Genomic DNA, 72,089 nt, shown 5'->3' on the forward strand with positions numbered 1-72,089 from the left:
ACATGAAATAATTGAACTTCACACCAATAAACCACAATGTGCAAACTTTTGCCCCGCACAATGCGAACTTTTGCCCCCAGTATGGGGCAAAAGTTCGCATTTTGGTATTTGTTTTAAAATGTGTATTACTAGAATTCAAAAGGAACGTGAAAAAATCTAGTACTAAGTTTCGAATGTAGCATAATAGGGACTCGTTTAACGAGAAATAACGATATTACTTTCTTTTTGTTCAATGGTTATTTGATAATGACTGGGGCAAAAGTTCGAGTGTGGCAAAATTTTCTTCTGAAGTTTTTGAGCCCAAATTAAATTATTTCTTCCGGGTGTCAAGGTTGCTCGAAACCTTTTAGAATAAAACTCTTTCACTCTAAAAAATATAAGAATTGATTGATATTTCAAAAAGTTATTAATAAATTGTTCAAAAAATTGTAATTTGCGATAGTACTTTAAACGCATGGAATGAAATTATTATGAATTCGAAATCGGTCTTTAATTTTGGGGCGTGACTAGGCATATCTTGAAGATGCTTTGGCATGTATAACTTTTTGTAAAAAAAGTTTTGGAAATCATATTTCACACGTAGTGGGGCAAGTTCGAGTCATATGGCAACTTCATATAAAAATCTTAAGTTCTTCTAAATGTACATAATATCTCTGAAAATGAAATAACTAAAGCTTGAGTCATCTAATATTTGGACGCACTGTTCAATTTACTGCAGCGCCCCTGGTGGACGGATCCGGAAAATGTTGACAGCAGTTTGTTTTGGAATGTTGCCTCCTTCAGTGCTGAAAATTTTGTCACGCTTGGTTTCGTTTCTTAAAAGTTATACGTAATGGAAGCCGCGCATCGAAAATTAATTTTGGACACACATTTCGAAAATCCGACGTGGTCAGGTTCAAAAATTGCAAAGTATGTGAAAAAATTTTATATAGCCACAGGTCGGGGTGATGTCCCCAAAAAGTTCAAGTTTGTTTTTTCCAATAAGAAAGTTGATGATCTGGCAAGGTATTTGCAGCTGCGGCCAAAAAACAGAGGTTTTCGTGACAAACAAGTTAATTTAACCCTCAGTTGGCTAAAATCCAGATCGAACTTTAAAGTGTATTCCACATCAAACATCAATCATTAATTGGTTTCAGGTATTTCTATTACTAAAGTTATATATTTTATTACGGTTAGCTTAACTCGACAAACACTAGATTCGAACTTTTACTCCAGCGGTGGGGCAACAGTTTGAATTGGACGCAAATATACAAAACGTCTAGTAACATAAAATTGAAAAGACATTTGGAGTAACTTTGTTCAGCAAAGTTTTAGCTCATAGATGGTAGAATCACCAAACGGTTTCAATTTATTTTCATCTGCCTTGGTTTTTTTTAAAATAATAAATTTTCAACTATAGTCGAACTTTTGCCCCACCTTACTCTACTCTATGCTCTGCTCATGCTCATGCTAAAGCACCTTTTCCCATTCTTTGTAACAAAACAAAAAAACCAAATTGTAGGATCTCACCAAATTTGGTTCAGCTTTTCAGTGGTCTTGATTTATGGCCTCCAGGCACTTAACTCAGTTTCGATGTCCACTTTTCTCTGTTGAACGAACCTTACCACTACTTGTGCAGTTTCGTGATCGAAAGACAACCTGGTATAAAACGCAATGCAGCACTTTTTCCCAAAACATGCTAACAACGACATTTCCTTTACGAAAAGTTCGGGCTCGTTTGGAAGTTGACCATCAATGTTAACTTCCTTTCCCGATTAGCCTAGACAGCTGTGTAGTGTCAGTCGCGGTTGTCTCAATTGGCTAAGAATAACACTACGGATCGGTGTGATGCGGCTATATGCTTACCGTGCCAAGTAATGAATGGTTAGGGGGGTCCTTCAAAAACCTAACCCACGATCGAAGCCTGTGGAGAATTAGGTGTCCTCCACAGTATTACACCCTTACTGCGCTAACCGGAGCAATGGTACAGTGGACCTTGTATTTCTCTGAGATAACCAGTTGCCCTTCTTAAGTCTTAAATTTGAGTATAAATAAGAGCGGAATTACGCAAATGCTGTAAATAAGCTTACATTACTACCTATATGCTTTGGCTTAATGCGTTTTTGCCTTTGGCGTATTTCAATTGACACCGATTTGGTTTGTCGTTGATATTTTTTTGTGCTGTGATTGTGAAGAGTGTAATCCTGTCTAGTTTGGGCAGTGGCTACGGCTAGGAAACCTCAGATCAATTTTCAGCGTAAAAAGCGTGTTTAGCCCAAGTGGCTCTATTTCAAAAAGTTCATTTTCGTAGGGTAACTTCTGTATAGGTTACCTTCCCAAGTAACAAAATTAACTTTATGATGCTTTTGAAGAATACTCAAACACCCGTTCATTAAAACTAGACATGAATCAAATTGCTCTGCATAACAACGCACAGTGGTCCAGATTTGAAAATACCTGGCAAAAATTTCCAAATCATAGTAGTCTGCTAGTTTTAGCCTATATGAATGTATTGGAACATGATTTAGCGCTCAATTCCATTTTAAAGGCATTTTCATTTTTGGTCGATTTCTTCGAGCAAAATCCGAACAAAATGGATGTTTTTCATACAATTTGACTATACACATATCATCATGGCGCTATTGTTTTGGCAGCTCTTGGCAGTTGCATTTTTCTTTAACCGATTCTGCATACATAAACGAGCATTTGAACGGAATCTCCCCGTGGGGAGTAGCGGGGAGCGATTTGTAAGACACTTTGAAGTCGAACTGTAAGAATTTCTCGTATCAATTATATGTAATGCCAATTTTGAAGCCAAAAGGGTTTTTTTTATCTCTTGCTCCATTGCAGATGTCTGATATACACAAGAACTTACAAATAAACTTTTGAAAGCATGTATATTACTTATATCAATAGTCTTTTGTGATGGTTGAACTTGTTTGTGTTCTTTATCAAAAATTCAGCACTTTTTCCATCAGCAGCTATTCAGTGCTGTAACAAGATACAAAATCAATATTTCCAAATTTTTTAAATGTCAGTTAGTGCTCCTGGTGTTATGGATGAATACTCGATATACTGTATCCCATATAAGACATGTTCAAAAATTGAGTTTCTGCCAGCTTTTCTCAAAATTGGACCTCTGTGCAACGTCAAACTAACCATAAACCCGCCATAAGACAAAAGAGGCCCATCCTAAGATGCTCTTGGGGAGTTGTTTTTAAATTCTCTTAATACTTGTTGTACTTCCCAAGTTGTCCTCAAGGCGAATTGCTCTCTCTTTGTAGAATTCTTAAAGTGCACGATAAAACAATAACAAATTTGTCAGTGTTGTTGCTGATGCAGCTTTTATGTCGACAGAAAAGTTTGGTGAATTAAATTGAAAAAAAAAACACAATGAAAATGACACATTATTGTAATCGGGATAAATTTATTACACAAATTGGAAATATTTCCGCGGTGTAACAAGGAAGCCAAATGCCAAGCAAAATTCATCGTATATATAATCTTGTGTTTGGCGGACAGTTCGGGGTTTTAAAAAAGGAGAAGAAGATTTATTCACTTAATTACTTTTAATCATACAGTCTATCAATTGAATATTTGTTTCACAAAACTGGAGTTGTCACTATTACAATCTAACGCGATCCGAATATAATCTGTCAATTAAGTATTTGGTTTAAAAATAGAATTAGCACTGTTACAATCTAACACGGCCCGAACTGACGCGACACTTGATGAAATGATACTGAACACCTGGCGCAGGTCGGCGGTTGGTTTTGTTGGTTTGATTTGCTGACCTCGCATTTCCGGCGGTTGGGTCCCAAAGGTGCTGACGTAGCGTGGCGTGACTTTGGTGGCCCGATCGAATATTGCTGACACCACAGTGGCTTATCCCATGATTCCTCCGGGGGTGAAAAAGTGACGTCCTCGGCACTTGGTTCCTTATCCTTCTGTTGAGGCTTGGCTTTCGGCTTTTTCCGCTTGGTAACCTTCTTCGCAACTCTGTGAATAGATTCCCGTAAATGGAAGACTACGACAGCGAGAAGTATTATTAGAAAAGTTGTTGGTATTGACATCCCTCCTAATAGGCTCCATTTCCAAACTTCTGTAGATCCTTGTTGTAGAAATATTTTTGATAGTTGCTTCCTGTTGTTCAGAGTTCTGTTGTTGATTGTAGCTATGTCGTGATTTTCTGTGGGGAGACTGTTGAATATAATGTTATGCAGAGCTCCTTGGATGGTGTCTAGTTCACTGATCAATTCTGTTGATGTAAAATTTTGTTGCAAAAAGTTTATGGTACAGTTCGAGAAGGAAATAACGAAGTTTCCTGTTAGGTTCCTGTTGTCTGGTCCACAGTCAGAATGTAGTTCGCTATTGAATGCATTTGTTATTAACAACTTATTATTGGCGATCAGTTGTGCTGATGTTTCGTTATCGACCTTGGTAGTGCAGTGGGTCGTTGGACCCATGATGAGCGGAAGGATACATGAATCTTCATATCTTCTGATGTAGGCGCTTAATTGAACGTAGTTTTCTGGCTTGGAAGTAGTCCAAAGTTGTTTTCCATGTTTGATAATGAAAGTAGGGTATTCCTTGATGATTAAATTATTACTGGGGAGTGGGTAAATCCGTATAATTGCGGATTCTTCGACTTCTAACTGTGGAACGTGTAAAATGTATAACAGGGTATCTCTACTGATGACTACTTTTGGCGTGACGAAATTCAATGCTTCATCTGGTAATTCCACTTGAACTCCCTGATTGTTCAGCATGTTTTTAATGAAGTTGATTTCCTTGATGGACAAAATTCTGCTATTTGTTATGTGTACCTTCGAGAAAAGTATTGCTTCTTGGATGCCTATGAGGATTCTGTTGATTATATCGATATTGAGTATTGTCGTTATCATATCGATTTCGTTGAGCAGCACCTGGTTTGTGTGTGTCCTTTCAATAATTTGGTTTATGGTGCTTGTCAGCTCTTCGATTCGTTGACCTACTTGCTCGTTGATTTTGTACTGCATGTTATTTTGTTCGATCAAATCATTAAGTGTGCTGTTGATAATCATTAAGTCTTGGGCGTCTGGATTCCCAGCAATCCATTTCCATACTGTTCCGATGGTGTCCCATCTTCTTTTTCTATGTTGAACCTGTGGTTTAATTTGCACTAGGTTAGTGTACAACTCCCGAACCTTGTGCTTGCTGATTTCTGTTGGTATTCTGTTGTTAGCATTTTTGTTATAAACTAGGTTTGTTAGTTGATTAATGGTTGATTCGATATCCGTGAGGTTTATTGGGTGTACAACTCGTATGTTTCCGGTCTGAATTTTACAAGTGTTTATTCGTTGCATCAGGATAACGTCATGATGGAGGTTTTTTATCATTAACTCTTGGCATAAGATTTTGGACAGTATAAAGATGATGATTGTATAGTAAAGCATCTGCAATTAAGATACAAATTTGATGATTATTACAATTTTTTCAGCCTTTTTATTTTATTCTTATGGCGTTTAATGTTGCGATTATTCATGAATGTTTTATCTGTTACATTGTTGGCATTAGTTTTCGTTGCTCTTGGTTCGTTTTGTGCGGATGTTTGGAATTACAAAGACTTCTTTTCTATCTTCCAAAACCGGGGGATCTTCTTTCTTTGAATTTTGATTAAGGATCTGTTTTTGAGCTCTTTCCATGTTGAGTCTTGCTTTAAGAAACATCGCTTGAGCTTCTCCTATGATTTCTTCTGGATTTATAATATTATTTTGGTTAAACAAGATTTCGTTTGGTGTAAACTGTGTTGAAGAATGTACAGAGTTGTTATATAGAGCCACGGCAAGTTTTACAATTGATTTTGTTCCCATTCCTTCAAATTTGTGCTTATTTGTATTATATATTTCTATGATAGTAGAGTGTGTACGCTCTATTTGTTCGTTAGATTCTGATGAACTTGCATATCTTATGTGAGCCCCTAGTTGGTTTAGGAAGTTTCTAAACTGAATAGATTGGAATGTTGTTTCATGGTCCGTGATTATTTCTCGGGGTACTCCAAATGCACTAAAGTATTTCCCCAATGCTTTTTGCACGTGTACAAGATTTTTAGATTTTAGGTATACCATCTGTAAATGTTTTGAGAATGCGTCTATAATGGATAGGAAACTGTTTTTGTTAATAATGAATATGTCAATATGGACTCTTTCCAAAGGTTTTTCGGTCAACGGCCTTGGTGAAATTTTAATGTTAAATGGTTTCCTTTCGTATTTGTGAGTATTGCAGATAACACATGAGTTTGTGAATTGTTTAACTTTTGAATTAATGTTAAGAAAAAAATATGCTCTTTTTATTTTTGCTTCTACTTCCGTAATACCGCGGTGTGCTCTATTGTGTTCGGTCATTATGATTAGGTTTTGCCTTTCTTCAGTTTTAACGTCTTCCACGAAATTTTGTGTAATTACAAAATGACCTTTTTGATTAAAGTGTTCTTTATACGAGTCTTGAAGAAACTGGTATAACGATTCCGGTGCCATTATGGCTGTCTGTTTACCATTGTGGAAACGTTTGAGGAATGTAGTGATAATGTCTATATCAAAGTTTTGTTGGTAAACGGTTGTTCTTTTGAAATTATTAAACGGTTTTTCGGACATGACTGTCGTAAAATGAGTGATTTTAAATATGAGCTGATTTCTGTAGTAGTTAAGAGGGCGCTCTGTAAAATGAATAAAGTAATCAACGGAGTCATCTGCTGAATGCATGGTTTGGGAATCAGAAGAAGGATTTTCAGGGGGATTTTGAGCTTGTGGTTCAGGATTGCCTGAGTCTTCCGGGTTGTTATTGTTTCCTGCAACGAGAAGATTATCGTTATTTTCTATTTCATTTATATTTATATCTATAGGCATTCTGCTGAGGGCATCGGCTACGACGTTCGATTTTCCTTCTTTATATTTGACATCGTAGTCATAGTTCTCCAAATCAAGACGCCATCGTAAAATTTTTTGATTCTTGTCCGATGTTTTGATAAAGGTTAAAGGTTTGTGATCCGTCACTAATGTAAATTTTTGTCCATACAAATATGGTTTGAATTTGTTGACTGCCCAAAGGATAGCTAATGCTTCCTTTTCATTGGTAGCATAGCGTGTTTCTGGTTCTGATAAAGTTCTAGAGGCAAATGCTATGGGTTTTTCAACATTTTCCTGAATTTGCGATAAGACTGCGCCTAAAGCGTAGCCAGAGGCATCTGTGGTTAAGATGAAGGGTAGATCGAATTGTGGGTATGCCAGTATTTGATCTGTGGATAAAATTTGTTTTAGCATGTTAAACGCATTAATGTATGAGGAATCCTTGGTGTCGATTGTTGAGTCTTTCTTTAGAAATGTTGTCATAGGTCGCGAAATTTTTGAAAAATCTTTGATGAATCGCCTATAGTATCCGACTAATCCAAGGAATTGTTTAATCTCCTTCTGATTTTTCGGCATTGGCCATTGAATGATTTTCTCGATTTTGACGGGGTTTGGTTTGACTCCATCGCTAGAGATAATATGACCAAGAAATTCGGTCTCTCTTTTAAGAAATTCACACTTATCAAGCTGAATCTTGAGATTGAAATCTGATAAGCGTTTTAAAACACATTTAAGGTTTTCCAGGTGATTCTCTAAATTATATCCAATAACTATAATATCGTCGAGGTAGACATAACATCTCGTACCGATATATTCTCCAAGTATGTTGTTCATTGCACGTTGGAAGGTCGCTGGAGCGTTTTTGAGTCCAAAGGGCATTCTTGTAAATTCGAAGTGCCCCTTGTCTGTTGAAAAGGCGGTCTTTTCCATATGTGCAGGGTTCATTGGGATTTGATGAAATCCCGATTTCAAATCAATAGTAGAAAAATATGTAGATTTTCCAAGGCTATCCAAAATATCTTCCATTTGTGGCATGGGGTATTTATCATCGATTGTGCTTTCATTCAGCTTTCTATAATCAATGACTACTCTTATTTTTCTTTTTCCAGAGGCATCGTTTTTCATTGGAACTACCCATATTGGAGATGAATATGGGCTCGAAGACGGTCTGATGATACCATTTTTTAGCATGTCTTCAATCTGTTCGTGTACATCTTTGCGAAAATGGTGGGGGTATCTGTAGCTTTTCGTATATATGGGCATTTCATTATTCGTAATGATTTCGTGTTTTGTGACTGATGTGGAAGATAATGTTTCTCCCGTTTTTAATAAAACACTTTGATATTCATAAATGGTTTTGATTAGTTCCTCTTTCTCCAGTGGGGAGAGATGGTTTGTCCTAATGAGTGATTGTATTTCTTCTTTCGTGAGTGCGTTTTGGCTTGCAATAGGTATGGGAGATATCGTTTCAAAATTATTAATGGTTAACGAAAGAGTTGGTAAAGTTTTGAAATCCCTAAGAGAAGTAAGAACTTTAATCGTGCTCTTTTGATTTTCTGCTCTGTATAATCCAGGCTGAATAAAAGAATGCTTTCCAAGCTTTTGAAAAGTGGGGACGAACCAATCTCCATTATTTAAAGTATTAATCGTCGCAAAATGACATTCAAGTTCTTTCGCGGGGTAGAATTTGGAAAATGAATAGTGTTTATTGTTAAGTGAAACAGTTCCATTATCGTAGTCAATTTGTGCTTTTAGTTTCCCTAACGTTTGGGAGCCTAATATGCAATCAAAAAAATCGTGAAACTTTAGCACGTAAAACGTGAGTGGTTTACACAATCCGTTGAAAAAATCCATCTTACCCTTTTCGCCTACATTATGTATGCCAGTTACATTTTTAATAGGTGTGTTTGAAATTGTTGTCGTGTGCTCTAGAATTCCGGGTGAAATAATATTTTTATTTGCTCCTGTATCAATGAGCATTTTTATAGTCCGTTTAGTTGTGGGATGACGGAGTTTAAGATATGGGAGAAAATTTAAGTTGTGGTGCTTGGTGTTGCTGCTTCTAAAAAATTTACATCAATTTCATCTTCTTCCGATTCGCTTGACGTTTCATTTTCGTTGTCCATTTCATGGTTATTAATAGTCTTCCTGTTAATGGTTAAGCGACTTCTGGTTGTATTTGCTTCCATGGGTCCATGTTTTGGTATCTTATTATTTTGATTATATGGCCTATTTGATTGATGGGGCATATCCGTTGTTTTGGTGTTATAGTCTTTTTGGAATCTCTTTTGGTGAGTATTAGAGGCCATGCTTTGGGCCGTTATCTCCTTTGACTTGAACTTACACAAAAATGCATACGCATCTTCAGTGTCCTTTGGTTTTGCTGCCTGAGCATAACCAAAGTATGGTTCTTTGAGTCCTGCTACGAATGCCGCCAGGGCGTCCTCGTCAATGAAATCATTTATGACGTCCCAATTCATCTTATATTTCTGGTTTTGCTTGGCCAATGTTTTGATGTTGTGAACGATTTCTTTCGATCTATGGTAATACTTCGCTATGCTCATTCCGTCGGTCATACGGAATTGCCATAGCTGACACTTGTACGTGGACAGTTCTTGTCTGTCTCCTAGCGAATTCTTTAGAATTTCCTTTATGTCCTCGAAATTGTCCAAATTATTAGCTAGGCAAATTATGTCTTTCGCTTTTCCATGGTTCTTATTAGTAACCGCCGTGATATACATCTTATATTGTGCTGGTGATACATGCGGTGCTAATGCGTTTAATGTCTCTTCAACTGTGGTTAGCCAGTGGTTTAATTGTTTCGGGTTGCCATCAAATGTTGGGATCATTTTAATGGGATCCGGAATTTTGAACAGCTGATCTAAGTTTGCCTGTGGTAGTATTTGCAAGGTAGTTTCTGCTGAGGTTGACGCGGTAGTTCCGTTCAGACGGTTTTCAATTTCTTTAAACATGGTGTCATGTTCGTTTTGCTTTGCTGCAAACGAGTTCATCATTTGCATCATTTTTTCTAAGTGGGAGTTTATTTGCTTCATATTTGTTTCTTCGATATGTTGTTCTTGCGCCACGAGTTGGCGAGTTAAATTATCCGATAAATCGACTATCTCTTCCTTGTCGATCGGAACGTGGGAATATTCCTCAGATTCGTTGGATAACAACGACTCTTCTGAGGAGCTAGCGCGTTTTGTCGCAAAAAAACTGCGTCTAGCCTTTTTCAACGTTTTTGGCATAAAAGCGTTTAAAAAAGTTATATTTTTTTTGAAATTCAGATGACACGTTCTCTTAGAACTCGTGTCGATCTATGAATCGTAGACTCTCTTAGAACTTCTATGATTCTTACGAGGTAAACTTCTCTTAGAACTGTTTCCTCGCAGGGAATGTTTATTTATCACTTTTTCACTCGTGTCTGCCTATTAATCGCAGATTCTCTTAGAACTTCTACGGTTTCGACGAGGCAAACTTCTCTTGGAACTGTTTTCCTCGCGGGGAATGTTTAAGGGTCACCTTTCACTCACTTTAAACACGGTGGGATAAATGAAAAAATAAACACTCACCTTTATTTGCAATCGTGTTGTGCGGGGTTCTCCGGGTGCTTGATTCTTCTAGCGGTGTAGTGTGGAGCGTGCGGCGGAGACTCAACTCTGGGGCTCGGAGGGTGTCACTATTACAATCTAACGCGATCCGAATATAATCTGTCAATTAAGTATTTGGTTTAAAAATAGAATTAGCACTGTTACAATCTAACACGGCCCGAACTGACGCGACACTTGATGAATTGATACTGAACACCTGGCGCAGGTCGGCGGTTGGTTTTGTTGGTTTGATTTGCTGACCTCGCATTTCCGGCGGTTGGGTCCCAAAGGTGCTGACGTAGCGTGGCGTGACTTTGGTGGCCCGATCGAATATTGCTGACACCACAGTGGCTTATCCCATGATTATATGTTGCAAGAAACTTCCAAAAATTGCAACGCGCTTCCATTATAATGCACTAATAAATTATTTAAAAATATTATTCCTGGTCATGAGAACATTGTTCATGAGTTCTCTCAACATGGCTTCCATTGAAATCTAGGCCGGTGGTCCGTCCATTATCGATGGTTTTAATCAACATCACCATAAGATCGTCTTAAATTTCTTTCAACTCATGCCAGAGCTAAGAGCATAACTCGAGAATACTAGGATTTATAACGTTCTCAATGCAGCCTGGTTGGCCTCCATCAAGAACGTCTTAAGTTTATTTCATCTTATGCAAGGGTAAGAAGTATTACTGAAGAGTACTCAGGTTTATAACGTTCTTGATGTAGGTTTATGCAAACTCCGCCGAGAACGTCATAAATCATGTATGCCAAATTGTAAACAAAACAAATTATTGCACCGCGGTGGATTTTCTGAATCTCGTCCGATAAATTTAATCATCAGCCCGGTACCGTTTCCAACCAGGCAGACCTTTTTCGATAACCGGCCTTGATGCGGTGCAGTGCCTCATTCCTCCGGTCAGCATTTCCAACAGGTAAGTAGTTGTTGATTTTGAAGATCGATGATTAGAACCCCGATTGCACGGGAATCGACGTCCTGGATGACCAAACCCACCTCATCTCGGATGATGCAACCGGAGGATTTCGGCACTGCACCACGTCGCGGTTGGGTTTCCGGGTAGGTGTTCTTGATTGGCAGCAATAATGGAACGATAAGAATAAAAATCTGATGCTTGAGTTTTTTCTTGTATTTTTCATGTATCAAACTGTTCTCATGCAAGAACAGTTGCTCTTGATAAAGAACGAATAATTGAAGATAACTACAAGAGCCTTATAAAACTGAAAATAAGTTCAACAGTTCTTGTTATGTTTATGGTTTTATGAACTGAACCTCAAGTTTTCTTGGAAGTGTTTTTAAAACCACATATTGACGAAGAATAGTTGTGCTTAGCTGAAACTCCGATAAGATCAACTAGAATATGCTATGTTCTGATAAAACTATCATAAACACAAATAAAACCAAATAGAATCAAGATTGTTACTTGGGTTGTGAACACAGTTTCGCTTCTTTCATTATAAACTAGCTGTCCCGGCAAACTTTGTCTTGCCAAGCTGTGGTGGTTTGACAACTGTTGAGGTCATCGCAGCAACGCACTCTAGATTGATTTAATTTTGATCACGCTGAATTTGTTCCCGGCTCATAAAAAATCCGTACTTCATCTCTTTTTTTACTTTTCTAGTGGATTTTCGTAACTTTTTGCACATATAAACACAGCCGCCATGAATACGAATCGAACCATGCATGAGTCATGCTGATCGGTCCACCCGTTCTTGAGTTTTGTTGACTTCAAACTCATTTATATATATATAGATGAAGTGTCTTGCCTCGATCATGCTGTACTTTAGAATAACGTTAACAGTATGTTTTAACCTTTTCTTATGAATGCCTTCGGGCAATTCGCTTCCATTGCAACTGCAACAGTTTCATTGTGGTTTTGTTACTACAACGCCCTCCATTGTGTGATACCACAACTATTGCTTTGAAAAAAGCTTGTGCTCTGCGATATGTGCAGACTGCAAGAAGTATTCCTGAATGGAACTCTGATCTATTAAAGTTCAAAGTATCTTCGGATAAACCAGTCTTTTGTATAGCTACGAATTTTTAGCTTTCGCCCCGCAGATTGTAGCTATAGAATCGATTTAGTGGGCACTGAAAAGCTCTGCGTACTTCAAATCTCTAGAAGCGAAAGGGGTTTTTCTCCAGAGGGATTTGAGTATTTCAAACACGTTGTGAACTCTTGTAGTTTTCTATTGGGTATTTTCATGGCGTGAATTACTTCATAGTTTCATCCCGGAAGGATGCGTGCGTTGTATGCAGAAGGAATGAGTTCCAGATTTATCTGGTTACCTCGTTCTTTCTGAAATGCTTGAAACGCATCTGTGATGTTCGTCTGGCTAACATGCCTATTCATGTGAACCCACATGCTTCCCAAATTGGGATGTCCACAGTGACTCTTTTACAGCGGTCGGAATTTTCGCTCATTCTCACGAAAATAGAATTCTCCCTCACGCCAATTTTCAGCAAAAATCTGGCTTGAGAAATCTCCCGCACAAAGAGTAGGGCGAAAACATTTTTTCACTCACTCCCAAAGGTGCGAGAAAATTCGTTTGCCCTTTGTCGGCCGATTATGTTGTCTTTCCTTGACTCATATGACGCCGACGGCGATGATTGGTTTTATGCATTATATTTTCTACACCCTCTGTGTGATTGGCGTGGTGGTGTGGAAAGAGTGCGCGTGTCGCGTATGTTTTTAGTAATGTTCCAGGTTCGAATCCCGTCGCGGGCATAATTTTTGTTATCTGCTTTGAAAAGATTTTCGTGAAAATTGGGTGAGAGAAAATTTAACAGAACGAAAAGAAATTATCTGCAGGTTGAAGCGGTTTTCCGTTATCATGAATCGCTACTCTCGAAAGAAGTGCTGGAGGGGAAAAGTGTTCCTCAAGCAAAATAGCGAAAATAAGCTCTCCCGCCGTCGTGAGAATAGCCATATTTCGTATCGCTGAAACGAAAATTACGAACCCTGCTCTTTTACACAAAGTTGTATACGTTTTCAAGAAAGCACTCGCTCAAAAGTACTTTTCGCTTGGGTGATTTCATGAATATTGTGGATGCTTTCGATAATGTGCCTTTCAATGACATATTGAAAGTCGTATGACGTCAAAAGCTACCTCCAATGAGCAATAGGTTCTCTTTACGGTTATGCGTTTTGCAGTGTCCTTTTCAGGGCCCTGATTAAACCCGTTGTAGTATGGACTATGAGCTCTCGTTGCGCTTATGCGTTCATTCCCTCTTTTAGGGCACTCCTCCCTATTTCATCACCTTTCCCTTTCCTAATTCCGATTCTCCCTCAGGTAAATGATTGAATAGGCTTATATGTATGGTGATGGCACAAATGTCCTAAATGGAGGATAACGCGCCTCTGAGGCCGGCCTTCTGATACCTGACAGGCATTGCAAAAATCCAAAGCGTTGCTAGAATATCTTTTATGACGTTTTTATCAAAAAGAAGAGATAAAATAAATTACTGTGAGTATGTATCGTCCATTCCTCATCAAAATTTCGAACACAAATTCAATTGCCCCTTCATAATAGTACATTGTCCTGTCGCCACGGTGGGAATTCGCCGCTGTTTCACATAATTTGTGAACCAAACCGCGGCACTGCTAAGCAGAAAACTTAGTTATTTTCAACCCTCAACATTAGTCTGTTGTGCATCACGGGCGACGACGGGCTCTATGCTCTCAATGCTGACAACCAACGCACAGTGGGAAAAAATGATGTAAAACGCGAGTAAATTGAATATCTCTGCTCGGAGTGGATGTATTCGAATGAATTTTTGACACAAACTGTGAAAATCTCTACAGTTTCAGATAAGGAGGGCGTCATTCGCCGCACGATGCGGAAATCAGTGTATTTAGCTCGTTTTACCCCACTCTCTCTATCACACACCTTTTTGGGAAAATCCTCATCTATTCCTGATTGGCGCGCAAAACACCATGACTTATTCAACTCGTATTTGTGTAAAAACTTCCTTAGTATCGGGAATTTAACATAGGGTTGGTCCAGCTCTTATCAATTGCGTTCCACTTCGGGCGGAGATATATGTGAAATTTCAAAGAAATAGGGGATATCGGGGTTATTTGAAGATATTTCAATTTTTAAGGCCGTGCGGTGAGCCAAATCAGCTCCATTCGATACTACGGAAGTTTTTACAAAAACACGACTTAAATAAACCATTTATTTTGCACTTCAGGAATTTTCGAAAAAGGTAAAAAAGTGAGAGAGTGGGGCAAAACGAGCTAAAAACATTGACTTGAAGCATCGTGCGGCGAATGACACTCTCCTTATCTACAACTATAGAGAATTTTACAGTTTATGTCAAAAATTTATTCAAATCTATTCACTCCGAGCAGAGATATTGAATTTATTCGCGTTTTATACCTATTTTTTCCCATTGTGCAACGGATGACGACGACGTCGTCGGCCCAAAAATGTTCATAACCATCATTTGCCTGACGTTATTGCTTTTGGCTGTTGGCGGAGTGGTGCATGTCCTTGCCATCAACAACAGGAGCAGCGAAATCGTCGACGTCTGTTCGCTTACATATGCATTACTTAGTCTTGCACGGAGCCAAGGACGAACGACCATCAGGACCATGCCACGGTTTGTGGTTGGTTGCTCGTTCGGTTGGTTCGGCTGGCTGCTATGATCCTGGAGTGCCTTCGTTTGCATAAATATTCGATTTGAGGTGAAATCCCTTGTTATTTGCTTACCGGGAGCGAGCCGTGTGCTTCGTCTTCGACAGGACCTCGTTGCATTCATTGGCTGCTGACATGTGAGACGATCCGAGAGGTAATTGAAGGGATTTTCCCGTGACGAGCACAGGTTAATTGCTTTATTGGATCGTATCGAACGCGCTGGGGTAGATCAAGTTAATGGAATACTGACTAACATGCATGAGAGCCACAAGGCAAAAAGCTTCCCGGAATGATTGATTTGATAGTCAAAACCACCTTCGCACAAATCGCATTTTTTCCATGCGGGAGAAAGTCATTCACAAAGTCAGAATATTAATAACCCATCACCGTTCGAACCCACTTGAAATTCAAATGCTCAAGTCACGAATCTTCGGCGCAGCAGCCCCGTCCCAATTTGATTCCCCTTTGGGGGTCGACCTGACCTTTGCGGCGTTCGATTATGCAACGTTGATTCTGTCGACCAGAAAGCATTAAATTATTCATCAATTTTTCGCAAAACGCTTTGGGACTGGGCGACCCGAATTTCCGCACCAGGGAACAATTTGCAGCGAACACGTTTTCTCCCCCCGATGATGGTGTTTTCTGCCATCGTCATAAACCAGGAAAAAAACCGAACGACGACCCATCGAAAATCGACTCTTGGCGGCCGACCACCCAATGAGGGCGGGTTTTTTTTTTTTGCAGTGCCACCCCATAATTAATAGGAAATTACGCAGACTAATTTGCTTGGCGACCGCTTTTTTCAATATCCTGTGTCTGGGCTAATTATCAATTATTCAATTTTGTGACGAAGGCGCGGAAAAGGGAGCGTCGATTTGGTGGGATAATTGTGTTGTCATGAAAAATATGCATTAAAAATCCTGAACATGTTTGATTTAGTTTGTTTTTCGGAAGTTGAAGATTTATGTGCCATAATCGATTCTTACCGAACTGTTGAACTACCCGATATGTAATGAAGACCTTCATTATTATCCATCACTGTTAGCAATTTCAGCACAAATCACCGCACTCCAGATTAGAACACAGTCTGCTACCCATCCATGCTCTCGACAGCCCCGTCAATTATATTGGCTTAGCTTTTGAACCTAGTAAATTATGAAAAAATGCGTTTTCGCACTTGTTCTCTCTTCATCATCCTCGCGAAATGAGCAACTTCAAAGCGATTGACACTTCCCTTACCCAAGTCTGTCCTGTCCTGACTGATCTTCGTCATCGCGTACACCATGGTGGTAAACTGGTAGGTAAGTGCTTTCGCGCTTCGTCACAACTTAGTGGTGCAACAGTCCGAAAAAAAAACGAGATCTCCAAAGCAAAGCAATGTTTATCCAACCACTTAACAGCTTCCACAAATCTTGTTTGATGTGTCTTGTTTTGCCGCCATTTTCGCACATCTGTACACATTTCCACCGCCATCATCGTCATCATCGTTATAGCCAGCAGCTTCCCGGGGATAAGTGCGCCAAGTCCTACTGGGTAGGTACGTACATACACCTAAAGAGATATATAGGAACCAGTACTTCTTTTCCGTACCTACTCGACGCGGTTGACTTCGTTAAACGGAAGCGCGGCACTCGTTCTCCATCCTGGATGGGCCCGTAGAGGTATAGGATGGAGGGCAGGCCCACTTCGGAGACTCCATGGAGAGGTGATTATGGCATTCATCTCTCATTTCGCACCCACCCGGAGATCGCGCGCGCACTCTAACGGGTATTTGTGAGTATGGTGGGGAATGTGGCAGAGAATGCACCGATAAACTTCATCAAGAATTCATCCGAAAATTCTTTTGAGAATTATTTTAGGTAGATTATCTTCCCATGCCCTTTTAAAGAATTTTCTGTAGGAATGCCTCCAGGAGTTTTTTATTTGAAATCCTTCTAAAAACTTCTCAAGTATGTCAATTTCTTGATTTTGCTTTGGCTGACCAAGCCATGTGGGAAATTACACTGTTGAAAATGCTTTGACATCCATGTGCACAACAGAACATGTGCTCGATGAACAAATTGAGATTTGAAATTATGAACAGAAATCCACGTACTCCGGTGAGACTCGAACTCACGACTCCCAATTTGCTAGACGGGCGCTTCTATTCCTTCAAGCTACGGAGTCACTCGACTATCTCCGTCGCCAGCAGGCCTAGAACTGAACTCGATTCCACAATCGCACATGGTTATCTTCTTTTCACAATCCAAACCCCCTTCGGATGGGATTAGATGAACATCTAACACATTGTCTGTTGTGCACATGTATGTCAAAGCGGGAGAGGAAGTTATTTTTAATTGTCGAGAGCTTCGGGCACTGCCTTCCAATCACTTATTGGTATGGCAATTAGTGTGCAGTCGGACTCTCGACGGGTCGGTCCTCGGCCGACCGAATACGGTAAGGGTGACCGTAGCACCTTACAAATGTCAATTCCTTGATTTTGCTTTGGCTGACCAAGCCATGTGGGAAATTACACTGTTGAAAATGCTTTGACATCCATGTGCACAACAGAACATGTGCTCGATGAACAAATTGAGATTTGAAATTATGAAAAGAAATCCACGTACTCCGGTGAGACTCGAACTCACGACTCCCAATTCGCTAGACGGGCGCTTCTATTCCTTCAAGCTACGGAGTCACTCGACTATCTCCGTCGCCAGCAGGCCTAGAACTGAGTCTCACCGGAGTACGTGGATTTCTTTTCATAATTTCAAATCTCAATTTGTTCATCGAGCACATGTTCTGTTGTGCACATGGATGTCAAAGCATTTTCAACAGTGTAACTTCTCAAGTAATTCTTTTGGGAATTTTCACGTTTCTTTTAGAAATTATTGTGGGAATGTCTTCTGGTTGATTCCTGGTTGTATTACTCCATATGATTGGTGATTTTCTCAGGTATTTATTAGCAAATTTCCTTTGAATACTAACAAAAGATTTTTGTGGGAGTTTCTTAAGGGGCTTCTCAAGAAATTTCTACAGGTATTCCACCAGGGATTGCTTAGGATTCACACAAACCTTTCTTCTGGGATTCTTCCAGAAAGTTTCCCAGTGTTGCTTCAAGAGTTTCTCCGAAGAACTTCTCATCAATTCCTACAAAAATTAACACAGAATCTATCCCTTGGCATTTTTTAAATAATTATTCAATAAATTCTGCTATTATTTCCTGCAGAGGGCAGTTCTTCCAGGTATTCTTCTGAAAAATCGTCACAATATTATTTTTATTAAAAATAAAATCGGTGGCTCTCTGAAGAATTTCTCCAGGACATTTTTTTATTTCTGCTGGATTTTCTTCATAAATTTCTTTTTGTATACAGTATTGTTCCGATTTTATCACGCCCCTTTTCAAAAATACTATTAAATATTCTACAAAATCTTTAGGCATTATTAATATTTTTAACGTTGCAAAATGCGTCTTCAACATTTGTCTTAAAGAAAAAGGGGAGCCATTTGCTCTCAAATGTTACAGCAAATGAATGAAAAATAAAGGACTGACACGCGGAGGGCGTGATAAAATCGGAACTTTACTGTACTACTAATTCAGAAATTGTATAAGACATTCTCCCAAGAATTCCTCTAGAGGTATCTCTAGGAGTTCTTCCAAATTAATTCAGGAATCGTGGAGCGGACCCGGTGTGATGGTTAGAACACTTGACTATCACGCCGAGGGCCTGGGATCGAATCCCACTCCCGACTAACTCGTTAAATGTGAGTTCTTCCTTCGGAAAGGAAGTAAAGCGTGGGTCCCGAGATGAACTAGCCCATGGCTAAAAATCTCATTAATACAGATAAAAAAAATGGGGAAATCCTTCAGGCAACCATCAGAATTTATTTAGAAGTTTCTGAAAGAATTCTAGCTGTACTTTTTTTCGAAACTTCTGCTGGGATTTCTGAAGAAATTCTTCAACGGCTTTCAACAAGAATTCCTCGAAATATTTGGAATTCTCCCAGAAGTATCTGATGATTTTTTGTTTCTAAGAAAGTAGCTTAAGCAGTTTTTTTTTCAGGTATTCTCTCTGACATTCATCCAGGAAATCTTCCAGGGATAACTTTAGAAATTGATTCAGAATTTTTTGTCCAGTAAATTTCCAAGAATGTCTTCTACGAATCTTTATAATTTTTCAAGGAAATCCTTCAGACAATGCTCCAGCAAAATCTTTTAAACATTCTTACAATAACTATTTGTATGATTTCTAGAAGAACTTCTGAATACAATCCTGAAAAAAAACATCTGACGCAATTCCTGCAGGAATCTCTGAAGACATCCCAGGAGACATTTTAAGCGGAACCGCAGGAGCAATTTCTAAATATAACTCTTGAAGGGAGTTCTGCAGGTATAACTAATAAATTTCTCTAGGAAATCTTGGAGAATCACTTGGAAGAATTTCAAAAGAAAACACTGTAGAATTTTTAAAGAAAATCTTAATGGAAGAGCTTCGAAGAAATGCCTCACTGATATTCCTCAAGAAATATCTGAAGGATGAATTTCTGAAGCAATACCAGGGTTTTTCAGGAACCCCAGTAGGAATTTCCGAAGAACTTTCAGAAATTCCTCGAGAAACTCTTAGTGGGATTCTTAGGAAACTGTATTGAGGATTGAAAAAAATCCTGAAAGAATCTTCGATTTTTTTAGACATATTTGCAAGTAGTTCTGGAATTTATGTAGAATTCTATGAATAAAGGCGTAGATAAGCTTCTGAAAAGATCATTTGAAAACAACTTTTGACATATTTCTAAAAATGTTATTGCAGAAATTACTAGAAAATATATTTGAATAAATTACTCAAAGCATCCGTGGCGAAATTCATAGAATTATCCTTAAAGGAAATGCTGCACAAATTTCTGGTAAAATACATGCAGAAAAACCTGAACAAATCTCTGTGACTTCTTCAGGAATCTCAGGAAGAATTCCTGCATGAATCATTTATTACTGAGAAAATAATGCTGAAATCTCTGGATGAATTCCTTCTGGATTTGCTGGATGAATCCGAGAAAAAAAAATCTGTACACATTCCTGTGTGAATTTTTATGCAAACCCTAGAGTAATTCCTGATCAAATCGTATCGACGTTTTTGGAAATACATGATTCCGAGATAATCGTGTCTAAAATTTAAAGGATCTCTATGGAATTAGAAAAATCGGAAAAGTATTTCTGATAAAATCTCCAATCAAACCATTTTGGAAAAGTCTCTGGAGTAATGTCTGAGAGTATCCCAGCAAAATCCCAGAAGGAACTTCTGAGGGATACCAGAAGTTACTCCTCGGGAAACACTTGGTGAAATTCGTAGAAATATTAACTTTGAAATAAAATAAACCTAATGAAGACTTCGGCGGAATCAAAAGGTATAAAACTGATAACACTCATTCAAAGAGGGTATTCTGGTTAGAGGGTTCGAAAATTCGATACAAGATTTGCTGAAGACCTTAAAAACGATTCTTTCTCAGTATTCCTTCAGAAAATCTTCAATGGAATGCCTTAAAAGCAATTGATAAATTTTCAAAAACAAATTCTCAAGGAATTCGTTTATAAACTCTTTTACGAATTCTATCAAAACTTCTTCCAGGCATTTTTCAAAAAAAAAAAATATCCAGTGTTTCCAAAGATATTCCTTTTAGAATTCATAAGTTTTTTTACTTCAGGAATGTTTTCCGTTGAATCCACATAAAATTACGTTAGATAACACTGCTCGACAAAATTTTACAAAATTTGGTGTTATGGGATGAGAAAAAAAATAACAGGGGTTTGGGACCCTAGAAGTGTCAAAGTGAAAGAAGTTTTGAAAAATATCTTCACAGTTTAAAACCGAAGTTTGTATGGAGAACTTGGGGTGTTCAATTGATATGTGCATTAGAACGTGCCGTGCATATTTTTAGGTGTTTTCGGTGTTTGGGTTAGTTTCGTTATTGCCTAACGCCTAAATATATGCACAGCGCGTTCTAATGCACATATCAATTGAACACCCCAAGTTCTCCATACAAACTTCGGTTTTGAACTGTGAAGGCCCGGTCCAATATTTTTCAAAAATCCTTTCACTATGACACTTCTAGGGTCCCAAATCCCTGTTATTTTTTTCTCATCCCATAACAAAATTTAGTGTTGAACGGTGTAATATATACATATCTAAAATCCCAGGGTAGTCTGTCCTTCCGTCAAGCTTCGAAATGTTTCATTGAAATATTTCACAGAATAAAAGCTAAAATAATCATTGCACTGGAGTATTGCACCTGTGTGAATTGGTGCATCATTGCAAAGGCGCATCGTTGCATTGGTGCATCGTTGCATTGATGCATCGTTGCATTGTTGCGTCGTTGCATAGGTTCATCGTTAAATTGAGGCACCATTGCATTGATGCATGAGAACAGTGGTGCATGAGTGCATTGGTGCATCGTTGCATTGGTGCATCGCTGCATTGAAGCATCGTTGCATTGTTGCGTCGTTGCATCCAGGCATTGGTGCAACATCGTTAAATTGGTGCATCACTGCATTAGAACATCATTGCATTGGCGAATCTTTGAATTAGTGCATCGTTGCATTGATGCATCATAGCGTTGGTTCATTATTGCATTGTTGTGTCGTTGCACTGGTGCATCGTTCCAATGCATCGTCGGATTTGAAAAACATTATTAAAATAAATTCAGCAGTTTCTAGAATTTTATTTACATTCTATGAATCAGAACCCAAAAGGTGGATACTTGGAAGTATACCTTCTGGTGCTTCTCAATAAGATGGCCAATGCTGTGAAATATTTCACATATGTATTGATGTAATAGCTTTCGTGGAATCTTATAAAAGGTTTTCTTTTTAAAGAGTCTGTGAATAAAAATCATGGATATGAAATTCCACAGTTTGGGGCTGTCCATAAACCACGTGGTCATGAGGGGGGGGGGGGTTCGGCCATTGACCATTTTGTATGGACTAATAAAAAAATTTGTATGGACTAATGACCACCAGGGGGGTGGGGTTGAGAAGTCCCAAAAAAATGACCACGTGGTTTATGGACAGCCCCTTTTCTGTCCTTCCGTTGCGCTTTGCAATGTTTCTTCGAATTGTTTCACACGGTATGACAGTTTAGTTATACCACCCAAGTAACACACTTGTCATCGAAGAGTCACGGCGGCGCAGGTTTTTGTTGCGCAGAAGTCACTGTGACTTACTTCTAACAAATAAACACTTACTTGCTAGAAGTAAGTCACAATGACTTCCGCACAACAAAAACCTGCGCCGCCGTGACTCTTCGGTGACAAGTGTGTTACTTGAGCAGTATTATCTTTGCATCGTTTCGACGTGCATTGGTGCATTGTTGCATTACACAGCGCAACATTTTTTTGTCTCAAGAGCAAACTTATGTGTCTCCGAAGGATTTTGGGCCGCTGAATCCGAATCCGGGCTCAGATTTACTCTAACACGTCACAATTTTGAGCTATACCTCAATTTATAGGGCAAAATATGCGATTTTGGGCTTTTTTGACTGCAAACCATTAAGCAAGGAGATATTTTTTTTTAAGCAATCAAAAGGTTAATTGGTCAATTTACATCTAAATTAACGACTCATGCAAAATATTTCGTTTTACCGTCCCTACACAGTTATGGATCACACACAGTTACGGATCACTTTGATGTTTAAAGTAGAATATCTTGCTCAAAACATATATTTCGGCACGAAATTCATTTTTGTAGCATGATCCTTTTTGTTTTCTGAGATAAAAAGTCATTTACAAGAGTTCAATCTAAAAATTTAAATGTACTTTAATGCAACGATAGTGTTGTCCTCTCACATCTGCCAGTAAACAGCCGAATTCCATAAGAAGCTACTCATGCACCGGTAAGCTCTAAAAGTGTCGAAATCCATTAATTTTGATATAAAAATCGCTCGTACACGTTGGATAAGATATGTATGTATCTATTAAAAGAAGTTTTGTTTTATTCTGAGATTCAAATACTAAAATAATGTGACTTTCAACAGTGATCCATAATGTGACCCAAAAACTGATCGTTTGACGCTATTATGGACCACTTTAAATAAATATAGATTTTTGCTCCACTCAACGCTCTTGATACAATATTCTTACCTTAAAGTATCAAAAGTATCATTAAAAACCCAAATTAATCCACCTAGAGGTGATAGTGCCTTTCTCGTCGTATATATTCACACGATCTTTCCGTCGACGCGACGTAAGTCAAAGTGTTCCTGAATCCTGATATTTTTCAAGAAAATCAGGCATTTTATCAAAGCCATCATTGAATTGACTTAAAACTTATTGATGGCACATACAATGTTGTATTGGTGAAATTGAAGGGAAATTGTCATATCATTCAATCATAATATGGAAATAATGAAAAAATATTCGAAGGCACACGGTGAATGGCGCCTTGACGGTAGTCCAACGTTGTGTTCAGCGTATAAAGCAGAGCTGAATAATATCAGATGTCTCAAATGACTGCTTAAGTACCTTCACTAACATTGGGAGCTGATCAATATCAAGACAATACTAACAAGCTAAGATAAAAATTTTTACACAATCACAGATCACTTTGCGGTATTCGATAAAGTTTTTTCTGCACATTCTAGGTTATATTTGATTGACCGTTGAAAACAAGAACGTAGTGAGTATAGTGAGACGTCTGTTTGTATGTGGGTTTAATATGCCAAGATTTTGTTCTCTTACACATATTTATCGCTTGCATTGATTTTATTTACTTTCGTAGTTACGGCAAAGCATCAAACGCTGGTTGTGCAACCCTACCGGTAGTCTCTAATGTGGTATGACCCGTTCCTCAGGTTATTAAAAAAGCCGTGATTTGATGTGTCGCATGGTTCATTTGATTACTTTCTGAAAAAGGTTCCGGATCACCACCGGTTACCTAAAAAAACACGATTTGATTTATATTATTTTTTTTTTTTTTTTTAAAAGACACGGACACGTTTGATGCATGGGTATAGATAACTTTTACATTTGACCACTTCCAGTGGGACACCCAGAACTAGTTTCGGGACACTACCGGTTGCCTAAAATATGGTCCAAGGGCTGACAGTCTCTTTAATAAAGACAAATCAATCAATCAAATTAAAATATGGTCTGAGGCTATGTTCTTACGAATCGATCATCGTGTTATCAAAAAAGGGTCTCCAGTTGGCCTAGTGGTTAAGGCTATGATTCGCCAATCCGGAAACGGCGGGTTTCATTCCCACTCCGGTCGGGAACATTTTCTCGACTTCCTGGGCATAGTGTACCATTGTACTTGCCTCACAAATTCATGCAATGGCAGGCAAAGAAAACCTTTCAATTAATAACTGTGGAAGTGCTCTAAAGAACACTAAGTAGAATAGATGCAGGCCAAGCTCCAATACGAACGTCGAGCCATAAAGAAGAAGAAGTTTTTTAAAAAAAGCTGCAATTTGGTGTACTGTCAAACCCCGAGTATTCATCACTCTTTAATACGACACTTTTTAATTTGTATCCCGCTCATTCGCAATTTGTTGAATTAAAAAATGATCAAATGTCACAGTGTAATACACTGTAAATACGAATGATACGATGGGGCCCATATAGCCGAGGCGGTAAACGCACGGGTATTCAGCATGACCATGCTGAGGGTGACGGGTTCGATTCCCGGTCGGTCCAGGATCTTTTCGTAAAGGAAATTTCCTTGTTTTCCTTGGGCATAGAGTATCTTCGTGCCTGCCACACGATATACGCATGCAAAATGGTCATTGGCAGAGGAAACTCTCAGTTAATAACTGTGGAAGTGCACATAGAACACTAATCTGAGAAGCAGGCTTTGTCCCAATGAGGACGTTACGCCAAGAAAAGAAGAAGAGACGAATGATACGATATTGTGATGTTACTCACACCCGCAGCGGCTCCTCGTGCATCTGCTACTTTTGAAAGTTCTAATATGGTGCTTTCCGACACCGGATCCGTTTGGTGATCAACCGCAGTGAACCTCGGAAGCCAACAATCGGACAAATGAACAAGCTATCAATTCGTACCACCACAATATCTATGAGATTTGTGTTCACAACAAATCATACAATCTAAAAAAACTAAAATAATGTTAGTTTATCGAATTATAAGTTTACCCAGGTAATTTGACAACAATCATTGAATTAGCGCGGTACGTCACGCATGGGTTTGGTCCAATTTCACATTTACAACTTTCGGTTCACATATTATAACTTACCGATTGTCCCTGATGTGGTCTTAGACTAGTTTCATGCAAATTATTAATCAGTTTTCCTAAAAAGTCGCAAATTGATGTAACCCAGGCAACCAGTATTCGTATAAGATGTTGCATAAGATGATAAAGTGGAGGCCATGTGCGTGCATGCCTCCATTTAGGCGCATGTAAAGTGTACGCATATAGCCTCCACTTTATCATCTAATACAACATTTTATACGATCGCTGGTTGACTGGGAATGCATGTATGGGTTTGGTTCATTTGTGCATTTTGCCAGTTCCGGCGAGGCACTCGAATCTGGTTCCGGAACACTACTGGCCTGCGGCTATTTTCTTGCTGACCGTTCTTCGCGTTATCGAAGAAGCCGTTATTTAATGTGCTGCATGTATGCGTTTGGTTCTTTTCTACATTCGACCACTTCCGTCGGGTCACCTGGAACCGTTTTCGGCACACTATTGGTTTTCCAAAGTATGGTCTATGATTTTTTTTTTCTTGTTAACCGTTCATCAGCTTACGTAAAAAGTCATATAATGTGTCGAATTTATGGGTTTGTTTCACCTTTACATTTGACCATTTCCGATGGGGCAACCGTAATCGATTGCGGAACACTACCGGTTGTCCCCAATATGGCTGGAAACTTTGTCAAATCGAGATGCCTAAAAATCCGCGATTTGATATGTCGCTTGTATGGGTTTGATTCCCTTTTATATTTGACCATTTCCGGATCACAACCGATTCAGATATGTTCTGAAAATATTTTCCTGTTTACTGTTTATCAGGATATCAAAAAAGGCACTATTTGATATGTCGCTTGCATGGGTTTAATTAGCTTTTATACTTGGCCACTTCCGGCGAGGCATTTGCAACCGGTTCCGGAACACTACCGGTTCCTATATGGTCTGAGAATGTTTTCATGCTTACTGTTCATCACGTTAGCGAAAAAGCCGCGGTTTGATGTGTCGCATGCATGGGTTTAGTTCACTTTTATGTTTGGTCACTTCCGGCGGGATACCCGGAACCGGTTCCGGGACACTACCGGTTCAGATATGGTCTGAGACTATTTTTCTGCATACCATTCATCAAGTTATCGAAAATGCCGTAGTTTGATGTGCCGCATGGATGGGTTTGTAGCGTTTTCATATCTGGCCTCTTCCTGGGGTACCGGTCCGGAACACCTAAATGGCCATAACTCCGGAACGGCTGGACCGATCTGAACCATTTTCAATAGGAAACAATGGGACCAGATTCCGCGTCGAATGAACCGTCGGTCATTAAAATCGGTTGAGGTTTACTGCCAAAAAGTGATGTGAGTTTTTTTGTACACACACATACACACACACACATACACACACACAGACATCACCTCATTTCGTCGAGCTGAGTCGATTGGTATATAAGACTTGACCCTTCCGGAGGCTCTATCAAATTTTCGTTTTTGGAGTGAACATATAGCCTTTCGGTACACCTTGGTGTACGAGAAAGGCAAAAACATGTAACCTTGAAAACCAGGTCTCTTGAAACACAGATTTGTAAAAATAACACTTAAAATGGAGAGCATCACTGAAACCTAGTGGCGCACCTCCATCGACGTAAATGGATTCGGGACTTTTTAATGTTTTCTCTTTATTCCTGTTGTAAAATCGTGTACTCCATCAGTAAAATGATCAATGCACTGCGTAGTTTAGCCTTACAAACGCAAATTTATTATTAGAGTTGGGATTTTGAGTAATTTTGCACTGATCCATAATATGGCAAAAATTGATCCATAATGTGTGGGATTCTGTGGAGCTGATCCATAATAAGGCATTTTGTAAACAGTGAAATATTCCTTTTTTACGCGGAAATGACTTGCGGTTATACTTCAAATGGATCGGGAATGAAAAGTTCGAATTAAAACATAGCCAACGGTGCTTTCAAAGTCGTACTTTCTGTTTTCTTTTATTTTAATTTGAATTTTGAAGGTCAAAAATACCACTAAGTGATCCATGACTGTGTACCCACGGTACCTAATCAAATTTGATAGATTTGAGCATTTTATGTTAGTATGAAAACTTGCATGCAACTTTTGGAGGGTGACTTGTATGGGAAATATCGTACCTAACATAAATCGCTTAAAACTATCAAATTTGATTTTTCAAAACGAAATATTTTGCATGAGTCGTTGATTTAGATGTTAATTGACCAATTAACCTTTTGATTGCTTAAAAAAAATATTTCCTTGCTTAATGGTTTGCAGTCAAAAAAGCCCAAAATCGCATATTTTGCCCTATAAATTAAGTTATAGCTCAAAATTGTGACGTGTTAGAGCAAATCTGAGCCCGGATTTGGATTCAGCGGCCCAAAATCCTTCGGAGACACATAAGTTTGCTCTTGAGCATGAGCATGATTGACCGCCCGCGGTTGCTCCTCTGTTATTGCAAGGACAACTGCATTTACACAAAGAACCAACAGATGATGCTTGGGATTAGCTTTCTCTTCATTGTGTAAATGCTGGAATCCCAATACTTTTCAATAAGCAATACCAGCGCCGGCCGCGTCCGAATGCAGGTCAATTGAGGATAGGGAAGGAAGTGATGACGTGATTCTCGCTTAGGCCAATAACCGAGGAATTCTCTGCGTTACTACGAGAAATCACTAGGAGTTTGGACAGGGGAAACGGAGATGTGTTGAGGATTTCGACGTGGTAAACGAATGTAATGTTTTGATTCGCGATTAATAATGCGCTCGCGAAGAAATACCCTTCTAAACCTTTGACGACGAACGCGATCTATTGTGCCTCAAAACTCACCCTACATAAGTTATTCATTCGCAACTAAGGAGAACACAATGCTAAACACCGACGCATTTGTAGTTTGCGTTTCCGCGCGAGACAATGCTGAACGCGATCGATTCACAAGTATTAACAAAATAACACGGGATAAATAAATCAGAAATATCTTACCGCATGGTTCGCCGTCTATCTTTTACCGACCCTCTCTTTTTTCCAGAAATTCATGCAACGTTTATTTGAGTCAAAACATTTATTCATTTGGGCTAAAATATTACAAATGTCGACACCGAAGATGACGAACCATTCAAATTTTTGTGTACATGCAAAAAATGAAAGAAAAATATTTATTACCAACTAAATGTGCAAATGGAACTAGCGCCGACACATGACGTGACGAACTTTTCAATATTTGTTAGATAAATACACAAAACCCAGTGCAGAATTGTATACATCCTATAGCATTAAATATTGTAATAAAATGGAACGAGCTCACCAATAAACATCCTTCGAAGTGTCCAGTGCGTATGTGCTGCAGCATCTTCCACAAACTGGCCTCGAAATCACACTGAACCGCTACAACAACACACGGGTACGACGATGTGCACATTCAAATTGTCGACGACGACGCGGCCGATCCGAACGAAAAAAGCGGCACTTCCACTTTGCCTCCAAAAACACACTTAACCGCCCCGTACGAAGACGAGCACGCACGCAGGACGACGACGCGATGCAACGACGAACCAAAACAGACTGAAATGTCATCCGCTGCTGGCATCACACGACCGACTCGCACGAAAACTAGTTTTTTCCTCTAAAAGCACACACACACACAGGACGACGACGCGGATGCAACGACGAACCAAAACAGACTCTCACATAAGTTTGCTCATAAGTTTGCTCTTGAGACAGACAAAAAGTTAATTTTTGTTAGGCTAAAATTTAAACGACTCATAAAAAAGTGATCATTTTCCGTAACAAAATCAGAAATTGCCAATAAAGAAGTAGGGGTGGGAGCAATAATAAACTATAAAATTTCCATAAACAAATCAAAAAGTGCATAAATAAATCAAAATTTCCCATAAATAATTGATTTTCGAGCAATAAAAAACGTCGGAATTTCCACGAATAATTCAATAATTGCAATAAATAACTACATTTTTTCCACCAAAACAGTTAAAATTTTCCATAAATAAATCTGATTTTTCCATAAATAATTTGAAAATTCCCAATTGAAAAACATCAAAAAAGCGATTGAAAATTTAGCAATAAATAGGAACTGATGAGCAAGGTAAAAGTACCGGCTGAGCCATGCGGCGAAGCCGCATAGAGGATTGAGGAACTGAGGCGGCAGAAGGCCGCCGATGTTTCCGAAATCCGATGCGCCCTAACTGCGTCGATTCGGTTCTAGGCAATCAACAGATCCAAGAATTTGCCCGGTATAATGCGAACAGAGATGTTATCCCTTTTTTTAGTCCGACGAGCGTTAGCGAGTTCGGACAGCAAGCGATTGTCTGTTAAATTGCACAATAGTTTCAGTCTTTCTATCATAGTTCTATAATGTAGTATGTTCGAAAATTTTTGTTGGAAAAAATATAGTTTTTTATTGCAATTGTTGATTTATTTGTGGAAATTCTTACATTTTTTATTGCTAGAAAATCAATTATTTATGGGAAGTTTCGATTTATTTATGCGCTTTTTGAATTGTTTATGGAACTTTTCTAGATAATTATTGCTTCCACCCCTAATTATTTATTGATAATTTTCGAATTATTTATGGAAACTTTTTAATTTATTATGGGACGATTAATTGGCTGCCTTTTTGTTACGCTGTGTTATTGGTGCATCTGTGCACTGCAGCATCAAACCTGTAAGAAGATCTAGAAGTTTCTTTGATTCCTTGAATACTATACCTTCTGGCGCTTCCGAAACAGATACACTGAGAAATGGCCGCCAAGGGAAATATTTCACATATACATTGATAGATTAGCCTTCACGAAAGCTTCTAGAAAATTTGCTTTAAAAATAAGGGATTTTCTTGATTGGATAAAAAAACTACTTTTTTGGGAACGCGGCTATCCACGCTGGGTCTGCTAGTAACTCATAGTTTCTTGTAGATATTTTTTTAGGAAATCTTTCAGAGTTTCCTTCAGGACTTTCCCTAGAACCTCCAAAGTTAATCCCCACAGGTCCTTCTCCAGGAATTTCCTCAGAAATCCATCAAGAACATCCTGCTGGAATTCCTGTGCCGATTTTTGAATTGTCACTTTCAGTAGCTCCAACAGGAAATCCAGAGATCATCCTGTGGAAATTAATACATAGATTGCTATAGGAAATTTTACGCGTATTCCTTTGTGTGTTTTTTCAGAGAAATTTGTCCAGGATTTTTTTCTGACGGATTCTTGAAGAAATTCATTCAGAAATATATCTAAAAATATTTTTTAAAAATTTATAAAGTGATTCCAGGAATCTTTGAAGAAATTTAAACCTTGAAAATTGTATAGGTGTTTCTCCAGACATTCCAAAAAAAGAACCTCGTCTACTCCATGAGAACTTTTAGAAAAGCCTTCATTTTTCTATTTACTTTAGAACTGTTGGAATTGTTGTTAATTTCTCTTCTGATTTTTGTAAAGGAATTCCCAAAAAGTGTTTTGAGGCTTACCTCCTAAAATTGTTCCAGAAATTCTTCCTGGGATTCTTTCAGGAATTTCGTTGGAATATCTACAGATTTTCTTCCAGGTATTTATAGAGAAATTTGATTGGAATTTTTTTCACAAACTTCTTTTGGATTCTTTAAGAAATGCATCAAATGCAATAAAATTTATCCAGGAATTAACCCAGAAATACCACCATATACTGTTATCGAATTGTAAGGATTTCTTAAGGATTTTGAATATTTTTTTTCATTTGTTTAGACTTTATTTTATGTGATGTAAACTGTTTCAATAATTCAGCCATTACTTATACTTGTATGTGTGCAAAAAGCTTTTGTTTACGTTGCCTGTGAGATTTACCACAACAAGGTAAACAAAAAGTGGGCAAATACCGTAAAACATGAAAAAGTTTTATCTGTCGCATATTTTTCATTTCTGATTCATCTAGGTAGTCAAAGCTAGAAATCGGAAGGTAAGGAATAGTTGTTTCAATTAAGGGAAAATAATTGCAATTTTGTTGGGAAATCTAAGAGTTCTGGAGAGCCTAATTTTAGCCATTTAAATGGAAATTTCGCTATTTTGCGCTCCGTCTCGAAAGGGTTAAGATTGCGTCTGTAGTTCCGTCAGAAATATCTCCTGGAATTCCTTCAGAGATCCCTCTAGTGATTTTCCCAGGTTTTTTTGCAGAAATTGTTCAAATCATTGCTGGAGGAAATCTCTTAAGGAGTTTCTTCAGCTTTTTATGAGGGAATCCCTGAAAAATCTGGAGAAACTTTTGGAGATTCCTGAGGGAAATTCTAGAGAGATTATGGAGAGATTTCTGATCGAAATTTTCTGGGTCAATGTCTAAAATCAACTCCGTTAGAATTGTTGAAGAAATTCTTAAGATAGCATTGGAAAAAAAAACCCTAAAAGATTCGTATGATATACTTCCATAGGAACTGTGGAAGTATTTTCTGAAGGAATATCTGAAGAGGTCTTTGACAAAAAATCCTGATAAGTTTCTTAAAGACACCCTCTTTCAATTTCAATAAAAAAAGCAGGAATTCCTGCTGAAACTGCAGAAAAAAGTAGTACTAGGCTTCTAGAAAAAATCTTTGAATACATTAAATTTTCCGCAGGTTTCCTTAGAAAAACTTTGGAAGATATATCTGGCGAAATTCTTAGACGACTTTCTCAGACAATTACTGAACGGATTATTCGACAAATATTCAACAAGCAATCTTTGAAGCTGTAATTGAAAGAATTTTTGAAGGACATCCTGCATAAATTTTGGATAAGAAATACTGAAGAAAAGATAGCGCTTGATAAGCTGGAAGAACTAGAGAACCCTTGGTAGGTTTCCTATTTGAAATTTTTGAGAATTTCTGGAGAAATGCCATATAATAAATCGCAGGAGATAGTTTTGGAAGATTCTGAAAGAAATCCTGAAGAAAGGTCTGAATAAATCTCAAAAATAATAAATAATGCAAACGAAAACTTCTGAAAGAACTTCATGAAGAATCTCTTGAGGATTTTAAAGAGAAATTTCTGAATCAGAGGAATAATTCTAGGAGTAATCCCAGAAAAAAATATTCACAATAAGTAATACCCGTACCTCTCTGAAGAATGCCCAACAAAAATAAGGGAAAAAATCTAATTTTCTGAAAGAAAAGAATACCTAGCCACCTGGAATGGGTAGATATCTAATTACCTAGAAGAACTCCTGCAATAATTACTAAAAAAAACATCGAAACTCAAAAATTTCTAGAAGAATTCCAGCATAAATCTCTGAATGAAACTGTGAAGAAATTTCCGTATTATTTTCAAAGAATACTATAAGAGAAACCCGTGAACTAGTTCGAAGAAGAATCTTTTCAGTAACTTCTTGAGAAACTTATGGAGAAATCCCGCGCGAGATACCTGGAGTTATTCCTTCAAAAATCTTTATAGTAATGCAAAAATAATACATGTACGTATTTATAAAACCATCCTTGAAGAAATTCTTTAAGGAATTCCAGGAGGTATTTCTGAAGGAAGTTCAGGAATTGCTGAAGAAAACCGAGAGCAGGTTGTAAGAAGTATCTTTTGAAAAACACCTGAAAAAAATCTCAAGGAAAACTCCTGGTCGAAATCCTGGAGAAAAATTAAAAAAAAAACATGGACAGGAATGTTGCAATAATTTTACTGATATCAATAAAGCAATTCCTGCAGCAATCTTCTGTTTGCAACAATTCCGCTTCTCGTGAACCTTACCACTACCCCTACTATCTGTGCCAGATATTTGATTATTTGAACTCATATTGAAATCCCACGACAAATTACTGTGAGGGTTGCCCAGCCCGGGCAGAGGTCAAGTACTGACGTTCAAAACGTGCTATAGGTTTGATTGATATAAGAGGTCTGACCAATAGCAGAATTTGCTATTTGAAGATCAACCGAATAGCTCGCTGCTATTGGTTAGCTCTCAAAAGAGTTAAATTTGTTATGATGATGTTGGTCGAGGAGTAAATTTTAGCTTTTATTTCCAGTACTTTTACCTCTTATATCAAACAAACCAATATCACTTTTTGATCTCCATATCAAAATATGCTTTAATTTAGCTTTTTTCTTCTGCTCGGGAGGTGATCCATAGGTCCGTCATACATTCCTCGACAAGGGTCGCTTCATACTTTTGGTGGACTCTTACTCATAGCCAATACTGTGCATAAGAAAATTTAATAATGATGGGAACTATTGCAACTACTGGCCAGGGGGTGTTTATAGGGGAGAACAAAGAAAGGTTACAGGGGCGTTTCAGGGGGTCCCAAGGGGTTTCATCGAGGTACCAGGAGATCTCAGGGGAGTTTTCGTGGGTCTTGGGGTTTTTTTTGAAAGCATTTCAGAGAGTTTCAGACTACTTTCGACGGGTTTTGTAGGCGTTATATGAACGTTTTTGAGGGTATCTGTAGGTCTCACGTGCGTTACATGGGGTCCGAGTGGATATTAAGGGGGTTTCGGCTTTTTGGGGTTTCGAAGAATCTCAGGTGCGTTGCATAGGGTCCGAGGAAGTTTTAGGGGGATTCCGGAGGCTTTTCAGGAAGTTTCAAAGCAGATTCAGAAACGTTACGGAAGCGTTACGGATGAGTTTTTGGGTGTTTCGGTGCCGTTCAGATGCGTTACATGGGATACGAGGGAGTTTAAGGGGGATTTCATAGACGTTTCAGGAAGTTTCAGAGCATTTTTGGCGGGGTTCAGAGGCGTGACGGAAGCGTTACGAAAGAGTTTTCGAGTGTTTCGGAATCTCTCAGGTGCGTTACATGGGGTCCGAGGGGGTTTCAGGGGGATCTTGGAGGCCTTTGGAAGATCACAATATCTTTGGAAACGCCCCTGAAATGTCTTTTGATTTAAAGCTGTTCTTGAAACTCTCTGATACGACCCTGACCTAAAATTCCTCGAAATGTCCCTGAAACCCCCGTTATTCCATTGAAACAGTCCCCTATTTATGCAGTCCCAACCATGTACATAAAAAGAGGTTCCAGTGTATACATACCTATATGGATCCTAATTATAGTTTTTTCCAGTGACACTTTGAACCAGTTTCCCCTGCAGTAGTCGCAGGGTTCTCCCAGTAGTCTGGCAGCCAAAGACCGTCGTCACGCCGCCGAAGGGGGGAGTTGCGGTGTCACTTGTTTGCTACTGGAGGCGCTTCCTCTCACACGGTGACTGACGGACGGGTACTTTGCGTGGAGATGACAGTTTTTGGTGGTGCGAAAATCTTCACTTTGCGGTGGATTAACTTTTGGATTGCGTGGTTTTGATGAGTGTGCTGTGCGGTGCCGGTGCATTTTATTTAGTGTTTTGCTTTAATGTTTGTAGGTGGGTAACAATGGATTGCAATAAATTGTGAGGTATTCTTAAGAATGTGTCTAAGCCTAATACTCAATACAAGACTGAATAATAAAAAAATATGTACGATAGACTTGCAGCATATTGGTTTTCTAACAATTGCCACCAAAAAAGTTCCCGTCCATGAACACGTCTCGCGCCTAGTATCATACGGGCGTATCTACAGTGAACGATTTCTCTTGATCCATCTTCTCTTTAGGTAATAACATGGCCAGCAAATTATTTTCGGATGTTTTTGTTGTTTTAGATGCTAGTTCTGGTCGTCCTTCACTGAAACACATTAAGAGATCATCCGAATATTGGTTGTATTTCCTGGAATAATCCGAAAAGAAAATCGATGAAGAGAAATCGAGCATTGAAGATACGCCCGTTTGATACTAAACGCGAGACGTATACTCTAAAAGGGGAGGGGGTCTAGTCAAAGTCTACGTCCCACATAAATGTTTAAGGTTTTGTATGAAAGAAAGTCTACGAGAGGGAGGGAGTTTATGGACAGCTCTCAAAACATTGGTTGGACATTGTAGAAAAAAAATTGAATTTTTAGCTGGTGCAATGAATCACAGGTAAACGTTCATGTACATAACACGATGCTACCTGGGATATCTTTCAAATCAAAAGGGAATACACTGGAACCTCTTTTTATGCATATGGCTGGGACTGCATAAATTAAAAATGTGCATAAATTAAAAATGTGCATAAAAAGAGGGAAATTTATGCATAAATTAAGTTTGGGCTTCAATTAGAAAATCTAGTTTGCGAGAACAGATCTTGCTCCTGGGCAGATGAGGTGGGGCTAAGGGGGTTTTCAGAATGTTCCCAGAGAGCCCTAAAAGGGGGTTCCAAGGGGTTTCAGGGGCGTTTTAAGGGGTTGTTTCGGGGGGTTTGAGGAGCCTTACAAGGGTGTTCTGTCAAGATTTTTTGGTGTTTTCATGGGATTACGGAGAATTCTGGGGTATTTCAATAGTATTAAGTGGGTTTCAGGGGCGTTCCAAGGGGCTTTAGGGGCAATTCAAGGGATCTCAGGAGACTTTAAAGGGCGTTGCATGGGGTTTGAGGGGCGATTTAAGGTATTTCGGAGTCTGTTCTAAAATTTCCTGAAATGCCTCAAAAATCCCCCTTGAACCCCCCGGCGACCCCATGTAACGCACCTGAGAGGCTCCGAACACCCTGAAAATTCCTCCGTAACGCTTCCGTAACGCCTCTGAATCACGCCGAAAATGCTCTGAAACATTTTGAAATGCCTCCAAAATCCCCCTTAAACCCCCTCGGACCCCATGTAACGCACCTGAGAGGCTCCGAACACCCCGAAAACTCTTCCGTAACGCCTAAGTAACGCCTCTGCATCCCGCCGAAAATGCTCTGAAACGTCTTGAAATGCCTCCAAAATCCCCCTTAAACCCCCTCGGACCCCATGTAACGCACCTGAGAGGCTCCGAACACCCTGAAAACTCCTCCGTAACGCTTCCGTAACGCTTCTGAATCACGCCGAAAATGCTCTTAAACATTTTGAAATGCCTCCGAAATCCCCCTTAAACCCCCTCGGACCCCATGTAACGCACCTTAGAGGCTCCAAACACCCCGAAAACTCCTCCGTAACGCTTAAGTAACGCCTCTGAATCACGCCGAAAATGATCTGAAACATTATGAAATGCCTCCGAAATCCCCCTTAAACCCCCTCGGACCCCATGTAACGCACCTGAGAAGCTCCGAACACCTTGAAAACTCCTCCGTAACGCTTCCGTAACGCCTCTGAATCACGCCGAAAATGCTCTGAAACATTTTGAAATGCCTCCAAAATCCCCCTTAAACCCCCTCGGACCCCATGTAACGCACCTGAGAGGCTCCGAACACCCCGAAAACTCTTCCGTAACGCCTAAGTAACGCCTCTGCATCCCGCCGAAAATGCTCTGAAACGTCTTGAAATGCCTCCAAAATCCCCCTTAAACCCCCTCGGACCCCATGTAACGCACCTGAGAGGCTCCGAACACCCCGAAAACCCCTTCGTAACGCTTCCGTAACGCCTCTGCATCCCGCCGAAAATGCTCTGAAACGTCTTGAAATGCCTCCAAAATCCCCCTTAAACCCCCTCGGACCCCATGTAACGCACCTGAGAGGCTCCGAACACCCTGAAAACTCCTCCGTAACGCTTCCGTAACGCTTGTGAGTCACGCCGAAAATGCTCTTAAACATTTTGAAATGCCTCCGAAATCCCCCTTAAACCCCCTCGGACCCCATGTAACGCACCTGAGAGGCTCCAAACACCCCGAAAACTCCTCCGTAACGCTTCCGTAACGCCTCTGAATCACGCCGAAAATGATCTGAAACATTATGAAATGCCTCCGAAATCCCCCTTAAACCCCCTCGGACCCCATGTAACGCACCTGAAAAGCTCCGAACACCCTGAAAACTCCTCCGTAACGCTTCCGTAACGCCTCTGAATCACGCCGAAAATGATCTGGAACATCTTGAAATGTCCTCCTAAACCAAAACCCCTAAAAACGCCTCCATAACGGCTTTGAAACCAGCCTAAAATGCTCTGAGACTCCTGAAATGACTCCGAAATCCCCTTAAGACCCACTCGGAGACCATGTAACGCACATGAGACCTTCGGAAACACCCAAAAACGAACCTGTAACCTTCCTTTGCTCTCATCTGTAAACACCCCCCGGTCGCCGTTGCAATAGTTCCTGTCATTATTAAATATTCTATGCACAATATTGGTTCTGAGTAGCTCTCCCTCTTTTTATGCAGGGCATAAAAAAAGGTGCATAAATTAAAAGTGCATAAAAAAAACATGCATAAAAAGAGGTTTTAGTGTACAATTAAAACATTCAGGATTACCCCAACAACCAACCATCTTCCAATCTGATTCGTCCATGAACCTAGCAAGTGCTAAGAAAACTATTTCAATTATCATAAAACCCAATCCTAACCGAGAGTGTGCGGCCAGAGCTTCATTTCAATTATCCTTGTGACGGCAATATACAACTTTCCTGACTATGTGTGTCGGTGATAACGTGCAAAAGGAAACACAATACCGTCTGGTGATGACCCGGGTCAATAACTTTACCAAATCAAGCCTTTGGCCACAAACTGCCATCCATCCAATCTTCTTCTGCGTCAGTTCGTGTCACTGCCAGCTTCCCAGGCAGGGCAAGAAAAGACACCCAGGTTCGGTCTTCTTTGTACTTAAGGCAAACAGTTTGGTCCTTGCTTGGCAAGAAAGTGACACGTTGATGGATTTTATTCTATTCTCACTTGATTGGATGCCAAAGATACGATATCACCTGAAGCTCAGTGTTGGGCTGTTACGTCTTGAACGCATCAAAGAGACGGCTTGGGTACGTAGTGGTGTCAATGTATTAATAAATTTGATGCAATATGGTATTGACAAAATAGAATGTATGTTTCAGTTTAGTTAGTTTGAAATAAATCCTTAAACAGAATTAATCCGTAGCAAAGTTTATACCAGCTCGTTCAACTCTGCTAGAACTCTACTGGTTAATTTACTCAACAGTTCAGCAAACAATCAACCATCATCGTCTTCATCTCGCCGCGAATGACCCCGATTCCGTTTGACATTCTATTTGCATTTGAATTTGCATTTGCAGGGCGCCGAAAGATCGCTACTCGGTAGGTGAGGTGGGTGTTGCTAGAGAGAGAGAGATGCATGGATGCTTTGCGAGCGAGCGGTAATGGAAGCCATCTAAATAAACAAGTTAATTCCAGCTTCCAGCAGTCAGTCACCGAGTGTGCAAACAAGTCAATTTCCATCACCCCGTTGGTTGTTGGTCGAGCGAGACTCAATAATGCAACTGCGTGGGTTATATTGGTTCGATGTATCAGAGAGCATATGCAAATACAGTGAGGACCCAATTTTGTCATCCTTTGTAGCATTTTTTTCTCATAAAAATGGTCGCAAAACATAAAAGCTGCGAGTGAGAATTGCTGGGTGGAGGTAGTTTGGTATAAAAAATTAGGGTGGGTGTGTAGGATAGAAAAAAAGGGATTTTTAAAATTAAAATTCACTGCTTTGTTTTTTTTTTGCATTTTGTTGTAGAACTTTTAGATTTTTTACTTCTTCTTCTTGTCATGACATCCTTTGAACACAACAAACAATAACAATAGCGGATGCGGAAACGCTGCTTAGATCATAACAGCGGACGGACAAGTAATTTAAAAATACGCTCATCACAAAAGTAAACAAAATTCTTGAAGAAATCCTCGTACAAAACCATAGCGAAGTAATTCCTGAAAAAATCTTCGGGGGAATCTCCAGAAAAAAATATCATGAGAAATCGCTGGAAAAATCCTTCATTCCATGAGGAATCCCTGGACTAATTCCTAGAAGATTTCTCAAAGGGATTGAAATCTCTGATCACTGTCGGGGTTCCTGATGATATTCCTGAAGAAATACTCAGAGGAATTCCTGAAAACAAAAATCAGTTCTGGGGTAATATCTGTAAAAAATTCCCAACAGAAATGGAGAATTCCGAGCAAAAGTTTTCTAGAAGAAATAACAAGATAAATTCCTGAAGCAATACCGAGGATATCTTGGAAGTATCACAATGAGGAACTCTTACAGGAAAATCTTTAAAGAAATCCAGAAGGAATCCCCGAAGGGATCCCTGAAAAAAATCACGGAATGTATCCATAAACATTTTCTAAATAGGTCCCTATGGGGATTCCAGGAGAAATCCCCAGCAGAATTTCTGGTAACATCCCAACAAGAATTCTCCTAAGAGAAATTCCTAAAAGAATTGCTAGTTAAATCCCTAGATAAATTCCTGGATAAAAACACGGAGTAATTCCAAGGGCTTTTACCTAGAAATCCCTACATGCAGAAGTCACTTGACGAATCACTGAAAGAATTTCTTAATGAGTCCGGTAAGTAATTTATGTAGTAACCTCAAGAAAAACTACCAGATAAACGCCTTGAGTAACGCATGCGCAAGGAGCACAAATGTGATAGTTCGCTAAAATGTTTGGTAATTTTCAAAAGTTACACGAGATTTATACATTACGTAACTTATATGTATATGACGCTGCAGGACATCAACTGAACCTACATTTTCCTACCTTATTTTCCTTGTTGAGAAAAGTTGACCAAATCAGGGATAGACAAAATCGGTTAACTACTGTAGTTGGAGAGGGGATCTAGATTGATATAATGCTAATATAATGTTCCCATTTTACGGTCTCCGTACAATTTTATGTATTAGTCAAGTGATTCTTTTTTTCAGTTTACTATTTTTGCAACTTTCGAGGTTCATACGATCTTTTACCCCATGTCGATCAGTCGATGGCATTTCATCTATTTTCGTCCAATTATTCTGAAGTCACCCTCAATCGATCATAAATTGGTGCAAGTTTATTATACCCAAGTGGCCATGTAATATTCGGAACCATTCCGGAGATATTCCGGATTGTACTGGGGTCAGGGAGGGTGCCGAAATGACTAAAAATGATTATTTCGTGTGTTATTTTGTTAGAACCATCAATTTTCAGCGGAATTTTCATTGCGAGCAATAACACACAACTGCGATAATCAGATTTCAATAAATTGACACATCCAGATCACCGTTACAGGTTCCGCGGGGGCCTCATTAGGGACACTTCCGGTTTTCATCCAAAACATGTCGTGCGACATATCAAACTTCATGATTTCGAATGGCTCAGTCAGAAACGATACCCTGAAGTCTGTATCAACTTATATGACCATCCTGGAACATCTAGCATAGGTTCCGCGGGAGTGACATCGGGGACATTTCTGTTTTGCAACCAAAACATGCCGTGCGACGTATCAAACTTCATGATTCCAAGAGAATGTGGCAGAAAAAAATGACTGAAGTATGTAGCAACTGATATGACCGCTCCGGAACACCTGAAATAGGTTCCGCAGGGGCCTCTCAATCACAATAACACACGAAATAATAACTTTTAGCCATTTGGAAACAATGGCCACTAGACCACCAAGCCTGTCGTTTTATTATCAGCCTTCAATGTTTCCAATGAGACTGAGAAATACATGGAGGCGCCTGGTTTTTTTTTTGCCAAGTATGAAAACCATTACCGTTTTAGAGGGGAAGGGGCCTGTAAAAATATGACAATTCATACATTGAGTATACGAAAAAGCGTGAATAAGAGAGGAAAGGGGATCCGAAATGTCTGAGAAATGATGGATGTCATATTCGAATGTCGTCGTTAAGTAGCACTTTCGTTTTACGAACCAAATTTTAAAATCGCTAAAAATTGATGGAAATGCGTTAGTTCCGTGAATGTTTTTATTGAAGTATCAAGTAAATATAGTTTAGTTGGTGTTACTACTTAGAACGTCTATCAAATGAGGCTATTTATAAGATGGTTTCAGATGCGACAAAATAGTAGTGGGTTATGGGGAGGATGGATAAACTGATTTCAACCCAACAATGTAAAAAGGGATTTTTGAAGTAAACAATGCTTCTGCATACGAAAAAAAACCTTAGATCTTTAAAGCAGTCTATTCTATTAGACAGTTTTTGTCTAGATCTGGTTCAAAACTATTAGAGTAACGCGTAGACTGCCATTTTGAGTTAAAAAGGAAATCTCTGCACTTGATAGTGTAAAGTGTTATTGAAAATCAAAATCAATTAAAAGGAAAGGTGTTTCTCCACAAAAGCAGAAGCGTAACTCACTTAAAAATAATTCCAAAGAACACTCGAAGGTATTCCTTTTAGATATTTTCGATTAATTATTTGGAGAGATTCCCGGAGAAATCCCTAGAAGAACTCCTTAATAAAGTTACTGAAACATGTTTTTATCTATACAGAATTCCCTTATAAAGCTCCTGTAAGAATCCCTTCGGAAAATTGAAAAAAAATCTGTAGGGCAATTTCCAAACAAATGCTAAATCTCAGAAAGAGTTATTGAGGAACTCATGGACGCAGCCTAGGGAAAATCCATAAAGTAATTCTGTAGGAATCTCAGGGTGAATTTCTGAAGAAACACTCACAGGAATTTTATTATTACTATTATTTTATTATAGAGTTTTTCAGCAATAGGCTGGTTCATCTCTTAATTTTCACAAAAAAAATGCACTAGGAATCTGAAATAACTGTAGAAGTCCCTGAATTTCTGGAGGAATCCGTCGATAACATTTCTGGACGAATTTCTGAAACAATCTTTGGAAAATTCTTCGGAAGCACCACAGGAGAAATTTCTGGATAAATTTCTGGAGAAATCACAGAGAAATAAAAATCGAAGGAATCTTAGGGGGAGATTCCTAGCAGAAATCTCTGGAAAATCTCTAGAGGAATTCTGAAGAAATCTTAGTCGAGCTCACCGGGATTCGTTGAGAAATATCTGGACAAATCTCTGGAGGAATGTGCAAAGCAGGAGTACCTTTTATGTCTGAAGCCACCTATGGAGGAATCTCTAGATTAGTTCTGGAAAAATTCTAGGGGAATCCCTGCCGAAGTTTTTTTTATTAGAAATCTAAGGAGAGATTGCTGGAACAATCCCAACATGGATATTGCTTGAGGAATTCCAGTATTAATTTGGTGAGCAATCAAAGAAGAACTTCCCAGAGGGATCCCAAGAGAAACTTTTGGAGGAATTATTGAAAGTGTCCTCAAAGTAATGCCCGAAGAACTCCGTAGACGAGTTCTTTGTGATATTTCTGGAAGAACCTCAGGAGGGATTTTTGGAGTAACCTTAGTAGAAATCCCAGCAGGAATTTGTGCATGGACCCCAACAAAAAATTTCTTAGATAAATCTTAGCAGGATTCATGAAGTAATTCCAATTTCCACGAAGAGTTTCATGAAGAACTCCTTGGAAAAATCTCTGTAGGAATCCTGGAATAATCCTTATAGGAATTGGTTGAAGGATTCCATCATGAATTCCTAAAGCAACCGCAACATGAATAACTGAAGAAGTATCTAAACGAATCACAAGAGGATTCCCTAGACTAAACCATGGATAAATGCCTGAATGAGTCCTTAGAGGAATTCCTGTGTGAATGTTCAGAAGAATTTTTGTAAACATTTTCAGATGCATTCCGAAAAGAATGTCTACAGTGAAGGAAGAATTCTGGTTGACCTGGATCCTTGAAGGACCTGTTTGAGGGAATCCAGAAGAAGATCGTGAGGATAGATTCTTCAAGAATTCTTAAAGTAATCCCAGCAGGAATCGTAGGTGAAATCTGGAAAGGCATCTCTTAAATAAAAACGGAATCTGATACTATACTATTTCTCACAAAGGCTTGTGATGATTTTGATAATTTTGTTCTACCATCTATTATAGCAAGTGTTCTGTTGTCAGTGGTCAGTCATTCTTTTGTATGAAGGCTAGAACTTTCAGGGGTCCCTACATCGACTAAAATCACTATCTCGTAGTTAGTGAGATTCGCGCTAGGTTATCATCCGTGTTGAACTCTACTAACTAACATGCGTTTTGAGCGGTTTTCAGCAGACGATATATACGGTAGCTGACTTTCACCAGAAGCTGAACGAGCTGATGAATGAGATCAAGGCAACCTAGGACCTAGGAACGGATAGTTCAACTAGGAATGCCTAAAGATAAGCCGGATGCGGGTGTCGCAAGAGTAGCCTCAAAAGTGGATTCGTGATGAAAATGTGATTTCTCAGGTGCAAGAGAGTATGGAAGAGAATGAAATGCGAAGACTATATGGAAGTGTCAATAGCGTGCGGAGAAAAACTGCGCCTACTTCTGTCGTGTGCAACGACCGTGATGGTAACTTCCTGGCAGATATAACAAAATGAAATTCTGGCTATCAAGCGGAGACAGCACTTCGAGGCATTGTTGAACGGTGGGAATGGAAAAGCGACTGAAAGAAACCGAATCGAGGAGGACTACGACAACGGCGACGGCTGTGGAACATCCAACACTAGGTAGCCATTAAAGAACTGAAGAACAATAAGGTTGCAAGGAAGGATGTAGTTGGCAACTGTATCCAATCTTACACTCTATTGTATTGAAGATATGGGAGGAAGAACTTGCTAGTTGGTTGGTTGGTCTCATTTGCCATCTATACAAGAATAAGCATCGACTGCAGAACGCGAAATCTATTTAACATGGTTTTCTGGCTTCTAAGACTGATTTGTGAGACGCCTAACTCACCAGTTATAGCCCATCAAGCATCAAGTAAGTAACTCGAAAGAATATCCTACGTTAAGTTAAAGGAAAAATATCCTATGGAAATGTTAGCAACCATTCGCTTGGTCTGGGATTTAATACCCAGGCATGTCTCGAAAGATATTGAAAGGAGAGTTTTCCCAACCCAGTGTGTACACAAAATATATCTGCAATATCAGACGACGTTTTCAAATTTTGTGCGCGCATATTCATATGGCAGACGCCAACAACGGGGACATGCCGGTAGCAATATGCAAAATAAGTTGAAATTTCTTTCAAAAACTCCATCGTTTATTGAGAGGAAAAATCTCCGTCCGCTGGCTACGCTGGCACGGTGGTGGTACTGACACTGGTGTTCGTTAGGGACGCGCCGACTTCACTCCACAAGTGGAACGCTCTGAAGCAAGAATTTCGTTTATTTCACTTTGTGATACATTTCACCTTCCCCGTCGTCGCTCGCTTTTGGCAGGGAACCAACCGTTTCGTTCGTGGATATTTGGTTCAAGGCTTTGATTGACGTTGAAGAGCAAAATATAATTTCGCTTTCAGGATCTGCTGGCGGATGCGGCGAGAACCCACTTGTCAGACAGACGACTTGTTCATCCCGGCGTGACGTGTATTCTGCCTGGCGAGGCGAGGCGAGGTTCGGCTTTTTCGGAAAACGTAATACATAATATGGAACAACAATATTTGCATGAGAATTGATGGCAATCGTGCCTGACATGTATCACTCTGACCGGAATCCCTGTCGAAAATGATCCAGGAAAGAGCATTGCTGCCAGGAATCCATCTTGGCACGTCGTGACCTCCATCATAATTCACACAAAATGCGAACCACAGGAAAACAATTTTCTGCATTTGATATCGACACGAAGGAGGGGGGCGTTCTTTATCTGACCACGTGCCATCGCGCCGAGAGGAATATTATTGTTCGATCCAGGTAAATACCAGAGGGGCACCTATCCGAAGATTAACACAAGCAAATACAGTATAAGATATGAATTGAGTCGCTCGCTCGGTTTCCCAGGACTGTTCAAATATTGACTCTTACTACAGTACCGCTGTGCTGCCGGCGGCGGCGGATGTTCAACAACAGCAGAAACAGCTAACAAAACCGGTGCGCGGTGGGAGATGTTTGGGAGGCGTCGTCGCCCACCTATCGATGTTGGGATTGGAAGGGCACCGAGCCGAAAGTACGCGTAGGTTGTCAGCTGCTGTGGGGGTGTATTGTTTGCCGATAGGAAGATAATCTGCATATACTTGCAGCCAACGCGGTTCAAGTCCATCGCCAAGCGGATCACCATCTGACCAGCAAGGAATTGCAAATTTCCGACAAATTAATTCAGTGTAGAACAAGTAAGTGGTTTTGTTTGCTGTTTCTTGAGCAGATAATAGAGACACCAAGATGACTGCTTCTCAGGCTTAGATTGATAACAATGGCACAAATTTCCCAAATGGAGGAGAACGTGCCTCTGGAGCCAACCTACTGAAGAATGATAATACACTAATAAATCGATAGGTTTTGTTAGAATTGAACAAATTCTCAGAAGACTTCCTTCCCGAGCAGAAGGGCATACCTTACAAATACCATGCGAAGAGCAACATGTGCTCTAATACCTAAAATTGTTATTGCTGCGTTATTGTACGAAATGTTATGAGAACATCATAATAAGGGGCTGTCCATAAACCACGTGGTCATGAGGGGGGGGTTTCGGACAATGACCATTTTGTATGGACGAAAAAAAAAATTTGTATGGACTAATGACCACACGGGGGGGGGGGGGGTGTCGGTGTTGAGAAGTCCCAAAAAAATGACCACGTGGTTTATGGACAGCCCCTAACAGTTGGAGGTATTTGAGCAGAGTTTGATATTGATGTAGTATTTGTTAGTTTAGCAGTGAAAATAACCGAAGAACAAGATTTGCTATTACATCATAAAGTCATCGAACATATTAAACATTTAATAACAAGAAATGTTATTAGTTTGTTATTCAATAACTTTGGAATAACAAATACAGCAATTTAAATTTTAGGTATGTATTCATTATTGAAATAACAAGACTTGTTATTTTCTAGGTGTTATTTATACAAATTTTTGGTATTCGTTTTTGTTATTTTGCCTCTTATAACCACCCAATGAAGGGCATATCAAGGTATGGTAGTATTTAAGATAAATATCTTGATATGTTATTCACTTGTTATTTTCTTCTGCTCGGGTCCGAAGCAATTAGGCTTTTAGATGACTTACTCCAATAGTTCTTTCAGACATTGTTTTCGGGACCATATTATAGCAAAAAAAACTTCTTCATCACTTGGAGCTTTCATATTCGGAAACTTCTCAATATTGGTTTCTGATTAATGCTTTGACTTCTGTGATATTGCCGAGAAATTACCAAATTATTGAAAGGATATTGAAATAAATTACCGAACAGATATTCAATCGAATTGATGAATAAATTTCAAAGAAATTGCTTGAGCAATTAAAAAATCAACTGTCAATTGAATCCCTTGAACAAATTTCCAAAGAAATTACCAAAGAAAATCATATTTAAACATAAGAAATTGTAAATATATTGCCAAAGACATTTCCAGATAAATCATTGAAAAACATTCGAAATGAGTACGCAAGCAAATTGAGGAATAACATGGAAAGGAATTACCGATTGTCAATTTAATTCCCGAACCAAATTTTAAGATATTTCCGAAGAAATTCTCAAAAAAATTACCAAACGTATTTTTAGCGCAATTTTTCAAGGTGTTTCCTTAGAAATTTCTAAAAGAATTCATTCAGTTATTGCCATAATTCCTAGCAAATGCCTTCTAGGAGAAATGTGGCAAAAGAAAATCACTTCTTTATTGATTTATGAAGTATCTTGCAGAGCTTCCTCAAGGGATTCCTTTGGAAGATTATGCATGGATTGCTTTAGAAATTTCTCCATGAAATTCTTAAGTTATTCATTTGAGAAATCCTTAAGTTAATCCTCAAGTAATTCTTTGAGAGATTCCACCATAAATTTATCCCTATAAAAGGCTGTCTGTGGATGGATATCCTTAAACATGTATGGGATTCCTGTAAAACTCCTCAAGGTATATTCAGAAATTCTTCCATCGATTCCGTCAGATAATCTTTCTGGGATTTTTTAAGATAATCTTCCAGGAATATCTTTGGAGATTTCTTCTGAGAAATCCTTTTGGAAATCTTCTAGGAATTTGTTTGGAAAATTCTTGCTTTTCTTTTTGTTCCAAAGTGGGCTTCGTGGTCGTGCGGCTAAGGTCACCAAGCCTTTAGTCGCATCGTGCTAAGGAGCGCGGGTTCGATTCCCGCCGCAGCTGTCAGGAAAAGTTTTCGGCTGTGCCACTGGGCGTTGCATGCTAGTCCGTTGTCTAGTGTCGTGCTTCCTTCAAAGAGCAAATAGCTCACTGGAAGCATTGAACGTGTCCGTGTCTCTTTTTTTAAGTTTTCAAAGGTGTCTCTAGAAAAGCTTCCATGGATTTCGTCAGAAATTTCTTAATGAGTTCTATTAGAAACACATTCTAGAATTATTTCAGGAAATCATCCTTTAGAAAAGTTTTTAGCGATTCCTCCAGAAAATCAAAAGTTCAGAAATTTCTCCTGGAAGTCAGTCCCAGATCTATTTCAAATTCTTTCAAAAACTCTTCCAACAGTCGCTTCAGAAATTCTTCCAGGGATTCACTAAGAAATTTCTCCAGGGCTTCCTTTACATATTCCCACGGATTTTTTCCCAAAAATTCTACAAGAATTAGTGTTCGTTGTGAATCAGTCTGTGCAACACTGAATTTTGAAAACGAAGGAAATACATAAAAAAAAAACTATTCCAGGGATTCCACCAAGTGCTTCTTTAAGTATTTCTCCAGAAAATTCTTTAAAAATCCTCCTTCCTACAGGGACTCTACAGGAAATTTCATCAACAACTCAACACACAATCGCAAGCCGCAAACAAGCAAGAATGCTGAATTGTTGTCTTATAATAGTATTGATAGCTGTACTAAAATTATGCTGTACCCTTTACTGTAATTTTTTTTCATCTTTATTAACGTGTTTTACTGAACAAATACTTTTTCAATTGAATAAGTAGTCAATGTTCAACCTTTCGTATCGGTATTAACATTCATAATTTAAAACATTTTTAAAATGTTTAGTAAGATGTTAATTCGATTTGCAGTAATTCCTCTACAAAATAGTTTAACAGGACCTCTTTCTGCTTCTTGTTAAGCCCATTTAAAAATCATCACATGTATCTGAATAATGTGTTTTTCACAAGTCAAATAATCGCTTTCGTTTCATCATACATCGACTCAGAGTACAGGATGAAAAATACGTGTTTTTATACTGAAAAGCAGCTGAGTTAATATGTTGTTCAGTTGTTAATCATAATATTCTGTGCTTATTTACCACTGCTGAATAGGAGTCGAAGTGTGATCATTATTAAACCACGGGAAGTTTATGTTTTGATTTGAGCACTTTAAATCATCATCTCTAGGATGGCGCAAATAGAAAGGCATGCGGCTGGCAATCGAAGGGTCTCGAGTTCGAATCTTGATTTAGGTAAATTTATGTGTTGTTATTATTTCACAATAGTTGTTCACAGCACAAGTGCCGTGGCAATTGAAAAGAATTTTGTTTAAGGACAAGGATGTTAGGATCCAAAGCTGGCCGCTACAATGGCCGTCTTGCGATTTATCCAAACTTTTGAGAGCACAAATCTGATAATCTAGCAACCCAACAAAGCCGAAAATGCTTCTGCAAAGAATATTCTATTACATTTTTAGCCCGCTTCATTTGGTGGATCTCTAGATTTGTGCCTGCAAAAACGTGGGGCAAAATGCATGATTTAAAAAGTGCACGCAAGAGACCTTCACCTTGATTTACTTTCAATTATTTTTGCTAAAGTTGAATAACAGCTTTACTACATAGTTGTGAAACGACAAGCAGTTCAGCTGGTACACAATATTATGATTTATAGTTTCTCCAAATGTGTGTAAACAAAATCCGAACAAAGGTTGTGCCTGAAAATCATCCAAATAATACTGAATCAATTCGTTGTAAAGGTGGTTGTAAAATAAGTGATTGTTAGTTGGGAATTGCTTTAAATATTCTTGTAATAAATTCCTGTTTGAATTTCTTACAAGAATATATAAAGCAATTCCCAACTGATGTGTTCACTAGATACTTTTATTAATTTATCTATTTTGGATACATCAACAGGCATACAACAGCTCCAATGATGTTCCAAAACTTATTTCTATACTCTATTTTTAACAATAACTTTGCTGTTGGAAAGACTTTCCTTCGGCTTATTCAATACTTATTTCATTTATTTTAGAGATAATATATAATATTATTTACAAAACTTACATTCTAGTATTTCGCTCAGCTCCTAAGGAACTGCATTGCAACACATTGCTCAGTCACTTCTACTTCCACTGCTCTACTGAAAGGTTTCAATGTCTATACGCCAAAGTATTCTACCAGTGTTGCCAGTTTCACCTCATCTTTCTTTTAGTGAAAACTTTCGCAATATTTGCCATACTCAAAGGTACAATTACGCTTAGGTCATTTTTTTACACGGGGGATACGTACCGTGTAAAAAATCGTGTTAATTCGCGAAGCCGTGTACAAAAATGTGTTAATTTGAGACAACATGTAAAAAATTCCGTGCTAATTCGGGAATTCGTGTAAAAAACTGAGGGAAACCTGAAAATATTTGAAAAGTCCTCACCTGCAGATATCTGAGGATTGTTTTAGTTAGCAAACGAAGGGGGTAGCAGTAAGGGTTGAATTCAGGGGCTAGTGGGGAAGGAGACAAGGGATGGGTTATGGGGAGCAGAGTGCATACTGTTTCCAAGGGAGATCGAAGAGGTTATTTTGGGGTGTTAAGGACTGTTTAGACGAGCGGAGCAAAGGATCAAGGAGACTGTCAACAAGGAGACTGTCCATGGAGCAAGGTGGTGTAGAGAAAGATGTTCCAGGACACCCAAAAACTTTCGCGAGTAAAGGCTTTAATATCTACGAGCGCAATCGATTGATTGTTGTTACATTATTGATACGATGCAACATCCAAGAACTTCCGCGAATAAAGGCCTGAAGATCTAGAAATATAGCCAATGGTTTCTTGCTAGCTTACCGATGCGTTGTAATATCCCAAAGGTCCATTGCACATTGTACTGGAGAGTATTCATTTCCACAGATATGCTAGGTCTTCCATGAACTTCCGCGAGTTAAGGTCTTACTACAAGCGTACTCAATGGATTATTCTTACATTACTGAAACGATGCAACATACTACAGATGCATGGAGCATGGTTCTGTAGAGAACTACTTTTCAAAGATGATCTAGGTCCTCCAAGAACTCCCACGAGTAAATGGATTAAGATCTACAAGCGTAGTCAATGGTTTGTTGTTACATTACTGATACAGTGTAGTGTCCTACAGGTCCAAGGAGCATAGTTCTGTAGAGAAACAATTTCCAAAGATGATCTAGGACCTCCAAGAACTTCCACGAGTAAAGACCTGAAGATCTACAAGCGTTATCAATGGTTTGTTATCACATTACTGAGGCAGTGTAACGTCCTACAAGTCCATTGAACATTGTGCTGAAGATAATTCATTTCCAAATATATGCTTGGTCTTTCATAAACTTCTGCGAGTTAAGGCCCTAAGATTTATAAGCGTAATCAATGGATTATTCTTGCATGACTGATTAGGTGTAACATTCTACAGGTCCATGGAGCATGGTTCTAGAACTTATTTTTAAAGATGATCTAGGTCCTCCAAGTACTTCCACTAGTAAAGACCTGAAGATCTACAAGCAATATAAATGGTTTGTTGCCACATTACTGATACAATTGTTGTGTTGCGTTGTTGTGTAATGAACTAATTTCCAAAGATGTTCTAGGTTTCTCAAGAACTTCCGTGAATAAAGCCCTTCCCGAGCAAAGGCGGATAACAAAGTGATATCACTTTGATAATAAACTGTGTAATCGGTGATATCATTTTGTTATTTTTGTTATCATCTTTTTCAATTGATGATAACCAGATGTGAACAAATTTAGTTATCGATAATTTTGGTCTATCACAACAATTTAAAAATACTAAATAATAACAAAATATGTTATCGGTTTCCAAACGCATATTTCAAAGCTTTCTTGAAACTGAGAGTCTGATGAAGCTCGATTCTAAAAATAGATTCTGCTTTCCAACTTTAATGCGACTGTAGTACGGAAGCGTAGCCTTTTATTACTCTTACTCTCAATGAGTCCCGTTGCGACCGACAATCACTAGATCAGGGTTCACGACCCGCCTGGGCGAAATAACTGAAAACGTTGGTTGTAAATTATAAGATTTTTTTTAATAGGTGACGAAGTCAGCAAAGTAGATTTTTACTATTTTGGTCGGTAAAATAGCACTGAATGATAACTAATTGATAACAAAACCAGTTATCAATCAGCTGTACTTTTTCATGTTGATAACTAAATGTAATGTTCAACAAAATATTGTATAACACAATTAGTTATCATCTTGAACTCAATGATAACTAAACTTCTTATCATTTTGGTATTCGAGAAGTAAATCTGAATTATCATTTTTGTTATGTAAAAAAAAAAGAAAAAAAAAAAAAAAAAAAAAATTCAACCAAAATGATAACAAACTCAATTATCAAACGAATGATAACCAGGTAACATAACTTGTTATCATTTTATTATCCGCCTTTGCTCGGGCGGGCAACATCCTTCAGGTTTTCCGATTGTCAACTGCGACTGCGATAGCTATGAACGTTGGTCAACTTTCGAGTCACTATTGAATTCTCGCATTGGTAAAGAATCCAAAAGAGAGATGATTGGGTATTTTCTGTTTGGGCTTTGTCGCTACGAAAAATAAATGTTACTGACTTATTACTTAGTTTTACCCATTAGAGGTCTAGGAGGTCCTACAATATCTTTGAAAACTACGTATCTGCAGAACTACGCTTTAAGGACCCGTAGGATGTTGCATCGTATCAGTAATGTAACTACAATCAGTCGATTAGGCTTGTAGATCTTAAGGCCTTTACTCGCGGAGCTCTCGGATGCCCTAGAATATTGAGCTATGGCCCGTCCATTGAAATTGAAAGGAGGGCTTCTGTAAAAATCGTGCCACGATAAGTAATATAAATAATATTGTAGCATTACTATGTTAATTTGGCATTGAAGGTGAAGGAACCTATAGGGAACATACACCAAACTGTTTGTTTTGATATTGAAACAATTGACAGCGTCAATCACGAGGAATCTGATGGATCAGTCAGTTTGCCAAACCTCCGAGCTCTCTGTTGCACACAGAACAAAAAAAAAACAATGTCAAAGCTCAATCATGTTTATGTTCATTTCGTGTGCCACATTTCCATCCGGAGGCCTTCGAACCGGAAGCCACTAGAAGCAACATTATCCTGGCCCCATTGGTACTGCCGGGTCAAAAAGTCCTTTCCCGCTTCTTGTCCACGTCATCCCTGTACGTCGGCAGCGGCGGCGGTGGGACAAATTTGCATGTCGAAATTGCCTTTCATGTTTTTCGAATGGAAGCACAACAACGAAGGCTCGGCTTGGCTGGATTGAAACTCACCAGTACCAGTTCCGGTCGGTGGATTCGGTTCCTCTTTGGACCGGTTTAGGCTAGAACATAAATTTCCCTCTGGCACGAACTTTTGTCAAAAATTGCACCGCAGCGCTGAGCTGAGAGTGCACTCGGTTCGGTCTGCTTTAGGATAATATTGGCACAATTGTCCGGTTCAGTTCGCTCCGTTCGGCTGCCCGCGTTGTCCGATAACAAAATGCTCAATTCACTATGAAATTTTATTCAGCCAAATTGAACGTCATATTTTTATACCCACTTCAACAGGAAACGAGCGAAGCCATTCCGGATTGAGAATCGATTTGACCAGTGCTGCACCGGGACTTCAGGGAATGCAGCAGAGTTCACTGACGACGGGTCCAATATTGATTATTTCTCAGATCGTAGACGAAATTGCTCCTCTTGTGTGATTCAGATTCGAACGCAGGTGGATATTTTACCAAACGTGGCCACTCAGTGGAACAGATGGCATCCAAAAGGAACGTAACTGGGTGCAGGCAAAGATGCATCGAGTGTTCCCCGTCATCCAAGGTCCTGACGACGACGTCCAGATATCCCAGACCAGACCGGAGACAGAATCGAAACCGTCGTCACCGGAACGGCACGTAGCTGCTCTTTAGTGGCACACCGTTTATTCTTTGCCCATTATTTGTGGGATATGGTGGCCATAACAATAATCATAAATCGGAAGGGTCATACCGGGCGTAACGAGGTCGAGAATGTCCTCGGGTCGTCGGTGCATCCGGGAGGGGCTGTACGGCTATCCAGAAAAGGGTTTGATGTCTGTCAGACATCGACATAGGTCGACTCTCAACCGACGACAACGGACAGGATACGATTGGAATTTCAAATCAAGTGATGCGATTTTCTACCATTGTTGCTGAATAAAATGTTTTAGAAATCGTGACCAGATTGGCAAAACGGTCGTTATCGATGAACCGCCTGAACGAGGATGGATATAAATTTAAAATTAATGCAAGTTAATGTCAGCAAGATTGCCGATTGGATCAATAAACAGTTCAAGTGGAAAGGAAATGTGTCAAGAACCTGATTTCTCCTTAGTCCATTGTGAAGTATGAAGTCATTACCGAGAGCATTTAAAATGACCATGACCCTATTTTGTTTGGGAGGATCACTCAGAAGGCTCAGAAGGCTCAGAAGTGAATGCATAAATTTGAAGCGTTAATTCTCGAACTGAATGACTTAAGTGCAGTGTTAGACTAGACGAGTGCTTTACCAGCTAAGCTCCCGAGCCAATCAATAACATTTCAGTGGTTATAGTTGTTACGAGATGTCATATGGTTCATTGTTCGTTGGTGCGTAGATATTGATCGAGCAGTAGTTGACGAATTAGCATCGTAATCTCAACACACAAGTTCGTTTTCAAATCGGTTTTGACCGTGTAACTCGATTCATGTGCTTCCCGATCACTATGAATCCGATTCCATGTTCTGCCTCATCGTTAGTAGATATCATGTTTGAAAGATGTGTTGCCAATGGTATTCATCCGAAATGCACGTTTTCTAGATTTTGACCACAGTTCCTCCTGAATCGCAGTCATCCCAAGAAACTTTTTTTATAAACTTTTTGGGGGTTGTTTAAACCGTCATATAATTTAAAAAAAACCATAATTATTCCACCTAGCGGTGATGGCGCCTTCCTCGTGCCTTCGAAAACACATTTCAACAAAACTCAAGTGACATGTAGATGAATATCTCACTTTCATACGTTAAACAGAAATCCTTTACATGGCACCAGAAATCATATCGTTTATGTAGTTTTGATGTTTGCGAATCTGAAGATGGCCGTCACAATGGCTGCCTTGCAAATACCGAAAGCACGGATCTCGTTATCTAAACAACAAACGGAGCTGAAAAAGCAATGAGTAGCCTTGCTCACTAGTGATAAACATTGAATGGCATTTTCGTTTTCGGGCGTTTTGTGGATGACGAGATCGGTGCTCTCAAAAATGCACCTGGACGCTCTCCCATTTCACCATAACAAAATGCCGCTATCTTGAACTTTGAGCCGCAATTTTGGATTTAAGTCCGCCATCTTGACTATTCTGGTCTTTATTTTCAGATTCCACATTTCATGTTTTTCAGATTCCACATTGCATGGTTTTAGAGCCCAGAACTCCATTGAACAGCCACCATCTGGTCACCATTTTTTGGAGTCCACAATTCGTCCCTTTATCAAATAAATTCATATGACACGGATTTAGAGCTTAAAACGCCATTAAACAGCCACCATCTTGAATTTGGAGCCATCATCTTGGTGTTTGGGCCACCATTTTGCATATTGCGGTCGCCATTTTTAACTCCAGACATCTTCCCTATACCAGATATACCCATATTACTTGCAGTTATAGTCTAAAACTGCTTTAAACGGCTACCGTCTTGAATTTGGAGCCGCCATTTTGGATTTTAGATCGCCTTCTAGGAAATTGTGGTCGCCATTTTTGGACTCGGGATACCTTGCTTATACCAAATATACACATTTTTCATAGTTTTAGGGCCTAAAACTCCATTAAACAGCCTCCATCTTGATTTGAAGCCGCCATTTTGAATTTTAGACCGCTATTTTGGATATTCAGGTTGCCATTTTTGGACTCCGGACATCTTGCCCATACATAATATAATCTTATTGCATGGTTTTAGTGCCAAAAACTCCACTAAACAACCGCCATCTTGAATTTGGAGCCGCCATCTTGGATTTTAGACCGCCATATAAAATGTGCCCATATTGCATGGTTTAGGGTCTAAAACTCCATTCAACAGCCTCCATTTTTATTTTGAAGCCGCCATCTTGAATGTTCAGGTCGTCAATTTTGGACACCGGACATCTACCCCATACAAAATATACCCTTATTGCATGGTTTAGGGCCTAAAACTCCGTTATACAGCTGCCATATTGAATTTGGAGCTGCCATCTTGAATTTTAGACCACCATCTTGGATACTCAGATCGCCATTTATGGTCTCCAGACATCTTCCCCATACAAAATATACCCATGTTACATGGTTTTAGTGCCTAAAACTCCATTAAACAGCCGCCATCTTGAATCGGAGGCACCATCTTGGATTTTAGACCGCCATCTTGGATATTATGGTCGCCATTATTGGACTCCAAACATCTTCCCCATACAAAATATACCCATATTGCATGGTTTAGGGCTTAAAACTCCATTATACAGCCGCCATCTTGAATTTGGAGCCGCCATTTGGGATTTTAGACCACCATCTTGAATTTTGGACGGACATCGTAGAATTTTCGGTCTCCTGTGTGGATATTAACACAAAATTTGTCAACCATGCTGAAGGTTACAAAAATCGCCGCAGTTTGATGTGTCGCATGATGGGGCTTGGTCGGGGATTTAGTTCAGTTTTATATGAGGCCAGTTCTACCAGTGCTGGTCCGGATCACTCAAATGGCCATAACTCCGGAACGCCTTGACCGATCTGGACCATCTTTAATAGCAAACAATGCGGTAAAATTCCGGTTCGATTCGAGCTATAATCCGAAAAATCGGCCAATGGGAAGTGCCTTAAAAGTGAGTGACCTTTTTGTACACAGCCATACATACACACATACACACATACAGACATCATCTCAATTCGTCGAACTGAGTTGATTGGTATATGTGACTTGACCCTCCGAGCCTTCTATCGAAAATTCGTTTTTTTGAGTGATCATATAGCCTTTCAGTACACTTTGGTGTACGAGAAAGGCAAAAACACATTAATCCACCTTTCTCTTCAAATATGTATTCATGATCTTTCGGTCGACGTAAGACGATATGTTCCTGAATCCTGAGATTACTGTATTTAGAATAGCAAGAATTTTATCAAACTATCATCGAATTGGAAAACATATAGGGGGTCGTCCATAAATGACGTAGGATTTTAGGGGGGAGGAGAGAGTCTCCGAAAATGTTAAGAACCATGTATTAGGCATAGGAAAATAGGCCACGAGGGGGGAGGGGGTGCCAAAAATCATCAAAATAATTCTACGTCATTTATGGACGACCCCTAGATGACAGATGACAAATCTTTACAACTCTTCGCAGTCACTCGACGTTTTGGCAGAGACTTCACCGATCCTCATGTGATCATGGCAATTTATATCAATCTTGTTATGACAAAACTCGATTTCACGAGCGTGGTGGAAAGTTTTTAAGGTATGCACAAAGAAACCTCGAATGGACCGCAGCAGAACTTCCTCGATACGAAGATCTTTGCTGTATCGTTGATCTGGATCCCATCAGTAGCAGACATAAGATCGCCGATACCCGGGTAGAAGAAAACAACTAACGAAGATCAAATATTGAAAAATGAATAGTTGAATGGCATAACTTGTTATTGGTTTGTTGGGAATGAGAGCTAAAAGAACAAAAATAATAACTGACTTTGTACCGGAAAATAACTCAATAATAACTAATTTTGTCCTTATAAGAACAAACCAAGGACAAAATATTTCAAAATGGAGAATAACTGAATAACTTGTTATCAAGTTATTGAGAACAAAATAAGAACACAATAAGTTATTTCATAATTATAACGGTAAATTTTGTTCTTATGATTGGAAAAAACTGTATTGTATGTTCTGAAATGTTTTGTTCTTGGTTTGATTTTATAATAACAAAATAAGTTATTATTTACTTTTTTGTGGAACAAAGTGAGTTTTTATTTTTTGTTCTTTTAGCTCTTATTCCCAACAAACCAATAACAAAATTTGCTCTTCATCAATATTCTATTTAAAATAAAATAAATACTAAATAACTCATCAATAACAAATCAAGTTATGATTGCAAAATATGCAATTAGGATGTTATTTTACTTAGGATGCTCAGAATAACTTATTTTGCTATGATTGCACAATTTGTTATTATTTAGTTATTCATTGTTATTCAATAATAACACAGAAATAACAAATTTTGCAATGATAGTATTTTTTGTTCTTAGCGAGCAATTTAGTGTTATCCATAAATAACATAAGAATGATAAAATGAGATACGATGGCAACATTTGTTATTATTTTGTCTTTGGTTTGTTCTTTGCCTCTACCCGGGTATTGTGTTCTTATGCAATATTCGAAGCGGACGAACAAAGAGTCCTTTCCTGTACGACCGACTCAGCTTCATCAACAGTCCAGTGTCACTTCGCCGGGGAAGGGTATTCGATCCTCCATTGCGATCGAGAAATTATACGCAGCATGAATGAATTCATCGGACTACAGATGTAATTTCTCTTAATATGACTACAGAAATGATTCTGGATAGATTATGATTATTTTTTAAGAAATCAATGGGCAAGAAGAAGAATGTTTTATCTAGTCTCTAAGTAGGGTCACGGGCTTGCAGCCTATAATCCAAAAATATATAACACAAGTTTTTCTACGTTCAGTGGTTCCCAACCAACGGTCATGGGCCAAGCAAATTTCTCAAGAACCGAAGCCGTGAGGATGAAGTGAAAAGGTTTTCCGAATTCTGCACAGAACAGTGATTCCTAATTTGGGGCAAATTACTTGAATATAACCCAGGCATTTCTGAAGCACCGGAAGTGCTAGAAAGTAGTTCAAATGTTATTCGGATTGTTCATCTCATGGAGCAGTACAGTGAAGAGAATTGTCAGACAAAAGAGGCACAAAACAAGCAACAAAGAAGGTGCAACGATTACTCTTTATCCCTACTGGTAACAGATAATGACATGATCTCGAATTTTTTTGTTGCAAACAAAACGGAAGCTGAATTTATTGCGCACTTTTCAACTCGTGATTAATCAATTATTGCTAGCCCAAAGTCGAAACTGTTTGATGGTAGAGCTTTACCAGAGTTGCAGTGTTTACCGATTCGAAGTTACCGTTCGAAAATCGCAATGCAAGGCTTAAAAATCTCTAAACTCGTGGTGTACGATGTTAATCCCATTATTTTCAAGTTGGGACAAACTTATGTCGCATGGGTTTGTTTGTCGCAACAAATACAGGTTGCGACATTGTCATTATTGTTGCGCGATGGTTGAATTTTGATTCACTGGAGCAGTATATTTTATACAGATGCATTTAAAAGATTCAAAGGTTTACAATTCATGGTCACAAGCCACATGAAATTCTCCAAAATCATAAATTTGAGGATAAAATTAAAATGTATATATTTTGGATTCACGCCTCACGGAGCACTGATTACAATATGGTTGTGTTGCAAAACTCAGTGATTTCCAATCTGGGTTCACGGACCAAACAAGGGAGAAATGAAGATCAGATTGTTCATCTCAAGGAGTATGTGTTGCAAGTGTCAGTGGTTTTCAATTTATGATCATAGGTCACGCAAATTTCTCAAGAAGCGAAAGTGTCAGAACGAAATGAAATTATTTTTCCGGACTTTCAGTAGGTCTCAGGTGGTTTCAAGGGTTCTCAGGGGGTCCCAAGAGGCCTATGTGACGTTTCAGTGGGCTTCAGTTTAATTTCAGGGATTCTCAGGAGATTCCAAGCGAAGTTCCACGAGAAGTATTTCAGGGGTTCTCAGGGAGTTCCCCGGGGTTCTCAGGGGAGAAAAAAACAACAGTTGCTAATTTCTCAGGTTAATGAAGATATAAAAAGATGGAATTTTCCAAAGGGATTGATGCATGAAAATATTCAGCAATTCCTCCCGAAAATTCTGTCAGGATTCCTGCCAGGTTTGATTTTGAACTTCCTCCAGAGAATCCTGTGGTGAGCCGTCCCATCATTACTCCTGGATAACCACCTGGCACTCCACTCAGAAAACCTCATGAGATTCCTTCAAGTGTACGTCTCCCGGAATTTTCTAGATATTTTTTCTGGCATTTTCCCGGGATTCTTCCAACGATTTCTCCTGGGGTTCCTTTCGGTATTCTTCCCGAGGAGTCCCGATGAGCCTCTGGAAGTTCCGCCAGGAACTTCTCTAAGGGTTTCCTTAGGAACTTCTCCAGGAGTTCGCCAGGAACTACTCTAGAATTTCCGCCAGGAACTTCTCCAGAGTTCCATCCAAGGTTTCATCAGGTACTTCTCCAAGAGTTTCATCAGGTACTGTTCGGATTCGACGAAAATGAACTACCGTCTTGTAGCAGCTAATTTAGCAGCTCAAACTGCAAGCTTAAGGCGAAACTGGAAGCATTTCCTCACTTTTTGGTTTTTGATTTTTTATTAGATAACGAAGCAATATTTTCAAAATCGATTTTCGTGCACTTGTAGAGTATGGATCAAGGTATCTTCTGATTTTTTTTTGTAGTGGAAAATGTTTTTCGTTTTTGCAGAAACCATTTTTGAACAAAATTTCACATAAAAATGGTTTCTGCAAAAATGGAAAACATTTTCCACCTCAAAAAAAATCAGAAGATACCTTGATCCATACTCTACATGTGCACGAAAACCGATTTTGAAAATATTGCTTCGTTATTTAATAAAAAATCAAAAACCGGAAAAATGAGAAAATGCTTCCAGTTTCGCCTTAATTCAAATAGTTATAGTTTAAGTCATTCAATTTTGTTACTAACAAAGATATTTTTTCTCTCCGTGCCTCTTGAAATGTGATTTTTGTTTACCTGCCTTGCTCGACTTGCCTCAACAGTATCCTGAATTTAATTCACATTTTTTAATAATTAGTAATGATAATTGTCGATTTAGTTACAGTAAAACACAATCCGGTAATCCAACTACTACTTTGCGGGAAAATTCCCTTTATCAGCACGGCAGCCAATTAATCGTCCCATAATAAATTAAAAAGTTTCCATAAATAATTCGAAAATTACCAATAAATAATTAGGGGTGGAAGCAATAATAAACTAGAAAAGTTCCATAAACAATTCAAAAAGCGCATAAATAAATCGAAACTTCCCATAAATAATTGATTTTCTAGCAATAAAAAATGTAAGAATTTCCACAAATAAATAAACAATTGCAATAAAAAACTATATTTTTTCCAACAAAAATTTTCGAACATACTACATTATAGAACTATGATAGAAAGACTGAAACTATTGTGCAATTTAACAGACAATCGCTTGCTGTCCGAACTCGTTAACGCTCGTCGGACTTAAAAAAGGGATAACATCTCTGTTCGCATTATACCGGGCAAATTCTTGGATCTGTGGATTGCCTAGAACCGAATCGACGTAGTTACGGCGATCGCATCGCATCGGCGGCCTTCTGCCGCCTCAGTTCCTCAATCCTCTATGCGGCTTCGCCGCATGGCTCAGCCAGTACTTTTACCTTGCTCATCAGTTCCTATTTATTGCTAAATTTTCAATGGCTTTTTTGATGTTTTTCAATTGGGAATTTTTAAATTATTTATGAAAAAATCAGATTTATTTATGGAAAATTTTAACTGTTTTGGTGGAAAAAATGTAGTTATTTATTGCAATTATTGAATTATTCGTGGAAATTCCGACGTTTTTTATTGCTCGAAAATCAATTATTTATGGGAAATTTTGATTTATTTATGCACTTTTTGATTTGTTTATGGAAATTTTATAGTTTACTATTGCTCCCACCCCTACTTCTTTACTGGCAATTTCTGATTTTGTTACGGAAAATGATCACTTTTTTATGAGTCGTTTATATTTTAGCCTTATCAGCACCGAAATTTACAACCTATGTGAAAAATAACGTTTCAGTACATCAACTATCACATTTTTATACTATTTACCTAGTACGCCGTTTAACGTCTACTTTAAACGCTATGTACACAGCGGAACTACGATTTTACTCCACTTTTGCTGATTTGGAGAATAACTATTGAATTTCTAACTAATTTTAGAAATTACTTTTGGTGATCAACACGTTCTACACTATCCTTCCACTATCCTTCCAAAGTTTTGATTTTACATTCCATCTACGGCTACCTGTACCTTCAAGACCTTTGCATCGTACTAGACTGGTATTCGAAACCAATCCGTGTGGCCAGCGCGGCAGATTTCATTACAGGTACTTCTCCAGGAGTACCACCAGAAACTTCTATAGGAGTTCTGCCAGGTACGTCTCTAGAAAATCCATCTGGAACTTCTCCAGGAGCTCCATCAAAAACTTCACCAGGAGTTTCATCAGGAACTTCTCCAGTAGTTCCATCAGGATCGTCTCCGAGAGTTCCATCACGAACTTTTCCGGGAGTTCCACTAGAACTCTCAAGGAGTTCCACCAGGAACTTCTCTAGATGTTTCATCAGGAGCTTCTTTAGAAGTTCCATTAGGACCTTCTAGAGGAGCTTAATCAGGAACCTCTCCAGGAGTTCCATTAGAAACTTCTCCAGGGGTTCAATCAGGGACTTCGCCAGGAGTTTCACCAGAAACATATCTAAGAGTTCCACCAGGAACTGCTCTAGGAGTTACAACAGGAAATTTTCTAGGAGTTTCACCTGAACTTCTCTAGGAGGTCCACCAGGAATTTCTGTAGGAGTTCCACCAAGAATTTTTCTAAGGAATCCACCAGGAACTTCTCCAGGAGTTCCACCAGGAACTTCTTTGGGAGTTCTGCCAGCAACTTCTCTAGAAAATCCATCAGGAACTTCGGAACTTCTATACAAGTTCCATCAGGAACTTCTCCAGAAGCTTCATCAAAAACTTCACCAGGAGTTCCATCAGGAACTTCTCCAGTAGTTCCATCAGGATCGTCTCCAAGAGTTCAGTCAGGAACTTTTCCAGGAGTTCCACTAGAACTCTCTACCCGAGTAGAAGGGCATACCTTACAAATACCATGCGAAGAGCAACATGTGATCTAATACCTGAAATTGTTATTGCTGCGTTATTCTTCGAAATGTTACGAGAACATCACAATAACAATTGGAGGTATTTGAGCAGAATTTGGTATTGATGTAGTATTTGTTGGTTTAGCAGTGAAAACAACCGAAGAACAAGATTTGATATTACATCATGAAGTCATCGAACAAATGAAACATTTATTAACAAGAAATGTTATAAGTTTGTTATTCAATAACTTTGGGATAACAAATACAGCAGTTGAAATTTTTGATATGCATTCATTATTGAAATAACAAGACTTGTTATTTTCTAGGTGTTATTTATACAAAAATTTGGTATTTGTTTTTGTTATTGTGCCTCTTATTTACCACATAATGCAGGGCAGATCAAGGTATGATAGTATTTAAGATAAATACCTTGATATGTTATTCTCTTGATATTTTCTTCTGTTCGGGTAGGAGTTCCACCAGGAACTTCTCTAGATGTTTCATCAGGAACTTCTTTGGAAGTTCCATCAGGACCTTCAAGAGAAGCTTAATCAGGAACACCTCCAGGAGTTCCATTAGAAACTTCTCCAGGGGTTCAATCAGGGACTTCAACAGCAGTTCCACCAGAAACATATCTATGAGTTCCACCAGGAACTGCTCTAAGAGTTACAACAGAAAATTTTCTAGGAGTTCCACCTGAACTTCTCTAGGAGGTCCACCAGGAACTTCTGTAGGAGTTACGCCAGGCATTCCTTCAGGGAACGTCTCGGGATTCCTTTCAAGATTACATCCACAATCTCTCGGGAATCTCCTGCGATTCATTCCAAGATTTATGCAGGGATTCTTTCCGGGATTCCTCCAGGAATATCTCATGGAATTTCTACATCATTGCTTAAGAGATTCCTTTAATGATTATTTTAGGGATTTCTCTCAGGATTCCATCAGGGGTTTCTCTATGATTCTTACATAGACCTTTTCTGGGATTCTTTCAGAGATTTCTTTAGGATATTGAAAAAGACGCCTTCAGAGATTTTTTCAAGGATCCAAATTTTTTGGAGGATTCCTTCAAAGAATGCAGCAGGCATTGCTTCTGATTTTTTCCGGGTTTCCTTCAAGGATTCCTTCAGGAATTGTTTCCAGGATTTCTTCAATGAGCCTTTTTGGGATTCTACCATTGAATTATTTAATTATTCTTCCAAGAATTCTTCCCGGGATTCCTTCGGGCATTTCTTAGGAGATTTTCTCCGGCATTCCATTAGAAATTCTTCTCGAAATTTATTTGGGGATTTCTTCAGAGATTTCTCACGCGATTTCTACATTGATCCTACATGGAGATGGGGCATACATTTCTTAGCTGGCGGTTTTTGTTATAGACTGTCCCGACAAGACAAGAGGTACATAGGAACTTTTGAGGACCAGAACTCTATCGGACGCTCCTTCCACTACCTTCTACTTACCTTTTTTTGCAAATATTGTATTCATAAAAAACAAGAAATTAGACCACAATCAAGGCTCAAGCATAATTTCCAATAAAGAGAAATGAAGAAGCATCATTCCCAACGTGATTCAATCAACACAGCTCAATTATTCATGTACATTGTTCGACTCTTAGTTCGCCCTACCACCAGGCCACCATCACTCAGAACCGAAACATTCCGAGGAAAGTGACAAATCCACCATGGCAGAGCACCACATCGCCGCCGTTTCTTGAACTCATCTTTTCATCACAGTTTTCCGTTCCGAGTCGTTCAATCCTGGACGTGTGAAGCCTGTAGCGGAATGTTTTATTATGATTGAATGTCTTACTTCGTGAGTGGTTTTTTGTTCTGTGTGCTTTCCTGGGGGCATATTTGATGATGGAACGAGAAAAAATATCCTAAACGTGTACGATGTGATGGCTTGTAGTAGGTACCTTCATAGGACAGAAACGAAGCGAAGCGAGACGATCCTGCTACTACCCGTTGTTGCAATGACACTGTCTGTGGTGGTTATATCTGTGGCTTTTCTCGGTAAAGTAGCTTAGAAATTTTGGCTTTTTCGGTGAACTGTCGTCGTCGTCGTGGGAAGGAAAGCTTGCACAGCCATACAATGCGGCTTGAGGTAATTAACTCACCGAAATAAGATTTTCCGCTCGTTTGAAGCTGGAAATTAAATACATAACACTGTCGGTGGATGTTAATTTCATAAAGTTGAACAAATACTGGTGGAAATTTAATTTCGTGATAAAGTTTTCGGCTCAACAATTACTTTTGCTGTACACGACGAGGGGTAGCTTTCCCGGTCACATCAACACATTCTGCTGTAAAGAACAAGTTGTTTTATTCAGTTCGTTCATTATTAATTTTGTAGTATTTTCGAATTTTTCAAACAAACAGGCTTTGAAAAAGCTTCTGTTTTTAAGTAATGTAAGAATATTGCAAACAATTGAGGTTTGAAAACCAGAGATTCTCAAAACATTAAAGAGCTCATGTCGGTGGCTAGTTCAAAATCAACACCGCCTGTTTTTCCAGACATAATCCAGATAATTATTGAAAAGAAAAGTTGCCTTGTTTCGTTGCCATCTCCATAAAACCGCAACGAAAGTATGCCATCCATGTCGACCAATGTGATGCTCATTGAAATTTTCGTCCTTCGACAACAACAAGTTTCACCCCCAAAACATCCGAAGAATTGTTTTCGGTTACTGGCCACGACTGCCACTATGCTTCTGGTGCACTATGAGGCTGTGGAAAGCTAAAAATATGATTCTTTCATATGTATGCAAATGATCTGGTGTAGAACGTTCTGCTCTCTGGATGAGGTAACGAAAACGGGACAGCGTAAGCGCGTTAATGTGATAAAAGTCTGATGACAGCGGATACTGAAATCAAGAATGAGCTGCTGGAAAAAGGCGTCACGCTTTCTTCGTGGCTTTTCTCTGAAGCAGACCCTAAAGAGGTGCTGGTTATGATGATTTTTTGATAAAAGGGCTAGGGTAGCGAGCCACAGGCCGTTATTTTGGGCACTTTTGCTATAACTCAGTCAATATCAAACCAATTGTCTTGAAATTTTGTACAAGGCTAGATACTACACGCTAAGAAAGCCGTTCTGATAAACGTGAACAAACAAACGCAAATATGAGAACAAGCAAATTTACACCGTGATCTGGAACTAGTTCCAGCTGTCAATATGGGCGTTCTAAAAAACGTGAAATCTAGTTGACGGTGTACATGCATTGTTCCCGTTTGTTCCCGTTACCGCAGTGGCGTAGCCAGAAATTGTCTCTGGGAGGGGTTTTCAACGGTCAATGATACCCTTTTCGATTTGCCACTTACATTTTGTAAACAGTAATTAGAAATTGTATTCGTAGTTTGAAAATAGCAGCGCAGCCGAAATTTTTTTTTGTCGCAAAGCGCTTTATACTGAAAATTTGTTCCAAAATATTTGGCTCTGGGGGGGGGGGTTTAACCCTTACCCCCCCCCCCCCCCCCCCCCCCATGGCTACGCCAGTGCGTTACCGTGATTGGGAGTGCACGTATATCGGAACGGATTTTTTTGCAGATGGTCCGTTGTGCTATTCTAAGCCGACAACGGGTAATTCAGAGCAATTACTTATGGAGGGTTTTTAGGGATTTGCGAGGAAAGTTAAGGGGCGTTAATGGCGTGTTCAAACGGAGTACATTAAAACGATAATTTAATCCTTTGGAGTCGGAGTTATTGCAAATTAAGCCCTTTATTAAGGAAAAATAAGAATATTTGGATTTGAGACTTTACTGACAATTTAGAACATTTTTTTAAATCTGTATTAACGAGATTTTTAGCCCTAGGCTAGTTCATCACGCTTTACTTCCCTTCCAAAGGAAGAACTCACATTTTGTGAGTTTGTCGGGAGTTGGGAGATTCGATCCCAGGTCCTCGGCGTGATAGTCAAGTGTTCTAACCATCTTACTAGGTCCGCTCCACAACCTAGAACATCCTGAGCTTCACGAAGTTAGGATAAACGAAATAATTGACATACAAGTTATTCTAAAAACTGAATTTGGATATGGCTTACGTTCATATGTATTCATTTAATCTTTGTCTAGAATATCAACAGGTTGAACTAAATAAATGAAATGAAATGAAATGACATGAATGAACAGGTGTTTTATATTCTGGGATATTCTAGGTGTTCTAAACTGTACTGTAGTAAAATCCTTCAAATCTACAAGAATAATTTTATGTGTTTTCGCCATAAATAATAGCATTGCATAATCTTCTGGGATCCATTAAGCTCTGGAAATCCACTGTGTCATTTATAGACACTATACCCAGGCAACCAGTAATCGTATAAGATGTTGCATAAGATGTTAAAGTGGAACCCAGCCAGCAATTTGGTTGCTATCTCGAAATTTCAACTGAAATAGTCACACATATATAGCACCAAAGACATCGTATTCAATGCACAAAACAGGCATATACATACTAAAGTGGAGGCAATATCGAAACATATATCCGATTACTACGATTCCATCCAGCATACACAGATCGAAAAGATAGTGTAAATTTCTGTGACATATAATGCACATAATTGGAGCGTGGTATTTCACAGAAGTTTACATGACATGTCATGTAAATCTCATGAAATCTCATGTAAACTTCCATTATATGTCATGTAATTCAGCAAGACTCAGAGTTTTTACATAACATATAACACAAATTTACATCATATATCATATAAACCATCATAACTAGAAGTTTACATGACCAAAATGAAGTTTACATGACGTGTAATCTTCATTATTTTTATCTGTGTAGTTAACGATTTCTCGAAAAATTTCTACGATTTCGCTGATTTTCCTCCGTATATATATTCGATAATGCATGATCTTATTACGATTGAGTGTACCGATATACAACTCAAGATTTTCAAATAGAAAAACAATTGGTGGTCAGTAGGAATTAAATTTAGGTCCTTGGATTGAGAACTGCGCGTTATCTCTATTGGCTATATTGCCAAGTTGGAAGTCGAGAGTTCAAAGTGAATGGAATGAAACGAAAAAAATATAGCATGATACGGTGCGAGACTTGTGGTGGGAGCGTTGTTGTTGTGCATTGAGTGGCTCCAAAAGTGGTGCCGTGTAAGAGGCTCGGAATTCACATCGTTGTTGTAATATATCCACCATTTATTAGAAGTCATCTGGTTATATATAAATAGTATAAAAACCTACAGATCTGGTAGCAATTATTGCTTCCTTGGTTGGCATGTGTCAACAAACGATTCTATCCGATTCTGTGCGATTCTACCGATAGTATCTAGCACCTCACGCTATGTCCAAAGGGAAGTATTATGAAAAGTGAATGTACCTCAAAATTTATTCGCTAGAACCATATTTTTAGACCTCTACATTCAGAAAATGCGTGGTTTAAAATAGTCCATCTTGGGTTTTTTTCCCATACATTTTTATATGGGACAAAATTGACCTTAAAATGACTTTTTTCGATTATTGTATGGAAAAATAGGAAAAAAAATCAAAAATATCAAAAAACCAAAGATGAAATATTTTAAACCACACAGATTTTGAAACTAGAGGTCCAAAGCTACGATCGTGGAGAAAAACATTTGAGGTACATTCGATTTTCATAATACTTCCCTTTGGACATAGCGTGCACCTTTTATGATCGGAGACGGCTATATGAAACGAAATCGAAGTAGAAATTTTATTTGGCATGAAATGCAATTTTTCGCAATCATTGTCAACAAATATACATACCTATTATTATACAGTTCTGATTCAATATATGAAAATATACGATTATTTCCACACAATGATTTACGATATGTGGTTGGCTGGGGAGGCAATATGCGTACATTTTACATGCGCCTAGATGGAGGCATGCACGTATATGGCCTCTACTTTATCATCTTTTTTTTATTCCTGTTCGGGTTTGTCACTGCGACCAGTTTTTAGATCTATTGAGACATTATCCGTATCCTTAGTGTAGTGCATGTCGCATTACTCAATTGCCATTGAGGGGCAATAAAGTATCGATTTTGATACAGTTTATGTTTTGTTTTCTTAGAAAACAAAACAAGAGTACTGATATTGGCCATGCATCGGAAACCTAGCATCACCCTTGTTTTACTGCTAAATTCTCCCCAGTAGGAAGTTTAGGACCCGGGTTTTAACATTAGCAGCAATATCATTCCAATAATGGAACATGTGTTCAGTAATAAGGATTCTAGTATGTTCCTTGCGCACTAGCACTTTCCAGTCTTCGAAGAGTTAGTTCATACATAGATCCCTAACGCAATTTGATTTCCTTTGCCTTGAGTTTAGCCTCATATGGTGAGGTTTTTAATTATATGCAAAGTAAAGTTGGTAAACTCAGTTTTACTCAAAAACTGGAAGTCACCAAAACACCAGTAGTAAGGACTAAATACTAGAATTCCTTGAATTAACAGAACACATATTCCAAAATTGAAAAATAGGACGACACTAGATTTCGGTTTGGTAGATCTATCACCGCAACGCAACCCAAAAAGGCGATCTACCCACGCTACGGGCTCCGTTAAAGATCGAGCATCTTTTAAACCCCCTAAATCATTCATCCCTCAGCACGGGTCGCCTGACACCTTGGATTGGGGTTACCTGTTTGGTGGACTTCTACCCCCGGAACAGGTGGTCCGTAGTGCTATTCTAAGCCGGCAGCTACACGGGCAACTTTATCATCTTAATCAACATCCTATACAATTACTGGTTGTCTGCGTAGGTATATTCCAGGTCAGCCAAATCATCTTGGAGTTCAGAACATTAGGTCTACATTCGTAACAGCAACCATATCGGTAATACTGAGTAATGTTGCATAATCAGTCGCGGTTACTGGACCAACCTTAAGTCTGCTGTATATTATTACGAACTTTTGGGACATTGTGGGTTGCCCAAACTGTCCTGAAGTTTAGCTCTTGCCAGTAACAGAAGTTATTCTCGCAATGAACTGTTACACTAAACATCCAACTGTAATCTGTAATCCTCCTGGCATTTCATGAGTCATTCCAAGATAGTTTTGAGATATTCCAGATCAACCAAAATAGTTCGAGGAACAATAAGTGCTGTAATATATTTTTTGAATATCATGGGCCATCCTTAATATTATAGAGCATAGTTGATAAAAACAACCACTGTAACATGAGGTGATTTCGTTTTAGATACTAACTTTATGATCAATGAACCTCTTAACTCTTGAGGGTCGCTCAATGATAGTTTTGCAATCTTTCATGGGCTACACAACTTCATATCTACACTAGCAATGCTAGCTTGAATAATGATACATAATGAACCATATTTAATTATATTCTTCAAAGACTAGTCGGCATTGTTCTGTGCCTTTGAAACATTTAAGGTGTTTATACTTTTATGAAACTATTTTTTTAAATCTGCATTCGTGTTTTATTATTATTTGTGCTATAAAAAGTTACGTTATCTAGGCTAACTTATGTGAATCTTGAGATATTTCAGAATTACTAAACTTCCCTACAACTAAGAACTTCCCGCTAAGATGAAGATATGACGAAGCTACATCTCGAGCACAAATCTGAAGGCTTTTTGACCTTAGGATCTAAACTGAAGAACAGTTTGGATGACCTAGGATATCCCGACTGACCTGAAGCTTTCTACCGGTAGACTTACTGAACATGATGAAATACAAATCGAAGCTTTATATATAGTGAAAGAAGTTACTGCTACACTCATAGACTTCAGGATCCAAACTCAAGATTATTTTGACCTAGGATATCCCGACTGATCTCATACTGTAAGTATATTGAACGTTCAGAAGGCTTACTGGACATGATAAAACACAAATCGTAGCTTTGTATAATGAAATAGGTTACTGATACACCCGTAGACCTTAGGATCTAAACTTAAGAACAGTTAAGATGACCTAGGATATTCATAAAAAATATTCTGCATCATATTCTACCCTTTTTATGCTGTTAAGCACCGAAATCATAGAAATACGTAGAAAAAACTCTATAATAACGCTTGGAAAAAATTGGCTTCAAAGGGTTAAGGACAAACGTCTTGAAATCCCGCTTCAACATTTCATCAGAACTTTAGGCGCACAAATCTCAAGAAGCAAGCCTCAAACAACAATACATTTGTTATTTTATTCCTGCTCACTTAGTAAGCTTAAAAAGCTGTTTTTGTTAATGAAGAGATTTGTGCACCTAAAAACGTGAGTAGATACTAAAGTAGGCCATTGTGGTGGCCATGTTGGGATTCTAACAAATCTGTCCTTAAACTCCTGACTGAAAAACACCTTGATAACTCCCCAGAATCGCTCCTGAAACTCCTTGAAAACCGCTCTGCGATCTCCCTGAGACTAATTGAAACGCCTCTGTAACAAACCTGACATGCATCACTCCTCACGGAGGCCTCCTGAAAAGGCTCCGAGATCCCCTAATAGGCACCTTAGTCTACGTGGAGTCCTCTAGATGTCCCTGTAACGCCTCTGAAAGGGTTCCTAAACTCCCCAGAAGCCCACTCCCTGAAAAGCTTCTAAGATCTCCTGAATAACCTCTCAATTCCCCTGAGATTCGTTGAAGCAGTCCTAAGAACCTCTGGAACCCACTAAGACCCCTGAACCCCATGAAACCTGGGGCTTCGTGGTCGTGCGGCTAGTGTCACCAAGCATTTAGTCGCATCGTGCTAAGGAGCGCGGGTTCGATTCCCGCCGCAGCTGTCAGGAAAAGTTTTCGGCTGTGCCACTGGGCGTTGCATGCTAGTCCGTTGTCTAGTGTCGTGCTTCCTTCAAAGAGCGAACAGCTCACTGGAAGTACTAAACGTGTCCGTGTTTTTTTTAACCTCCTGAAATGCCGTGAGGCTCAGTAAAATAACTCTTAGACCACTTAAAACGTCTCTGAAACCCCTTGAAATGCCTCTTAGACCATTTTTCCCAACGTTGGCTCTCTCAACCTCCCAAACTGTTTTTTTTTTTAATTCTTCAACAACTTAACCTTATTTACAGCTCTTTTATCCACTAGGGCACTGCGCTGCCGTAATTCTGCAAAGTGACGTAAGCGACATTGATAGTTTTGGTCCATTTTGTGGTTATTATGCATAAAACTCTTGCTCATCCTCTAAGTTTCTTTCCATAGATGATAGATTACGACTAGATCTTGCATTCTAATACAGCAGGCATACCACAGTGTTATTTTTACACCAGATATTAAATATAATATACCAAAAAATATCGAAATTTTGAATGGCGCTTACGTCACTTTGCAGAACTACGGCAGTGCGTGAGCGATTCCGTTTCCGGGCCCGTTTGAGCAAATGCTGATAGTACATACAAGAAAACTGTACACCCGTCAATGCTCGATCATGCTACACGATGATATTTTCGATACATCTTTCAAATGTAACATTTATTGTTTGTTCAAATCCAGCTGCACTTCCCCCGCTTTATTGACTCTAGACTAGAGCGAGCGGCGGCACACGCATTTCATCATTTCCAATTTGTACCGAGCACGTGGCAGCAATACTGGGTGGCGCTTGCCAAACATAACCGCCACGCTGCTGTCGTCTCGCCGCGCCGTCGTCATCGCCTGCTTGTTACAAGTCCGATGAGGAGCACATCGTTGTTTGTTTATGGGCCTACTGTGTTTGATGAGTAATGTTTATAGGAAAAAAGTCAGCAACCAAACCGATGGGGTGTGTGTTTGTGTGGATTAACGGACTGATGAGTAGGCGTTGAAAGGTTCATGCTGATTGGGTTCGGAAAATAATTTGTCACCTTGCCTAAAAGTGTTTATCGCCGATCGGTCGATCGTAAACATTGTAGGGCGCATCGTACCAGGCCGGCCGCTTTGGGTTGCATCTGTCCGATGAAAGGGGCTATCTGTAGAGAACCACAAACTGTTCCTAGAAATGCATACTTTGTTTTCAGACCACCTAGGGGAAATTTACCAGTGGTGGTTTTACTGTACTAAAAAATAAATAAAAATAAAATTTGCTTTTCTTAAAAATCTGCAAAAAAAAAATCTCATTAG

The sequence above is a fragment of the Aedes albopictus genome, chromosome 2, assembly GCF_035046485.1.
Source record: "Aedes albopictus strain Foshan chromosome 2, AalbF5, whole genome shotgun sequence".
In the NCBI taxonomy this organism is placed as follows: domain Eukaryota; kingdom Metazoa; phylum Arthropoda; class Insecta; order Diptera; family Culicidae; genus Aedes; species Aedes albopictus.